This window comes from Bos javanicus, chromosome 21, assembly GCF_032452875.1.
Source record: "Bos javanicus breed banteng chromosome 21, ARS-OSU_banteng_1.0, whole genome shotgun sequence".
NCBI lineage: Eukaryota > Metazoa > Chordata > Mammalia > Artiodactyla > Bovidae > Bos > Bos javanicus.
In genome coordinates this window covers 18,996,868-19,067,236 of record NC_083888.1, presented here as the reverse complement: position 1 = coordinate 19,067,236, position 70,369 = coordinate 18,996,868, and the positions used below count along the sequence as shown (strand labels likewise).

Below are 70,369 nucleotides of genomic sequence, written 5' to 3'. Positions count from 1 at the left end.
AGGTAAGGGATACAAAATGAACCTGTAATTGCTGAGGTGCCGTTGTCTTCTAGATTTCTATTTATAATTTTGCAGTGAGTAAGCCCCTTTTAAGAAGGGAAAAAAAAATCCTCGATAATACATGCAAATGGAAACTTGGGAAAAATTACCAAAATAAGATCAACCCATTTGTCAAAGGATTGATTTCCTTAGTTTAAAAACATTTAAAATATTGACTATAGTTCTCTGTGCTACACAGTAAACCTTTGTTACTTGTTGCATATGTTTTTTTTTTAAATTGGAAATCTAGCATTCTTTTCATTCTAAGTCAAACAAAAAGATGAACTATCCCAAAGAAAAAATGGGCCCAGGGTATTATTAGCAGGGTGTTCACAGAAAAAATAAATGCATGGTCAAAAACTATATGAAAAATGTGTATAATATTTATTTTTCACTAATCAGATTAGAAAAGGTTAAAAATATTTGATGACCCAGTATTGTCAAGAAGGTAGAGTGCTCTCACCCACTGTTAGTGGGACAGAAAGTTGATTCAGATTTCTTGAAAGACAAAGAGCAGCGTCTTAATAAATGTGCATATCTTTTAGCTCAGTTAGATGGTACATTATTAAGCCAAAACATATGTATATGTGCGTGAGATATATGCATGAGGCTTTTCATTGCAACTTTTTTATTATGAAAAAGTGGAAACTGCTGAATGTACGTCAAGAGAGACAGACTAAATAGATCATGAAATATCCATAAAATGGGATCCGATACTGCTGTTAAAAGTAATGAAACAGATCCATACATATTGATTTGGAAAGCTCTCTGAGACATATTAATTGAACAAGTGTGTTTAGTGTGATGCTCTTTTCTGTAAAAAAGAAAAACGAATCTGAAATGAAATTGAAATCAACATAGACATAAATACATACATATTCTTAGACTCATAAAACATTTCTGAAGGCCCACAGAAGACACGATTATGGTGGTTCCCTCTGGGCCTGGGGCTGAGGGAAGGTGGACATTCACTTTTTAGCTTATCCTCTTTATCTTTGCGATTCTTTTACTGTGAACATGTATTTCTTAAAATTTTTAAATGAGTTTATTCCTAATTTGTAACTGTGGTAAACAAACATGTGACATGAAATTTACCATCTTTACTGCGTGTACAGCATTTCTGAGTGCACAGCTCAGTAGTGTTAAGTACACTCACACTGTTGGGCAGCCAATCTCTACAACAGTTTCATTTTGCAAATCTGAAACTACAACTTTTTCAGCTTGCGAAACTCAAACTTCTAACCCATTAAACAAGAATTCCCCCATTTCCCTGTCACGCCACCCCTGGTAACCACTCTTCTACCTTCTGTCTCTATGAATTTGACCACTTTAATTACCTCAGATAAGTAGAATTATACAGTATTTGTCTTTTTGTGTCTGGCTTTTTTCACTTAGCACAATGTCCTCTAAGTTCATCCATGTGAGAGCATCGGTTTTAAAGGCTGAATAATAATCCATTATATGTATATACCCGGGCTTTCCTGGTGGCTCAGATGCCCTAAAGAATTTTCCTGGAATGCAGGAGACCTGGGTTGGATCCCTGGATTGGGAAGATCCCCTGGAGGAGGGCACGGGAACCAACTCCAATATTCTTTCCTGAAGAATTCCATGAATGGAGGAGCCTGGGGGGCTACAGTCCATAGGGTTGCAAAGACTGATAGACTAACACGTTTTCACTTTCAAATGTATATACAATTGAATACATTTTGTTTAATCTATTCATTCGTTGTTGCTGGACACAGGTTACTTTTACCTCTTTGCTATTGTGAATGATGTGTCTATGAACATATATCTCTTTGAGATCCCGCTTTCAGTTCTTTTGGATAAATACCCAAAAGTGGGATTTAAAGAGCTTTTTAAAAAGTGTTTAATGTGAATTTGCTTGTAGCAACAGAAGTAGCCACTCTGTGGGCTTAGTTGAGCTGAGTAGTCTGAGGTCATGATTTTCTTTACTTTACCAGCCTCCTGGAGGTTGAGCAATTTCATTCCTGCCCCCTGAGCCTTTCCTTTGCCCAGACAGAGAGGCCTTAACATGCTTGTGAACTTGCTGCTCCCTGCCTGCTCCTACCTGCATTGATTCGGCACATTTCTATAGCTCCCTGAAGGAAGAGACGTGCAGCAGCATTTAATTAGAGGCTGAGAACATGCTTTCCCAAGGACACGACTTATTCCTCAGCCAGCTGTTGCCAGTGGCTCCCTAGCAACGGGGGGCACTCTCGCCTGATTGCTTCTCCCCAGGCCAGGTGGGTGGCCTGCCCACCTGCTGTCACAGCCTGGGGTGGGAGGGGGTGGGGGTGGCTAATTCTCCAGGGGAAGTGGGTGATCTGAACCTATTATTCCTGTAAAGCCAGAAAGGGGGCTAAAACCTCTGACCTACCTGTTTCACCCCTCTCCCTCAAGTTCATGATTAGAGCAGAGAGAAGGTCACCAGTTATAACACAGATGGAGCAATGTGATCCAGGAAAGTCTGCAGGGCTTGTGAAGTGCAGCTGGGAGACTCTGGGGCAAGAGAGGGGGAACTTGCCCCACAGTAGGCAGAGCCTGACTTTTGGGATGGTTGTGGGTGTGTGTGTGAGGGGGTCTCTGGGGGCGCCTATCCTGGGCACAGAGAGAAAAGAAAGCCTCATTCCAGGTGGCCCCAACTGCTTTGGGTTTCCTGGGCTTTTGGAAAGGGGTTGGGGGTGAGAAGATGTCAGCAGAAGCCACCCTCCAGGGTGTGAGCAATGGCTACCCAGGAACAGACTCTAGGCCTGATTCCACCCAAATGCTTGCACAGAGTTTGCAAACTGGACACTGCAAACCCCATGTGGGGTTTTTAAAAATAATTATTTAGCAGGGCCAGGTCTTTCGTTGCGGCATGTGGGATCTAGTTCCTTGACTAGGGATTGATCCCAGGCCCTCAGCATGGAGCATAGTCTTAGCCACTGGACCACCAGGGAAGCCCCATAGTGGTGTTTTTACAGATTTGAAGGTTTATAAAATATTCTGCCTTTTCACATTGCCATTAGGCAGCCTGAGTCCCATGGCTGGGGTCCTCTTAGACCGGGCGTGTGTGTCTCCAGCTTGCATAACCCACTTCACTCATGTATTGGCCCATTTGCCCTGTGACCTCTGCACCTTTCTGTATCCATGGTGTGAACAAGGTTGCTTCTGCAGTGGTCCACTTGTATTTACTGCTTAATTCTTTTTTTTTACTCAGCTCTTTACACAAACATTTCTTGAGCTTCTTCTGAGCATCACAGCCTGAGCTAGGCACTGGGCTAATAGGATGGGAAGGCATGGTCCTTGCAGACCTGAGTTTATGGACTGGATCGGGAGACAGAGAAGGAAGCAGGCTGGGGTGAGGGAGGTCACTGAGAGCAGGCAGGAGATGGATGCGCAGGAAACAGGGGAGCAGAGACTTGGGCACCTGACCCAGGCTGGTGGTGTCCAGGAAGGTTTCTGGCAAAGCTGAGACCTCAGCTGAATTCTGAAGGATGAGAAGGGTTAGCCTGATGAGAAAAGGGGAGAGGAGAAGTCCACCAGAGGCACTGACCATCCCAGAGGGAGGGAGGCCAGGGAGTGGCTGAGACTTTGTTCTGTAGAATTCTCATTCCGTACCTTCTCAGTCTCTGACCCTAGAGTGTGGGCTCTCAGAGCCTGATTCTTCACATAGAGATGCACGTGAGTTCAGTTGTCTCTGACTCTTTGCAACCCCATGGACTGTAGCCCGCCAGACTCCTCTGCCCACAGGATTCTCCAGGCAAGAATATTGGAGTGGCTTGCCATTTCCTTTCCCAGGGGATCTTCCCGACTCAGGAACTGAACCCACATCTCTTGCATTTCCTGCATTGGCCTGCGGATTCACCACCAGCTGAGCAACTGGAGAAGCCCCATAAAAAGGCATAACAGTACTGACTTTCGAGGGCCATTGTGAGGATGGAATTAGAGCCTGCACATCTGGGCCCCACCTGCATTATAGCGGGTGCCCAGTACCTGGGGCAGAAAACGCTTGTCAAATGCCAGGCTGGGCAGCCCCTGCCTCCCTCCCAGAGAGCACACGCCCTCTCCCTGGGTCCGGGTGGGTACAAGTGAGTGTTTGAAGGGTTAACCTGGCATTTTCAAGTCATTCTACCCATGGCGAGCCAGGACTAGCTTTTCCCATATCTAGAGAGGCCATGGGAGATGGCGACTCATGTTTCTGCCTTCCCTTCCAGCTGCTGCTTGTAGTTGAAGTGAAAATAGGAAGCCACCCCCGCCGGGTTCGCCCACCGCGAAGGCAAAGGCCAGCTTGTCTCAGCCTGCGGACACCTTCTGGGTGTGGGTTTTATATTGTGCAAGCCACAGCACAACAGGACGCCCGCTGAGGGGTGGTTGTGGAGGAAGGCTGGAGAAGAGTGCGTCCTCAACATGGCCTTCTCTAGAAACAGAACAGAGCGAGCGGGCTCGGGCCACCGGTGCTGCAAGGAGCACAGGGCGGAAGGCAGTCGGGCATCGCTGCGTTCCCGTGTTGACCTCATGAGAGGCCATGAGATTCAGACATGCCCAACAGTTTCAAGTTCAAGGCCTCCATTCACCTTTATATTGACTTCAGTGGGCTCTCCCCTATGGTTCTGCTTTTCAGACCATGGAGTGCCTTCGTCATCTTGACTTCCCCTGGCATTTGAGCCTCTTTCTGGGTTTGTAGATTCTACATTTTATGAGTCCCAGTAGGGGGCCAGGGCTTCCCTGGTTGCTCAGCAGTAAAGAATCTGCCTGCCAATGCAGGAGACGTAGGAGATGCAGGTTCCATCCCTGGGTCGGGAAGATCCCCTGGAGAAGGAAATGACAACCCTTTCCAGTATTCTTGCCTGGGAAATCCCATGGACAGAGGAGCCTGGCAGGCTACATTTCATGGGATTGCAAAGAGCTGAACATGACAGAGCACGAGACAAAACAATAGGGAGCAAAGACTAGCTTACTCTATGGGGCCTCATAGCTGAGGCTCTGCCAGTCAGCCTACCGGGGCAGACTTCCTGGCCTGCTGGGCAGGAAGGATACAGAGGGAGCCCCCTTCCTAGGGCCGTAGCCCCCAAATATTGATATTTTAGTCTAAAACTTTGTTTTCTAGATCCAGTTCCCATCAGGAAGCAGCGTCAGCTATTGAGATGCTGCTGTTGGAGTGATGGGGCTCAGGCAACATGATTCCCAGGTTATGGACCAGGAAACCAGCTATAGAACAAGAGCAAGGGAGTCACTGATGGGGCCAGCATCAGCCTGCAGCCTTTCCACTAAATTCTTTTTTAATAACTTTAAAAAATTATTTTTTAATTTATCTTTGGCTGTGCTGCGTGTAGTTTTTCTCTAGTTGCCGCGGGTGGGAGCTAATCTGTAGATGTGCTGCGAAAGCTTCTCCTGGCGGTGGCTGCTCTTGTTGCAGAGCACGGGCTCTAGAGTGCTGGCTCACGGAGCACCGCGCTAGTTGCCCAGAGGCAAGTGGGATCTTCCCAGACCAGGGATCTAACCCATGTGTCCCCTGCATTGATTGACAGGTGGACTCCCAACCGCTTGACCACCAGGAAAGTCTCTCCACTGAATTCTTAAGGTCCTCATAGACTTCAAGACACTTTCCAAAGAGAGTTTTAAAATGACTTCTTTGGCTCTCCTTAAGAGAGTGCAGACAGCTGGAGTTGAAGGCTCTGCTGGAGTTAAAGGGGAGGTCAGCTGCCAGGGGTGCTTTTTAGAGGTCAGAGGGAATGCAAGGGTCTAAAGAGAGTGAGCATTTCTTGGGCACGTGAGCCAGGCACTGGGTCACACATTCTTTATGCATGTTAACTAATTGACTCAGTTCTCTGAAGTGCCTTGTCTCCATCTTAGAGATAAGGATTCAGGCACAGAGAGATGAAGTAACTTGCCAAAGGTCACAGAGCTGGAGTCAGAATTCAAATGGAGTTCAGTATCAGCAGCTCAGGCCTGCTCCACGCTGTGTGTAATCAGGGGCCTGGGGAAAGGGCATGAGATCTCTGAGGGCAGATGGCACGTCTGGGACTCACTGCCGGCAGCCAGCCCTCTGGGAAGGGTGGAAAATCCCCATATGAGCCGCAGAGCCAAGGCAGGGGGACAGGGGAGGGATGCTGTGAGGGATAAGGGCCATCTTAAGGACACCTGAGCCTCTCTGGCCAGGAAGGGTGGGTGACAGATGGGCAGCCATGGAGCCCGGCTCTGACCAGCTGTTGTTTGCAGAGTGCGTGGTGACAGCTGGATTAGGTGTACCCTGCAACCTCAGTGACCACGGGGGGAGGGGGGAGGAGATGCACACTGTGCCCTTCTGGCTGGTCCCTCCAGCACCTCCAAACCTGGGGAGCTTAGTGCTTGCTAATCTCTGTCCCCATGGCAGCAGGAGGTGAGAGGGCCATCACTAAGGCCGTGGAATCTTCCACTTCTTGATGGCCAGGGAGCTTTTCCAAATGATCAGAGAAACTCCTCTCTCCTAGAAAGTAAGATGCCCAACTAAGACGATGGGCCCAGGGTCATCTGTAACTGTGATGAACGGTCTCTCTCCTGTCCTACTCAGTCCCCCTTTGGTCCACATGCTTTGTATCTGCTTTGATTTGGGGCTGCAGACTTCATTGGTTTTGTCTGCCCTCCTGTCTGTTTCCTGCCTCATTTCACAAAGGATTTGAAGCAGCTCTCAAAAATATATTGAAAATAATGTTGTTGTTCAGTTGCTAAGTTGTGTCCAACTCTTTGCGACCCCGTGGACTGTAGCCTACCAGGCTTCTCCGTCCATGGGATTCTCCAGGCAAGAATACTGGAGTGGGTTACCACTTCCTTCTCCAGGGTATCTTCCTGACCCAGGAATCAAACCTGGGTCTCCCACATTGGAGGCAGACGCTTTAACCTCTGAGCCACAGGGAAGCCCTTGTGTCCAACTCTTTGAGACCTCATGGACTGCAGCACACCAGGCTTCCCTGTCCTTTACTATTTCCCGGAGCTTGCTCAAACTCGCGTCCATTGAGTCAGTGATGCTATCCAACCATCTCATCCTCTGTTGTCCCCTTCTCCTCCTGCCCTCAATCTTGCCTAACATCAGGCTCTTTTCCAATGAGTTGGCTGTTTGCATTAAGTGGCCAAAGTATTGGAGCTTCAGCTTCAGCATCAGTCCTTCCAATGAATATTCAGGGTTGATTTCCTTTAGGATGGACTAGTTTGATCTCCTTGCAGTCCAAGGGACTCTCAAGAGTCTTCTCTAGCACCACAGTTTGAAAGCATCAATTCTTCGGTGCTCAGCCTTCTTTATGGGCCAACTCTCACTTCCATACACGGCTGGTGGAGAATAGAATAGTGAAATATGTATTTGAGTAACTTGGGGCCAGAGGACTGTATGGGTAAGCCATCAAGGTGTGTATGGAATGCCAGGATCCCTTAGCGACCCCATTTCTCAATACTGCTTCTGGAATCACTCTAGTCTTTATTTTTTTTTTTTTTAGACCGGCCCTTCTTCTTCTCGCCGCCCTTCTTTGCGGGAGCCATCCTGCAGGGCCAGGGATGGAAAGGACTAGTCTTTAATACTTTAATGCTTAGAATGACATTTGGGGCATATTTTCTTTTTCATGTAACAAAGGAATTTGATTAATTCAATAAATATTAAGTACCTTTTTAAAAACAAGAAGCAGCAAAGTATTTCCACTATTTGCATTTCTAAATTCTTTTGTCATGTTTTGGGGCCATCAGTATGGTGGTCTTTCAGAATCAGATATGCTGGCTAGTGTTTTAAATTCTAGTGAACACTTCAGAATTCACTACTACGTATCATTTTAAGTGTGCATCTTGGTAAGCCAGAGTCTTTTCCTTATTGTCTTGGAATGTTTCTCCAGAAATGTTCTAGAAAACCATTTAAAAAATCACATTTTTCTAACGCTCGCCAACTTTCTCATAGTATCTGGATTATGGCTGCGTTTGTAACCGGGTATTGGCTCCCCAGCAGCATGGGCCAGTCTGGGAAGTCCTGGGTGACTGAGGTTGGAGGCGAGGCCCCCACTGCAGTCACTGGTTTAGGCCCCTTGATTCAGTGGGATTTACAGACATTTATTGATCCCAGGTGGTGCTAGTGGTAAAGAACCTGCCTGCCAATGCAGGAGATGTAGAAGATGCAGGTTTGATCCCTGGGTCGGAAAGATCCCCTGGAGGAGGGCACGGCAGCCCACTCTAGTTTTCTGGCCTGGAGAATCCCATGGACAGAGGGGCCAGGTGGGCTTACAGTCCATGGGGTTGCACAGAGTTGTACACGACTGAAGCGACTTAGCATGCACGTGTTGAGCACTTTCTTAGGCTCTGTGAATCCACCAGTCCCTGCGTTCTTGGTGTTCCGTCCTAGCAGACAAAACAGAACACAAATGAGAAAACTAATACAGTGACGTCATCTGGTTTATGTTTTGGCAACATCCCTTTGGCTGCTGGGTAGAAAATGGGTTGTGCTCATGGCCGGGGCTGGTGGGAAACAGGGAGCCCACTTGAGAGGCCAGGGCAACAGGCCAGGCAAGACAAGGGTGCGGCAGCAGATGTGGTGATAAGCGATCAGACTGGGACAATTGCAGGGTTCTGCGTAGAGGTAAGACAAAGGAATCAAGGATGCGTCCAGAGTTTTCTGGCCTGAACTGGGAAATGGTTCCATTAGCTATCTTATGTTAGACTGGGAGAGGGAAAGGGTTTTTGGGGAGGGGATGAGAATCAAGAGTTTTATTTTGGCCAGACTGGGTCGAGATACCTATGAGACAGTCAGTAAAAAGCTCCACAAACTTCTAGTGATCTGTCAGCACTTCTCTGAATCTGGGCTGGGTGTGCAGGAGCAGAGGGATGGTCCGCAAGGAACAGGCTGCCCAGTGCCACACTGCCTGTGATTAGGGCCACCCTGGACTCCCCTGGAATCCTCCTGCCCAAGGCAGCTTGCCCTAGACTTCTGCATTCATTCATTCGTGGGTCACATTCAACACATATTTATTGAGTGCCGTGATGGTTATTTTCCATTTGTCCCTCAAAAGTGCATGTTTTTGTGTAATCTAAATGGACAACATGTTCTTTTCTGGCATTCCATTTAGTGTTCTACTTTTGGAAAAAAAAAAAAAAAGACATGAAAGCCAGCGGAGTGAGTGGCTCTGTTTATAAGATAGTTAATAAGGCCGACGAAGCTGGGCTCCTATAATCCAGGGCTGGTGGAAGGACATGTGACCTTAGAACCCTTTTATCTTATATGTCTGCTCCTTGGACCCCATTCCATCCCCCGAATGCTGTCATGCCTCTGATCAGAGCCCTGTTCAGAATCCTTAGGGGTGCACCAGATTCCTTTGCCTGGCCTTACCAGCCTGGCCTCAGCCCCTTTTCAGGCCTTCCACTTGGCATTCCCAGCCAACCCTGCCCCCGACTCTGCTCATCCTGACCCACGTGTGGATCAGGAGGGCTGTTTACAGAACACGCCGCCCAGCCTGACCTTGATGTTTTCCAGCCTTCCAGTCATGATTCCACTGCTCCACACCTGCACGTGATGCTTGGCAGTTGCAGCCCCCTGCGCTGTCCTCCCCTGGTCTGCCGCCAGAATGAGGGCCTTGCTCTGCTGTGCTCCTAACGAGCTCATCCACTGAGGGACTGAAACCCCCATCCAGCCAGGAAGCACTTGCTTGCTTGTGTCTGAGGAGCGGGATGAATCCTTTAGTCACAAGACATGGAAGGTGGGAAGCTAGGTCCCCAGGGCCCATGGGGCTCTGTGCAAGGTAGGAGCTGGCCCACCGTGATCCTGGGGGTCCCCAGTGTGTCTCATTCCTCAGGACGCCCACCATGCGCCTAGGCCAGCCTGCACTTAGGCAGGATGGTAAAGGGGCTTCTTCATGCTCCCTTGGAACTTCCGCTAAAGGCCCCCAACGGGGGACCGGAGATGTTCAGTATCCTCCCAGGCTATAGCTGTGCTCTTTGCAGGGGGTGGGGGTGACTCCAAAAGCGCTAGCTGGGACTTGTCAGAAATGCAGACTCTCAGGTCTCAACTGAGATCCACATCAGAACCCACATTTTAACAGGGTCCCCAAGGATTTTGCATGCTCAGTAGAGGATGAGAAGGGGAAGGACTATCATACCCACACAGGACTTAATAAAGGAGAGCAAAATGAATCCAATGCCCACCACCCCAAAGGAGATTCAGGATTCGAAAAGGGTGTTCTACGCCAGTCAGGTTCACAGTTGCAGGAAACGGAAACCACTTTGGTGGTTTTAAGTAGAAGAAGATTTGTTACTGGAAATTCAGTGTTTACACTGATGGAAGGAACCGGAACCCACCTGCAGAATCTCTACAGAGTTGCTGCCTAGCCTCACCTGGAAGGCAGGGCTGCAGGAATGACTGAGGCTGTGGGCAACCTCAGTCCACTGCTTCTCCTTGACCTGAGGATGGGGACATTGCCACGGCCACTGCCACAGCAGCCTCTCAACACTGACAAAAAAAAATCCAGCATCTCCCCAACCAAAGCAGCACGGAACCCCCTGCCCAAGGCAGCTTGCCTGTGCCTTTCTTCTTCCTTCCAAACCTAGCGCAATCACAACTAATTTGCGGAACTGCTTGTGTAGCCAGGGCTCCTTTCCCCTGCTTTGAGGTTAACTGATGGAAGAAGAGCTTGCAGAACTTGCGGCACTTATCAGAAGGAGACAGTGGTGTCTCATGCCTTGGCTGGTAGCATACTGGGGTGGAAAAAACCAGAGCGTGTTCCGTGCCATCTCTAAAGCAGGGTTCAAGAGTGTTCTCGGGAGCAAAACACTGAGGGTATCTCAAGAAGCATGGGCGGGGCGTATTCATGAAGATGGAGGGTGGTGCCTGCTTCTGGCCAGGAGTATTCTGGAGGGGGGAAGCCAGCAGAGCAGGGCAAAGGGATAGGGTAAGCTGGGTAAGCCACACTGCTGGCCTTTGGTGGGTCGAGGATAAGTGAGGTGTCCCTAGGATCCCTGTGGCTCAGTGGGGACTGTGGAGGGAGCTGGGCTTGAGTCAGCATTGCTGGTACCCCACTCACCTAATGGGGTTCACAGGTCCCTGTAGGAGCACCCTGGGTGGGATGGGCCACAGGGTCAGGAGCTGAGACGGGTGGGGAGGGGTCAGCCAGAGAGCATGTGCTTCTCACTAAAGCGGTCGTGTTTGGATTCTCCAGAGAGCAGACCCGGAGACACTCCTGGGTGGGGGATATTTATTAGGGAGTGGTCCAGGAGTGACCCAAGGGAAGGGAGGGAAGGGGGCATGGTGGGCAGAGAGAAAGCTGGCTATGCTGCAGCCTAAACCGAACCCCAGGGGCCCATCAGAGCTGGCCAGGCCCTAATGCCTGGGCCTCTACCAGCCACTGGATGGACATGCCACTGGAAGGGTGACTGCTCTCTGTGGCTATCTCTGGGGCTGACAGCAGCTAGGCAACAGACCCTTCCTTTGTGGGGTGTCTGAGCAGCATCTCCATGTCCACCACAGAAAGGCCCAGGGTAGAGCACTCTGCATGAGGCGGGGGTGGGGACTGGCCCCAGAGAAGCCACCACGGGCCCAGGCGAGAGCCAGCCTGTCATGACGGAGGTGCAGTGATGGCCAGTGTCGGCCAAGAGAGCCCCATGGAGGCAGAAGGAGCTTTGCACTTCCGCCTCGTTCCATCCTCCCTTATCCTGACCCTGGAGAAGTGAAGACAGACTCTACAGAGGGGCGAGGGGAGAAGCTTTGAAAGGCCCGGAGATCAGAGTTTTCTAAGAGATTTGACTGGACTTTTAGATCCCTGGAAGACCAGGATAAGTCAAAATGGGACCTCTTCTTTTTTAAAATTTTTTTGGCTGCGCTGGGTCTTCATCGCTGCTCGTGGGTTTTCTCTAATTGTGTTGAGAGAGGGCTACTCATGAATTTCCATGTGCAGGCTTCTCACTGCGGTGGCTTCTCTTGTTTCAGAGCACAGACTCCAGGTGCAGGGGCTTCAGTAGTTGTGGAGCATGGGCTTAATTGCTCCTCAGCACGTGGGATCTTCCTGGACCAGAGGTCAAACCTGTGTCCCCTGAATTGGTAGGCGGATTCCTAACTACTGGACCACCAAGGATGTCCCCAAGTGGGATTTATTCTTACAATTAAAAGAAGGCCATGGAATTTTCCTGAGATGAGGGTTTAGGTCTGTATAGAAAAGGAGATCCGACATAGGTAAGGCGAGGCAGTGACGGGAGAAAAATAAAGTTGTATCCTGAGAGTCCAAGTTCAGCCTGTTTCCTGAATTGGCCCTGGCCGAGGGGCTGCACAGAGCTGGCGGTGTCCTTGGTGGAGCACGGCAGGGGAGTGGGCCTGCACTCTTTGCTTCTCGCATCCAAGAGGCTCTGGAGCCCTTGTGGTGACCCAGTTTTCTGCCTCGACTAAGCAACACGCGCTCTGATTATAGGGGTGTGAAGGTCCTAAATGACTGTGAAGAACTTTTCAATCAGACAGAAAATAGGTGAGAAATGCATTTCCAAGAATGCTCCAATTATCCCAGTCTCAATAGGACAAAAACTTGTGCTTTGCCTGCTCCCAGGGACGTATCTCACGGTCCCCATGTTTTTCTCCCAGAGGCTGTGTGTGCTCTGCTCTCAAGGCTGAGGGCTGGAGAGGATCCTTGGAAGCACAGATTTTATTTTCTCGGGCTCCAAAATCACTGTGGACAGTGACTGCAGCCACAAAATTAAAGGACACTTGCTTCTTGGAAGGACAACTATGACAAAACTAGACAGCATATCACTTTCTGACAAAGTCCTGTATAGTCAAAGCTATGGTTTTTTCCAGTAGCCATGTACGGATGTAAGAGTTGGACCATAAAGAAGGCTGAGTGCTGAAGAATTGATGCTTTTCAACTGTGGTGCTGGAGGAGACTCTTGAGAGTCCCTTGGACAGCAAGGAGGTCAAACTAGTAAATCCTAAAGGAAATCAGTCCTGAATATTCATTGGAGGAACTGATGCTGAAGCTGAAGCTCCAATACTTTGGCCACTTGATGTGAAGAGCCAAATCACTGGAAAATACCCTGATGCTGGGAAGGGTTGAGGGCAGGAGGAGAAGGGGATGACAGAGGATGAGATGGTTGGATGGCATCACTGACTCGATGGACATGAATTTGAAGAAGCTCTGGGAGATGGTGAAGGACAGAGGAGCTGGCATGCTGCAGTCCACGGGGTCACAAAAAGTCGGACACAGTTGAGCAACTGAACAGCAACAACTTGCGACGGCTGAGGCTCTTCTTCCCTTCAGAGGCCCAGCTGCCTGGCCTGGGGAGGCAGCCCTGTCAGTATCGCAGAGGCAGGGCCCACCGGCTCAGGGCATCTGTCCGCATGCCTGCCTGACCCTCCTGTTAGACACTCACTCAGTATGGCAGCTCTGGTGCTTCTCAGCCCACTTCAACCCAGAGAGCAAGTTTGCCTCGTAAACCTCTCTTGAACGCGTCCTGCCCTGCAGTCCTGCCTCTCTGCTCTCAGTCCTACTCTCACTTCCAGTCTCATCTCCAGGGGAGAACCTGTTCTGGGCTTCTACCAGCTTCTGTTGGCTGCAGGCAGTCCTTGGCTGACAGCTGTCTGGCTCCAGTCTCGGTCGCGTGGTCACATGACCTCGTCCTCCTGTGTAGTCCTGTCTCCCGTGGCCTCTGTTTCTTAAGGGTTCATGTGATCCCACAGGGTCCACCCTGATCATCCAGGATAATATCCCCATTTTTTATTTTTTTTAAAGATCCTTTAACTTAATCACATCTGCAAAGACCTGGTTTTCGAATAAGATGACATGTTCAGATTCCAGGGTTAGGATCTGCTGTCTCTGGGGGCCGTTATTCAACCTGTTGCAGCGCCCCTCCCCGCAACTCCCCTCACATTATGCTGTGACCTGTTGGCAGTTTACTGCACAGACTGTCATTTCTGCCCTCTACCGTTTGTCCATGCGTGCACCCTCTCTGCAGAAAAGGTCACCCGTCGCCCCTAATTCCCCGAACTTGTCTCCTGATGGTCACTCTCTTATTTATTTGGCTGCACTGGGTCTTAGTTACAGCAGGCGAGATCTTTAGTTGCAGCATGTGGGATCTAGTTCCCCAACCAGAGGTCAGACCTGGGCCCCCTGCACTGGGAGCTTGGAGTCCTAGCCACAGGACCACCAAGGAAGTTCCCTAATGCTTACTCTTGTTTTGAGCTCAGGTTCACCTCCTGTAGGAAGTGTCTGTGACACCTCTTCTCATCACCACTACCATCACACACACACACACACACTCCCCTGTCTGTGGTAGGACCAGGGAGATTACAATGGACTTTTTCTGAATTTCTCTCTCCTGCTAGCCTCAAAGCTGTTGAGGGGCGGCCACTAGGCTCTAGACTTATTTTATCTGAGCATGGAAACATTTTCAAGGAAGGAGGGATGAAGAAAGACTCCTGGAAAATAGACTTCAGAATCATTTGGCTTTTAAATTTAATTTTTGGCTGCACATTTGTAACAATCTGGCTTAATCTACATTTGAGTGGATTTAAGGGAGGAGGAGGTTGAGTGGTTGGCTCCTACAGAACATTTTCTGATTAAAATCACAGGGAAGAGAGCTTTGGGAATAGTAATGATAATCCTGGCAGCGAGATGGGCTTGCATCTGCATCCGCCACTGTTCTCTGCCAGGACCCCATAGACTGGGGCCCGAGGGAGCAGTGTGGAAAGAGCTCAAGGGCCAAACGTGTACACAGCTGTCTGGGCGGATGCACCTAACTGCCACATGCAGGTGGAATAACTGAGGGTCAGACTGATGCTGAGCCAGGGTTCCAGCCAGGGCTGGCTGTCTCCAAAGCCCCAGCCCTCTCCACTGCAAGCAGGCTGGCAGGACCGGGCGGCTGGGAGCCCTGGGGGGAAATGCAAGGCCAGAAGAGCCAAGGGCGTTTCCGGGGCAGCCAGTAGGTCTGTGTCGCAGCCCTGCAGCTTCCCTCTACCCAGTGTGGGCTAGTACATCTGATCCGAGGCTGTCCTCCCCGCCATGGAGGAGCCGTGGCTCCCAGGTGCCATGTCCCATCCATCAACTGCCTCTTGGTCCTCAGAGGGAAACTGAGGTCCATCTTGGGGAGGGGATGTGGCTGACAGCCTGCTGAGTCAGTATTCCAGCTGGGTTGAGACAAGTGTCCTGCCAGCCAGGGCCCCCCATGACACCACACTGCCCCTCAGTTGACATTTGCTTTGGGTCCAAGGGGATTACACAAATCCGAGGTGGTTAAGCTGCCTCAGGGCGCTATGGAAACGGGGTGCTGAGCTCTGTCTGCCCCCACCTTCCAGCCAAGCAGTAATGACACTGCTGTTCTGACTTTTTTGGCCAGACTTGTTAGGCTGAATTGCAGGGCATGTGCACAATTTAATTTGAACTTGGGCAGGCAGAGGGGAGAAGCCAGATTGATTACCAGAACAAATTGCAGAGCCAGGTCGGAAGACCTCCCCCAAATACTGGGCCAGCTGCAGGGTGGGGGGTGTTACAGGTCTGAGTGTGTCAAAACGTCTATTAAAAAATGTGATCTGCACACTTCAGGTAATTGACATAGCGCCTGACTCTGCAATTTCTACATGTTTCTTATAAATCAGCTATTTCTATTTTATTTTAGTCAGTTCATTATTTATAATCTGAATAAGCAACAACATGGACGGCTGACCCTTGAAGAACACAGGTTTGATCTTTGAGGGTTCACTTATACGTGGAGTTTTTGTTTTTCCACTAAATCCTTTCAGTACTACGATGTCCAAGGTTGAATCCGTGGATATGGAACAGTGGATCCAGAGGGTCATTGTGATGTTTTGTGTGGATCTCCAAGTGCGTGGAAGGTGGGTGCCCCTAGGCCTGGTGTTCAAGGTCAGCTGTACATGGCACCTTCTTCTGAAGGTGGAAAAGGTAAAAAGTCTTCCTGTTTCCCAGTCACATCATTTCTCTCCCTGGAGAGAATGTTACCATTTGGAGTATGTCTTTCCAGATAACTCAATGCATATGCATTTATGTATACAAATCCTGCCCTTTTCTACAACAATGCATGACTGTCCTCCACATACTCTCCTGCCCGTCCCACCCACAACCTCTGCTTTTTCACTTAGCAGATACATCTTGGCTTGTTTCAGGGCTAACATGCTGTTATACGGATGGACTGTAATTTCTTTAGCCTCTGTTGATGGGCATTTAGGTTCCAGTCTCCTTCCATTACTCAGTGCGTCAGTGAGCATGCATCTCTGCCTACGCGCACCCACATGGAAGCCCGTCTCAGCCGCACCGTCCACTATGGTAGCCAACGGCCTCAAGTATTTATTGGGTTGGCCAAAAAGTATGTTCTGCTCTTTCTATGGCATGTCACGGAAAAAACCCCAAACGAACTTTTTGGCCAACCCAATACATTCCAATTAATTTGAATGGAATAAAACTGAACTCTCAGCTCCTCGCACATGGTCATGCTGGCCACACTGAAAGTGACGGCGTGTCCTGGAGGTGCTGGGGGTGCTGTGCTGGCCCTGTGGTCCCAGGGCACGTCCATGAGCCGGGACTATACTGCTCCACTGAGGGAAATACCTCAGTGGAACTGTGAATTCCAGGCACAGAGGAGCACTGACATATGTACACTACCACGTGTAAAACATAGCTCGTTGGAAGCTGCTGTGGAACACAGCGGGCTAAGCTCCATGCTCTGTGATGACCTGGAAGGGCAGGATGGAGGTGGGGCTCGAGAAGGAGGGGATATATGTACACATGGGGCTGATTCATGATGTTGTACAGCAGAAATGAACACAACATTGCAAAGCAATTATATTAAAATACCAAAACCAGAAAAGCAATGGGTCTATCCAGAGTAGGAAAAGGAAAGAACAAAGGAAGCCAGGGGAAGGCGTACACGCATTTTTTACAAATGGACACATCAGAGTCAGGCTGCAGGCAGAGGTGATTGGAAAGTGGTTTCTCCTAAAGTGCCTGGTTATATTCTGCGAGCATCCAGGTACCTGAGTTTTGTTGTTATTCAGTCACTCAGTCGTGTCTGACTCTCTGCGACCCCATGGACTGCAGCATGCCAGACTTCCCTGACCTTCATCATTTCCTGGAATTGCTCAAACTCGTGTCCATCCAGCCATTTCATCCTCTGTTGCTCCCTTCTCCTCCTGCCCTCAATCATTCCCAGCATCAGGGTCTTTTCCAATGAGTTGGCTCTTCCCATCAGGTGGCCAAAGTATTGGAGCTTCAGCTTCAGCAGCATCAGTCCTTCCAGTGAATATTCAGGACTGATTTCCTCTAGGATTGACTGGTTTGATCACTTGAGTGTTAAACAGGCTTATTTTGATGGTGACGGTACAGCTCAGTGTCAGTGACTGACCTTGACTGAAAGGAGAGAAAACACTGCATCTATGCTGAAAGAAACTACATTTGCCTTTTCGCCTGCAGAGGAGAGGAGAAGTGAGGGGAGAGGGGAGGAGAGGCTTTCTTCATGTAGCCAGTCCCAGGCCACCAGCTTTGAGCTGCAGACAAATTCATAGCAATAACCGGAGGCCCTGCTGCCAGGAAACAAGGAAGTGTGTCACACGTGCTGATGCCAACACTGCTTGTGCAAACACTCAGGACCCAGGGCCGGGCTCTGTCTTCTTTGCCCAGGGGAAGTGCAAGCACATGGCCACCTGTGTCTCAGGCCTGGCAGGCTGGCTTCAGAGAAGGGCTTGTGCCAGCGGGGACAAGGCAGCCCGGCATTTTGGGTGAACAATAAAGCCTTAAGTGGTCAGTGAAGATGCCTTAGTTCCCCCTGAGGAGGAGCCACTCTCTGAGGCCAAGACCCCATGATTAAGAGGTGATAGTCTAAGAGGGGCTTCCCAGGTGATGCTAGTGGTAAAGAACCCACTTACCAATGTAGGAGACATAAGAGATGTGGGTTTGACCCCTGGGTCAGGAAGATCCCCTGGAAGAGGGCATGGGAACCCACTCCACTATTCTTGCCTGGAGAATCCCCATGGACAGAGGAGCCTGGCGGGCTACAGTCTACGGGGTCGCACAGAATTGGACATGACTGAACTCATGCACAGTCTGCTGCTGCTGCTAAGTCGCTTCAGTAGTGTCTGACTCTGTGCAACCCCATAGACGTCAGCCCACCAGGCTCCCCGTCCCTGGGATTCTCCAGGCAAGAACACTGGAGTGGGTTGCCATTTCCTTCTCCAATGCATGAAAGTGAAAAAGTGAAAGTGAAGTCACTCAGTAGTGTACGACTCTTAGCGACCCCATGGACTGCAGCCTACCAGGCTCCTCCATCCATGGGATTTTCCAGGCAAGAGTACTGGAGTGGGGTGCCATTGCCTTCTCTGATGCATAGTCTAAGAAAGCACACATTCACTGGCTTCTTAGAGCCTGGACCCAGCAGGGCCCTGGGGCTCCCAGCAGTAAAGCTGTGTCATCTTCCAGGGCACCCTGACAGCAGCGCCACCCCAGCTGGCTCCTAGGCCTCCGCTGTTTCTGGTCTAAGACCAGTGATCCTTTAAGGTCCCCAGCGTGCTACTTGTAGGCACTCTTAGTATCGTCCTTTTCAAAGCCCTCTTGGGAATAACACTTCCTAAAACTACAGCGTTAAGGAGGATTTCACTTCTGGAATGATGGAGACCACCTGTGCTTCCTCTTCACATGCCCCTCCCGAGCGGTTCCACACCTGCTCCCTCGGAGGCATGCCCTCCAAGGATGGACCAGAAACTGCCGTGTGTTCTGGTTCTTGTTGGATTCAGCCCTTGGGGATGTTGGGTGGTCAGAGGCTGGAGCAGTCAGGGTGTTTCTTCACTCTGCCTCTGAGGGGCCGAAGTTTTGGCAGAGGCTGCGTTCCTGTGACTGGAGCTTTGGCCAGGCTCGGGGGACGGGTCCTTCTCCTGCCCCTGCTGGTCCTCAAGGGCTCCAACGTGCTTATCCTGACCCTGTTGGCACTTCTGTAAAGTGAAATTGTTAGTTGCTCAGTTGTGCCTGACTCTTCACGAACCCGTAGACTGCAGCCCACCAGCTCCTCTGTTCATGGAATTCTCCAGGCAAGAATACTGCAGTGGATTGTCCTTTTCTTCTCCAGGATATCTTCCTGACCCAGGGGTTGAACCCAGGTCCATCTGAGCCACCAGTAAGCCCCTCTTTTGAACCATCTGCCTCTTGCTCTGATTAACTGCTCCAGGCCCTCATGAGCCCTGTGTTTTTTAAGCATCGTGTTTACATGCAGTTTTATGGTGAAAAGTGTTAACTCCCTACGGCAGTGGCTTTACCACCAGAAACCTTCAGTTGGGTTCCTTAGTCATTGGTCACAAGTTATCCTTCATAGGTCCTTCTCAGGATGGAGAAGGCAGCAGGGAGACACTTTCCTTCTAAATTCACATCTAGATCATGGTCTTTCTCCCTTCTCTAGCCTGTACAGCACAGCAGCTTTCCTATTTGAGGGCGTTTGTGGACTTACTACACGGAGCTCAGGCAAATCGCAGCACTTGGCTGGCTGGGCCCACGTGAAACCTGTCAGAGGTCAGCAGGCCCTTCCTGTAGACTCACCTCTGAGGGTCATACACCTTTTCATCTCCTGTGATGCTTTCATCCTTGGTCCTCTGTCTGAGGAAGGAGGGGTCTCTCCGGCTGGGCCCCTGGAGCCCCCATCTGTGGCTTCTGTGTAGCATCCAGTGACCCCAGAGCCCAGGCTGAGCAGGCAGTGCTACCTGGTAGGGCCGGCTGAGCTTACCTGGGTGGGGACTCCCTTTCCTGCACTTCTGTCTGGGCTCTGTGCTTGCCCATCCCACCATCCACACTAATTCCTGTTTTATACCACTCTCCCTTCCCTCCTTCAGGGCCACACAATCTTGGGTGTTCGGACTGCTGACGCCCATGGAATGCGGAAGGATGCCTTGATTGTGGGGAATCTCTGATGGTTCACGCTGGTTTTTTTTTTTTTTTTTACACGTAAGGGTTGACATCTTTATTTTTAAAATTTGTATTGGAGTACAGTTGCTTTATAATACTGTGTTGGTTTCTGCTGTTCAGAAAAGTGAATTGCCTATATATATTCCCTCTTTTATTGGATCTCCTTCCCATTTAGGTAACCACAGACCATTTAGCAGAGGTGATGGTTCACGCTTAAATCCCGATCCCAGGGCAATTCTCTTGTATTGTTAGGGCTAACTTTAGACGTTTCCATTAACAGTGAAACCTACCATCAGAATACTCCAGAGGTAGGGGGCAAAAACCTCTCAATTTGGGGTCAAATTACAAGTTAATAAGCAAAGTTGCTAAAGAGCTCTGAAACCTTGGTTTAGGGGCTAAAGAGGAAATACTTGAAGCCAAGGGGGACGGTGTCTGGTGCTCAGTTGCCCATATTTACATCTGACTCCTTCTACTGAGGGTCTCACCTCAATTCACAGTCTTGTTTTTAGGAACTGCAGGGAGATTTAGGTCTGCAATGCTGGAAGCAAAAAAATTAACCAAAAACTCACAAATTACTATAGATGGTGGAAATAATTTTATTTTTTCAGAAGAGAAACAGCATTTACTGCTGGGAGTCTGGGTCAAGCTGCCCTTTAACTCCCCTTGTGTCCAAGAGAGGCACGGCCTCACTTCTAGCCACGCCGCTCTCCAGTCAGAGGAACAAGCAGAGGCCACCGAGTCAGGAGGTGAAGCTCTCCCTTACTGTCTCAGGGTCTCAGTGAGCCCTGCCTGGAGAGGCTGGACAGTGCATTTTCCACGAGGCCCAGCTGGAGGCAGATGGTGTCAGGTGTAGGCTTCCTGGCCCTCACAGCCTTCGCGCCTTCCTGGGGCGGCAGCCGTTGTGTGGGATGGGGGTGTTGTCTGTGATTGAGATCACTTCCAGGCCCCCCATGGTCAGGCCCTTGATGGCAGACTGGAAGGGGCAGGAGGAACAGGCTGATGGCACGGACCAGAGACGATGCCCTGGTGTCCAGACAGGGCTCGGACAGGGATGAGGGGTTGCGCCGGCAATCCAATCCCCTCCTCCCAACCCCTCCCCCAGGCCCTCAGTGCTGCCCACATCGGGTCCCACCTGCCACGCCCCACCCTGCCCTTTACAACTTAAAGACAAAGACTACTGTAAACCTCGACACGTCTTAAGCATTGCTTTTGTAGTTCCCTCTGCCTGGAATGAGTCCCTCACCCCCAAACTCATAAACACACCTGGCTAGTCCCTCGTCATTCTTGAGAAATCAGTAGAAATGTCACCTCTATGGGGACACTTTGGTGATCACACCCAAGGGGCTCCCAGCACCCGGGGTACAAGCTTCCCCGCTGCACCCACGAGTCTGTCCCGAGGCACTCATTTGTGACAGGCCCCAGGGAACCCCTTCCTGTCCCCAGCAGGCACTCAGTAAGCGTCTGGGAAACTGAAACTACGTGATCAGGGCTGGCCTGGAGAGGTTCAGTGGATCAGAAGCAACGGAGACAAACTTCAAGCCATCAGGGAAGTCCAGTCCCTCCTCTGCCCCTACCCCTACTTCTCTCACTAACTGAAGGACGAAGCGCACAGGCTGGACTGTGAAGAAGCGAGGTCACTTACCAAGCGCCCGGGCCCCAGGCCTTTGACCACAACTCGGATGTGGGTCACGCCTTTCCCTGTAGCTTTCTGGCGAGGAGCAGCAAGTGGTTAGTGCTCCTGGGAAAGAACTGCAACAACCCCAGCCCTTGCTACCACCCACTGGAGTGACAGGGTTATGAGCTCCAGGGGACAGGCACCCACACAGGCAAACAGGAGAGGACAGGGAAGGAAGCCGAGGGCTGACGGCTACGGTGCAGGACAGACTAGTGCAGTCAGCTGGGGGCCCTTTCCGCCCGGGACGGCACTGCCACCTAGTGGATACTTCAAAATATTGCTCAGATTGTTCTCTGGATAAATGCAGAATTTCAGACCATAACAATCCCTGGACTCCTGGCTGAGCCTCAGTACTCTCTTAGAGCGTATTTTTTGATCATTTTAAATCTTTCATTACAGTTGAAAGCTTTCTTTCTTGATTATAAAGGCGGTTTATTACAGAAAGTCTGGAAAACTCACAGAAGTCACTCAACCCACCATGCGGAAGCCACCGTTAGTTAACACTGACATTATTTTCTAAGTGTATATAACGTGTTCATTTAGTGGCCGTTGGTGGCATTTTGATGGTCACTAATACAGTGCTGTCAGTATTTCGGGGCATGGAGCTTCATTTGAGGGTCAGGGTCTCCTTCAGGGGACACGCTGGGTTTGGCAGTGTGAACCTTTGTGGAGCCTGTGTCGCAGCAGCCAGTGTACAGACTCTGGGCCCAGACCTGGGCGGTTAGTTCAGGGAACCTGACCGGCTGCACGGCTCTGAGCAAGCGACACACTCTGAATCCCAACTGACTCTTAAAAACGTGGGTAATACTGAGGGTCTTAGAGGATTCAAGATAATGAACATAAAGTATCTGGTGTGTAGTAGATATGCTCTGCCCTGCTCAGTTGTGTCCGACTCTGTGCTACCACACAGACTGTAGCCCGCCAGGCTCCTCTGTCCATGGGATTTCCCAGGCAAGAATACTGGAGTGGGTAGCCATGCCCTTCTCCAGGGGATCTTCCCCACCGAGGGACTGAACTCGTATCTCCTGAGTCTCCTGCATTTGCAGGTGGATTTTTTTACTGCTGAGCCATAAGGGAAGCTTGCATAGTAGATACTCCATAAATACACACTAACAGCAGCACACTGCCAATTTGCTTCTAGAAAGATCTGCAGCAGTTCATGCTCAGTCCAGTACTGCAGAAGCGTCCTCACCACACCACACCTTCTCCAGGTGGACTCTCACCACAACCCCACCCCACCCAGCCCTCTGGTCTTTAAATCCAGGAGGCCTTGTGAGACTTCAGCACCTGGCCCCTGCTCCTTCTAGCTACCCTCACGTTAGGGGACCCGACACGAGTTGGCAAACTCGTGCTTCTGAAGGGCTAGTGCAAGGACAATCCTCCTCCCGGTGATCAGCCGTGCAGAAAGCGGAGCCCAGCACAGAGGGAGCCGGAAAGAACACACACGCACGCACACACACACACACACACAGACACCTACCGCCGCGGCAGCTATGCCTGCTGTCTGTGCTGCGATGCCCGTGCCCTTCTTGGCATTCCGAAACCCCTCTGTGCCACAGGAGGCGCGGGCAAGGGGCTGGTGAGCGGCCGAGACCACGTGGATCTGTGTGCTGGGGACGGAGGGGAGGTGTACAGAATATGATGTCTGTTCAGGGGAGTGAGAGAGCACCAACCTATGCCCAGACAAGCCCCAGTGAGGCAAGGAAAACACCATTTAGCTGCTTCCACCCTGAGGTTATCAGATTTTGAACTCTGGTAGGAGGCGTCAGAAAAGGTCAGAATCAACCCCTAAACCTCTGAAAACTGACAAGTCGCAAACTCTACAAGAAGCTATTATACATGGAAAGTCTGTGTCCCCCCACCTAGATTCATGCTGAAATTCGAACCCCTAATGTGATGGCTCTGGGAGGTGGGGCCTTTGGGAGGCGATGAGGTCATAAGGGTGGAGCCCTTGCGAATATCAATGGCCTGTCAGAGGGACCCCAGAGGCCTCAGCAGTCTCTTCCACCATGTGAGGACATGAGGAGAAGCTAGCCACCTGCAGCATGGAAGAGCTCTTGCTAGAACCTGACCCTGCTGTCATGCTGATCTCTGACCTGCGGCCTCCAGACTGTGGAAATAAACGTCTGCTGTTTCAGCCACCCAGTCTGGTACTTTGTTGTAGCAGCCTCAGCTGCTACACCAAGGCTATGATCTGAGGGCGCTGAGTGTCATCCACAGGAGGGGTGGCGTATTTTCCCCCTCACATCTTCCCTGCAGACAATGTTTAAAGTAGATTCAAAATCTTTTTTGGCATTCTCCAGCCCCCCACCTCCCCAATAAACTGAATTTTCACATCGCGTAATTTTTAATGACTTTTCGTCACGTAATTTTTAATGACTTTTCATTGTTAAAGTTTCAAATATACTCAAAAGCGGATACAATAAAGTCTGAACTCCCCTGGGCTCACCATTCAGCTTCAACAATTAGTAACTAATATCCAATCTGGTTTCATCTATAAACTTTGTTTCTTCTACTCTCCTCTACTCTCTACTAAGGGATTATTCTGAAGCAAATCTTAGACCCATCATTTCATCTGTATTTCAGTATATATCTCTAAAACATAAGTAGTCTTCAACAAGTTAAATTAAAACTAAGAATAACTTCCATAAATCCCTAGATTTGCTTTCCACTCCCCCCTTAATCACCACCCGGTCTCATGGGCTGAAAAGCCCTCGAGAACTCACAAGCAGGGGAAGTGGAGGGTGGTTATAAGGTGACCTGTTGGAACGAGCCCTGGGCTGGGGCCAGCTGCTGCGGGCCTGGCTACGGCTGCCATTTCCCTCCCACGGCTTCTTGGGTCTTCTACACCAAACAGAAGCACAAGAGGATTGCTTGTCCCTGAGATAACCTCAACAGAGTTCTACAGAGTAGGCCTCTTTAAAAAAGCAAAGACACAAAGAGAGCTAGCCTATACCGTTATCAGCCTGAGAAGAGAGGGACACCCAGGGGCTCTGACTCTGGGCTTGTAAGATGACAGCTGAAACGTGTCCTACGGCACCTTGCCTGGCACCTCACCTCTAGCCCTGACCATCCACCGTCTTTTGTACTGTTCTCTAAGTTGCTTCGCAGGCCACTGCTGACCAAATACCAACCCCATCTCTAAGTGCGGGCTGGTCTGTGAGGATGTCACTGATGTCAGCAAGCTTTCCGCTGCCAACACACAGTTGGGAACTTCCCCGGCACCATCTGAAAGCCACACAGAATGCGAATCCTCCAACCTCGCTCAGCCCCACAAAGGCAGAGACCTGGTTCACAGTGGACCAAGGGCAAGTACTTTAAGTTGACCCTTATTTGGAGGTTTCCCTTTGCTTAGTTTGTTAGTAAACCCTATATTCTGAAATAATCTCCCTCATTTATTAATCATCCATCCCCAGTACCAACACTTAACAACTACACTTTCACAGGAAGACCTTTTGGCCCTAAAATATACTCTAGCTCTGGAGCAGAACCAGAAAATACAATTCCCAAGGATAGCAAAGGAATCTTTAACAATATGATACGGGCACCCAGTTCACAGTTCCATTTATTCTGAATCAACTTTATAAAAAGAGAGGAGATTTCCCCAAACAAGAAGGAATACTTGGTGGGGTGCTGTGCACCGGGGCCCATGTGACTTGCTCGCCCCCCTGCAGGGGAAAGAAGCCTCCCCCCCAGCCCTGCCCAGGAGTCCCTTCCCCACTTACTTGTTGTAGGATGCTTTAATATGTGCGATTGGGATCTCCTCGAATTTCTTTCCTGCCCACCTCAGAGAGCTTTCCTGTCCTGGAATTGGAGGGTAAATGCTGCAATTAGAAGAAAAATTTTAGGTAAAGTTGTTCTGATATTTGTTTTTCAATTAAAAAAAACAAAAAAACCCAAAAAACAACCACGTAGTTGAAAAAAAGCCAACAGCATAAACAAACTGGTAACAAAAGACAGCAGCCCTCTGCCCCGACCCGCTGCTGAGGTTGCTGCCCCCAACACTTCTGGTGCTGCCAGAACACGGTATATGTGAACACGGTCCTCCAGTGGCTGTTTCCCCGAGTTGCTGACTCTGGACACAGCTAATGACTTTCTGCTGGAAAGAGAACTTAATCCATAATCCCCATCCTCCCTTATCTCTTCTAGTATAATCAGATCACTCTTTTCTGTCCTCTATATACTATTCTTTCTGCAATTAAATAAAACATGCGCTTCCCTGTAACTCAGTGGTGAAGAATCTGCCTGCCAATGCAGGAGACACAGGTTTGATCTCTGATCTGGGAGGATCCCACATGTCTCGGGGCAACTAAACCCATGCGCCACAACTATTGAGCCTGTGCTCTAGAGCCCAGGAGCCGCAACTACAGAAGCCTGAACACCCTCGAGCCCGTGCTCCACAACAAGAGAAACCACTGCAACAAGCAGCCTACACACGACACCTAGAGAGTAGCTCCCACTGGCTGCAACGAGAGAAAAGCCTATGTAGCAACAAAGACCCAGTATAGTCAAAAATAAGTAATAAAATAAATAAATAAAATTATTTAAAAAATTAAGTCAAACCTCTATTTCTTGCTGTATCAACCACAGATACCTCGACTATCTTTGTTAAAAACAAAGACAAAATAAACTTACAGTAATACTTATAAAGATCATTGTTGTTTAAAAAAAAAAATCCAATATCCCCTAGAGTGGAGGCCTGCACATTTTTTCTGTAAAGGGCCAGAGAGTAAATATTTTAGGCTTTGCTGGCCATGATGCTTCTGTTGCAACTACACAACTTTGCCACTGAGGTGCAGAAACAGCCCAGACAACAGTGAGTTAATAGGTGTGACTATGTTCCAATAAAGTTCTATTTATAAAAATCACTCAACTGGCCACAGGTGGGTGGGTAGAGGCCAACTTGCCAGCCCCTACCAAGATCAGTGGATATCAGGCTGGCTGAATGGCAGGACCATGTGACTCTGATGCTTCCACTCTGCCCTAGATTTCTGGATGGGACCTAAGAATCCATTTCTGAAGTAGCCCAGGTGAGTCAGATGTGAACTCAGGGGTTCACCACACTGGTCCAGACACTGCTGAGTTGAAGACCCCCCTGCCCGCCACCCGCCAGTCTGCTCTGTCCTCTGGCTATCTCTTGCTCAGGACTCTTCATTTTCAGGTCGAGAAACAGTACTGATAGGGGAACAGGGAAGCCAGGCCTTGGGCTAAGGGGCTTTACCTTGGTTCAGAGTTTTGCTCACCACCTGTGTTTTTAAATTCCAGACTCAAGCAAACCTGCTGCTGCACCCTGCCTGCGTGCACAGATCAGATCCGTGTTTGTACCTGCTCAGCCACCTGAACTACGGTGGGCTCTGATCCAGAGAATACTATTATCTGATCACCATCCTGTCTACTGGCTTTCCTGGAGATATTTAACAAAACAAAACTGTAACACTGTTGGGTATTCAGGAATTACAAGTGTATTCCTTCCTGCTCTGCCTGATCTTAGAGATGATTTAGCATCTCGGCAGGTTGCCAGCTTATCGGCTACACGCTGAGACTGACTGTGAAGGAGGCTCTGTTGTTATTTAGTCAGTCGCTCAGTCGTGTCGGACTCTTTGCGACCCCACGGACTATAGCCTGCCAGGCTCCTCTGTCCTTGAGATTTCCTTGGACAGAGTATGAGGCTCTGAGATGACATTAATGTTTAAAACCTTATAAGTTCCCCATTAATAATTTCTTCTATGGACTTGCAGGTCAAACACTTAAGCCTTCTGAAGTCTGAACATGCCAGCATTGTGCCTTTAATAGGGCAAGATTTTCCAACTAGAAAGGATCCGGAGCTTGAATCATTTAACTGAGGGTGCAGACAAGATCAAGCTTTTAAGCTTCCCACGTCCAGTGAACAAGTGGTTCACCCCAAGGCAGCCCAGGAAAGGGAAAGACAAAGCTTTCTGGTGCTGCTCTGCTGGCTCTTCACACCCATCCTCAAAGCACGTCTGCACACACAGCATGTCTTTCAAACGGCTGACGAGGACTGAAAATAGGAGGCACAGGTGGCCAGAGGAAAATACACAGGAGTGCCTACCGTCCTCTCTCCATGTCATGGTTTCTTGACCTCGGTGCCACTGATATTTTGGGCAGGGGGATTCTTTGGCAGGGGGGCTGTCCTGAGCACTGTGGGTGCTTAACAGCAGCCTGGCCTCTACCTAACTAGGTACTGACCCTTAAGCTGTGACAATCAAAAATGTCTTCAGACGTTGCTACAAGTCTCCTTGGAGACACAGTGGCCCCAGGCTGGGAACTGCTGGTTTACTTTAATGACTTCCAGCATCAAGTGGGCCCTCAGTACAGCTGGCAATCACACAGCGCATCCCCTGCTTAATTGCCCATTCACTGTCCTGGATGGCTAGTTTGTACTTTCTTTTGTCCCCTCAGACCTTCAACTCCTTCCTGCTTCCTTGCTGCCAGCTGATGACCTTCACAAAGAAATAGAAGCAATCAGGTTTTCCTTCAGCTCCCACTGCTGAACAGCTGTGCCCCCAGTCTCTGCCTTGTCTCCCGTGATGACATTCCACCTGCGTGTCTGCCCCTCAAGGACAGCACTCCGGCAACGTTCCTGCTCCATCATCTGCATTCTTCCCCCTCTCCACCGCATCATTCCCATCGGCAAAACATGCAGTCATTTCCCCAGTCTAAAACCAAACAGAAGCCTCTGGATGCCAAAGCCTCCTTGAGCTCCTGCCCGTTTCTCTATCCCCCTTAAAGGACTGACCATACCTGCTGCTTCTTCCTGTCTTCTATTCTCCCTGAACCCACACCATTCAAACCTTAGCCCTTCATACTCCACCAAACGTGCCCTAGTCAAGGTCACCACAAATTCACAGTATTAAGCCCTACGAGCAGTTCTGTTATCAGTCTATGGACTAGTCAATCATATTAGTAGCATGTGATAAAGCTAATCTACTTTTGAATCACAGGAAAAAAAAAAGTCTCTCCAGGTTTTTTTTAGTACCTCTCTGGAGGGTCCTTCTTTCTCTTCTGCTGATTCCCCAAATCTCTAAAAGCCAGAGGCTCCAGGGTTCAGTCCTTAGACCTCTCCTTCACTTTACCTTCCCTTTCTCTCTTGATGATCTTGTATCTTATGATTTTAGACATCATCTAGGGAATTCCTTGGTACTCTCATTGCCAGGGGCCCTGAGTTCAATCCCTAATTGGGGAACTAAAATCTCAAAAGCCGTGTGAGGGAAAAAGAAATCATCTATGGATTGTTTTCCAAATGTGTATGTCTACCTCAGATCTGTGCCCTGAATTCCATTTCTAATTGCTAATATTGTATCCCCACTTGGATGTTAATTAAACATCTCAAATCTACAATTCAAGCTCCTGCAGTCTTCCCCATCTTCACGACAACTCTATCTTTCTAGTTGTTTAGGCCAAAAATTTTAGAATGTCCCTTCAGTTCTCTCCTTTGCTCATACCTTACATTAACAAATTCTGTTGGTTCCACCTTCTAAGTGCATCTGTCTGACCATTTATACTATCTCTACAGCTGCCACTCTGGTCCCTGCCAGCATCGCTTCTCACTGAGATATCTCATTAGTCTTCTGATTGCTTAGGAGACTTCTCCCATCTTCCATCCTTGCTCTCCTACAGTTTAATATCAACGCAGTGGCCAAAAGAATCCTTTAAAATGTAAGCATGAGCATGTCAACCCTCCACTTAGAATTCTCCAGTGACTTCCCTTTTCTCTCAGAATAAGGTGAGGTTGTCTCCTCACAATGGCCCACAGGGGACAACAGGATGTAGCCCTGCATGCCTGACGCACCCCTCACCCTCTTCTTCTCACCATTCATTTTTACTTCTCACTCCACTGCGGCCTTCTTGCAGTGGAGTGAGACTTGCTCAGACACTAGACACACTCTTATAATCTGTCATACTTCTTTTTCTTATTTTCTATTTACTGTCCCCTATCCCCTCAAATTTAAGTTTCACCAGAGCGGGGATTTTTGTGTGTTTGGTCACTGATGTGTCCCCAACACCCTGAACAGTGTCTGACATTGTTGAGTGACCACAACAGAATCTTCGCTTCAATTCCTTTGGCAGCTCCCCACTGCCCACAGTGGGGAGTGGATAAAAGCCCCACTGTATCTTGTAGTTTTAAACATCATCTGTGTGATGAGTCTTCCAAATGTCTATGTCTGACTCACATCTATCCCTTGAACTTCATCTCTAATAGCCAATATTGTATCTCCACTTGGATGTTAATCAAATATCTCAAACTTAAACATACAAATCCAAGCTCCTACAGATTAATGACAACTCTATCTTTCCAGTTGTTTAAGTGAAGTCGCTCAGTCGTGTCCGACTCTTTGTGACCCCATGGATGGCAGCCTACCAGGCTCCTCTGTCCATAGGATTTTCCAGGCAAGAGCACTGGAGTGGGTTGCCATTTCCTTCTCCAGGGGATATTCCTGACCCAGGGATCGAACCTGGGTCTTCCGCGTTGCAGGCAGACACTTAACCATCTGAGCTACCAGGGAATACCTTCCAGTTGTTTAGGCCAATGGTTTTAGACTGCTTGTTATCTACAGATAAGGCTCTTAGCATTCTGATTCCTTCTCACCCTGCTGGCCTCATCTACCATCTCACTCACACGCACACACACACACACACACACACACACACACACACTTGACTACACAACATTCATACCACGTGCCTTACACAGACTGTTAACTTTGCATAAAATGACCTTTCATCTTTTCCAGCTGAGCTCCCATTCAATTCAGCTCTTAGCATCACATTATTTTCCTGGCACTCTTGTCTGATTTCCTCAGAAGTTAGACACTCATTCTTTCATACTTCAAAGCAACCAGCTCTTACCTCCAGTAAACTACTGATCAGTTAACGGTGAAGACGTGTGCATGTTTGTCTTTCCTGGTTGACTGTGAACTACTTGTGCGAAGGAATGATTGCATTTGTACCCTCAGAACCAAGCAGGTTCTTAGTAAATGTCTGCTAAATGCATGTGAAGTACAACTAGCACACAGAGGCAGTGTCCCTGGCAGGAAGCAAGATGCCAGTTGCTGGCTGAAGCTGAGTACAAAAACCACCCTGGACCTTAGACCAACTCTAAAAAACGCATAACGACCTTTACCTTACTACCCCTTCCGCCCATTTTGTATCGGAGACTCTGATCCCATGAGGGAAACAAAAGTGGTGATATTTATTATACACCTTCGACATCCACTCATTCATCAAAAGTTCACTGATCCTTACAACCTTTTCCAGTATTCTTTCCACTTTAAGAGGAAAAAGCTGAGGCTCTAAGGTTAATCTGCATAAGGTTCCACAGTGACAAAGAGCTGGGAATTCACTGGTGTTCTGACCCTGGAAGGTGGTGCTACTCGCCAGAGGGCTGGACCTAAGTGGCCCTTACCTGAAGCTGCTGCGGCTCGGAGCTGGAGCCGGAGTCTCCGCCTTCTCAACCTCCTCCTTGGCCGCTGCGTCTTGCATCTGTTGGGCGCTCATGTGGATGGTGGGGGCCGGCACTCCGGCCACGACCCTGCGGAGAAAGAAAGCTCAGGGAGGTCCAGACCTAAGCGAGTCCTAACTGGACTCTAGGAGTCCAAGTGGCTGATGGGACACGGGCAGGAGCGCATTGACTGTACGCTCGGAATGAGTAACCATCTTACCTGGTCGTCGGCGGCCAAGCCCATGACCGCAAGAGCCAGGACCCAGCGTTTCTTACAACCTGCATGACTTAAGTTGACTTCAGTCAGCTCCCATCCGCGGCGACCGCGGGACTTAGTTCTTCCCGTCATGCTGCTCCCGCGCTGCCTTGTGGGAACATAGGATTGGCCCAGGACCGCGCCGGGAACCGCGGAGCGTTGTGGGAAGTTTGAAAGATGGCGGCGCCCACAAGGCGCACTGTGTTAGGGCTGGCAAGGTGCTGGCGGCGGTTCGAGAGCCCCTGGAGTCTGGGTTCTCGTAGCTTGACCCTTGCGGCTGCACCGTCGAATAGCGCATCTCCATGGCGCCTGTTGGGTGCGCTGTGCCTGCAGCGGCCACCGCTGGTCTCGAAGCAGTTGACCCCGATGCAGGAAGAGATGGCAGCCCTGCTACAGCAGGTGGGTTGAGGTGCGGGTTGTGGCTTCTAGGTGCATTTGGGGACGCAGTAGAGGTACGCTGGCTTGGGTTTAATCCTGACCCCACCACTGATTAGCTTGTGTGACTTTGGGCAAGTCACTTCGCTTCTCTGAGCTTCGGTATGCTTTCCTGCAAAATGGTACGTACCTTCTGGGTTCCTGCGGTACATTGTACGCGTTCAGTAAGAGGCACGTCGTTTTCATTGATCTTCTCTGTCGTTACCTTCGGCAGCTCTCTGGAGAGGCTCTTCTTTTTTTCCGACACACAGGGGTGCGATGGTGAACTAGACGGATTCAGTCCCCATCATAGGTGGTTGACAGTTTGGAGAGGAAAATGGCTTTGTCATGTGATGAGCGTAAAGAAAAGGCAAAGGGCACATCCGTAAGATGTCTGTGATAGAGTCTGTTTATGTGAGGGGCAAGTGAAGAAACATGGACAAAAACGGTGTATTGGCAACGAAGGTCCTAAATCCCCACAGGTAGTGATTAAAGATACTATGTCTACCTAGAACCTGAGGCGTTTTTGTCTTAGCTACTGAGAGATACAAGCTTCCTTTCTGTGCCTTTTATTTGGCTTGTTAACTTACTCTGCAAACGTTTAAACATCACTTTTTAAACTTTGTGCAGACACTGTGCTAGGTGGTAGGGATGTGGTGGTGAATAAGACAGACATAACCCTGGTTCTCAGAGGGATTCAGTTTGGTGGAGGGGGCTGTCAATCAATAACCAAATAACCACATGGTTATGGAATTGCAGTCTCTGGTGAGTGTAATAAAGGAAAACACAGGGTACTGTAATAGTGTTTAACAGGGATGTTAATTTGATTTTAATGGAAGGTGTTAAGGAATATCTTTTAAAATAAGTGATATTTAAATTGAGATCTGAAGGATGAGTAGGAATCTCCCAGGAGAGCATGAGGGAAAACATTCTAGAAGAAGGAATAGCATCTGTAAAATGCCTGAGGCAGGATAGTCCATGGAGAGTGAGATTCTGGGCAAAGACTGGCATGACTGGAGGATGGTGAGTGGGCAGGCACTGCCAGTCCTAGTCCTCTCTTGGTTGTGGCAGTCTTGATGTTTGAACGCATTTTAATATTTCAGGAAATGCAGCTCAAGTCCACAGGGCAGTTTTCCTCTGTTTTCTTTGTGGTGTTCTGATCATGTGTCTGGTTATGTTGGGGGTAAACTTCTGAATCTGTCAAGTGCACTGTAACTGTGTTTTATTGTTTTTCTTTTCTTTTAATTTTCCCAGTTTGGGGTAGATTTTTGCTCTTTTAATTTTCCCAGATGGAGATAGAGAGAAGCCTGTATTCAGACCATGAACTTCGTGCCTTGGATGAAGCTGAGCAACTGGAAAAGAAAAAAAGTGACCTTTATGAAGAAGAAGACGAGAAGAATATATTGCTGGTGCAGGACTTGGAAGACATGTGGGAGCAGAAATTCCTGCAGTTCAAACCTGGAGCTCGAATAACAGGTTTGTGGTCTCTTCAGGCCAGTTAGTGGTAGGAGAGTGGATATTCTGATTTGCAAATAAAGAATAATTGCTTATTCTCTGCTTTGTGTTTTAAATAATAATTTCAAGTGATAAAACTTTTTAACATGGGAGAACAATTCTTTTCACAGTTCTTCACATCCATCCTAATATAATATTTTAAAAGTCTGTGTTATTTTTGAGTAGGATGTATGGTTATTGAGGGAACTCTCCAGGTGGCTCGGTGGTAAAGAATCTGCTTGCCAGTGCAGGAGCTGCAGGAGAGGTGGGTTTGATCCCTGGGTTCGGAAGATCCCCTGGAGAAGAAAATGGCAACCCACTTCAGTATTCCTGCCTGGAAAACTCCATGGACAGAAGAGCCTGGTGGCCTACAGTCCTTGGGGTGGCCTAGAGTCAGACAGGACTGAGTGACTGAGTACACATGGGTGTTGGGACAGCTGTGTCTCAGTTAAGCCTCAGGAATGTTATCTGGATTTAACTCCTAGTTTGGAACTGAGAGTAGGGGAAGTTAAGCCTTTCCCACTCGTTTCCTGTGTTTTATCTGAAATCCCTCCCAAAGCAGGGGGTTAAGTTCTCTTATTCTTGTTTCACAGTGAAAACTGAAGTAGAGCCTGGTTAAGTCAGTAATAGTGTCAAAACCAAAGAATTAGTAGTGTCTGGGAATTGCTTCTTTTCCAAAGGCTCAAAGTATTTTGTGTTCTGCTCTTCAGAGGAGGAGTGCAGCTTTGGGTTTCTTCTTGTTAAATTTTAGTTTCCTCAAGATTATGGGACTCTATCCTGAGAGAGGTCAGAGTTAGAGAGATGTGGTCAGGGTTCTAATTTGATTATAAGTTCTTTGAGGGCAAAGATTGTGGCCCTGCCTTAAAGGAGGATCCTAAAGCCCTAATCTTCTTGGTTCTGGCAGAACATGCTCCTCCTGTCTCCTGTGACCCTCCCCATCTCTTCTATACAGACGCTGACGTAAAGAATGACCGAAGCTCACTGCACCGGAAGCTTGACAGGAACCTTATTCTACTGGTCAAAGACAAGCTTGGAGACCAAGATGTTTGGATGCTGCCCCAGGCCGAGTGGCAACCCGGGGAGACCCTCCGCCAAACAGCTGAACGAACCCTGGCCACACTCTCAGGTGAGCCCTCTGCCTCACTGCTAAATCCCGCAAGACACACTCCAGACTCAGCCTCAGGATTTGCAGGCTGACTGTGGGCCTGGCTTTTAATAGTAGGCTAGTGGAAACTTGGGCTTCCCAGGTGGCTTTGCGATAAAGACTCTGCCTGTAATTCAGGAGACCTGGGCTTCGATTACTGGGTTGGGAAGATCCCTTGGAGAAGGGAATGGCAACCCACTCCAGTATTCTTGCCTGAAGAATCCCATGGACAGAGGAGCCTACCTGAAGGATGGAGAGTTTCAGCCTCTGCTCACTAAAGCTGTCTTCCCAAGAAAGTACAAAACATTCACCTTTCAGTTTCCAGTTTTGCATTCTTTAAAATTTTTCAATCTATAAAAATAGGTGATTGTAGTACTTTTTCTGGCTTAAGTGGCCCCGATCTTCTTTGGGGCCCAGTATCATAAAATATTTTGTCATCATAGCTATGAGAGATCCTGTTGCTTTAATAGGTTCTACTCGCCTTCCCTTCAGTGGCATTTCTGCCCCTCCACTCGGAGCACCAGTGAAGCTATTTGTTCCAGCGGGGTCTGGTGATCAACACTTACAGTAAAATGTGCTTCAGTTTTTATGGCACTCAAAGTGTCATTTCTCATTGTTCGTGATTTCCTGTCACAAAATTGATTAGGATTAGTTATATGGTTTTCTCCTTTCCTACATTTTTGATTCTTATAATTTATGGATTCTTGAGGAAGTGGATTTTGTGTGTGTGTGCCTCCACATAGTATGAATCTTTTCCTGATCTGTTTTACACAGTCACTCCTTTCCCCTCGCCCCTATTAAGGCAGCGTTTTTGTGCTAAGGATTTAGAGGACGTGGAATTTCTTTAATTCTGTCACATCTAGAGCATGGTCTGTCGTACTCAGTTCTCTCCTCATCTCATAGTTCAGATCCTGAACAAGTGTTGCAGAACCTGATTTTAGGGGACCCACTGCCTTCTCAAATTGACTTTGAATTTTGGGTGTCTCACTGAAAAATGAGATTTTTCATTCCTTGGCCATCTGGTATCATTTTGAGGAAGATCCCTTGGTTGGTAATTATCTTTTACTCCATATTGCTCAGCATTTGACAATATGGGTTGTCCCTAACAGACCTGTGATTTAGATTCTGTCCCAGGGCCCAGCACAGAGACAGCCAACCAAGAAACGCCCAGACTTTCTCTGAAAGAGGTTCATTTGCTTAACGTAAAGCATCAGCGTGGGGGACAGTTCACACATCTAGGGGCCTGCAGAAACACGCTTCGGGGACAGAGGTTGAAGGTGCTATCCCTGTGCTGTTCCTTGCCCCGTGGAGGTTTTAAAATGTAGTCCATTCAGAACTGATGCCCCTGCCAGCCTCAGCCTGCTTCTCTTTTTGTCCCTGTGGCCTTGCTTGTTGGCAGCACCACTTGACGCATTCACCCAACTAGACACCTCAGAGTTATCTGTGACCTCATTCCGGCATCCGCTAAGTTCCTGAGTTCTACCTGGTCTGTTCTAAATAGTCCCGTCTTTGTGCCTGCAGCTCTTCAGGGAGTCGTTTCACTTCCCACTAGATCAGGGTTTCTGAGCCTTGCCTTGGCACTCTGGAAATTTGGGGCAGGATCATTCTTTGTGGGGGCTTCTGTGGTTCTGTCTAGGTTATTTACTGCAACATCTCTGGCCTCTATCTGCTTGATTGTAGTAACATCACTTTGGTTGTCCCTAGTGTAACAACCAAAAATGACTGAATACTGCTGGAAATTACCTGGGGTGTGGATCTCTGGTTGAGAGCCGCCACCCTGGAGTACTGAGGCAGACACCACACAAGCCCCGTTCTTGCTTCTGTGTTGTCGTTTTCAGTGCCGCCAGAACAAGCCTTCTTAAACACAAATCCCTTGTCACTTCTCTGCTCGAAATCTTAAAAGGTTTCCCATAAAAGCAGAATTCTGAGCACGGCCTACGCATACTTTTTGCTCTGGTCCCAAGCTCATCAGTCTTCCGTCTTGCTGCTCATTCATGTATGTTCTAAGTTCAAACCTAGCAAGGCTTTTGAATAATGTGGTATTTCTTGTGTCCCGGCTTTGGGGCCTGCCTGTCCAAGACAAAGCTTTGGTTCTACCTTGTCTGACTGCTCGGTTTTAAAAACTCAGCTCGTCCCTTCTGCCTTCCGTGGTGAAAGCTTCTGGGTAGAGAGCTCGACTCCTCCCTCTAGGCTGCTGTAACACTCACAGAGTGCCCTTACTCAGGTTATACAGCAGACACTCTCTCTGTGCCTACTTGTTGCTGGTCACTGTCCAGGCAGTGGTGTCACAGTGATCTACAGGACGCTACCTGGGCCTCCTGGGGGCTTATGTCCTAGGGAAGAAGATGCTCTTCATTCCATTGCTGTTTAATTGTTGATTAACAGACGATTTCTTCTCAGCTAGCATTCTGAAAATACGGATAGGATTTTGTCCTTTCCATCATCCTGGTTCTCAGCAGAGTACCCGGCACAGAGCAGGCACTTGCTGAATGTTTGCTGTTGTTCGTTTGCTAAGTCATGTCTGACTCTTTGCAACTCCATGGACTGCAGTACACCAGGCTTCCCTGTCCTTCACCATCTCCCGGAGTTTGTTCAAACTCATGTCCACTGAGTTGGTGATACCATCCAACCATCTCCCATCCAAATGCTTCCGAGATCAGACGAGATTGGGCGCGTTAGGGTGGTATGGCCGTAGGCCCATCCAACCATCTCATCCTCTGTGGCCTCCTTTTCCTCTTGCCCTCAGTCTTTGCCAGCATCAGGATTTTTTCCAGTGAGTCGGCTCTTTGCATCAGGTGACCAAAGTATTGGAGCTTCAGCTTCAGCATCAGTCCTTCCAAAGGATATTCAGGGTTGATTTCCTTTAGGATTGACTGATTTGATCTCCTTGCAGTCCAAGGGACTCTCAAGAGTCTTCTCCAACACCACAGTTCAAAAGCATCAGTTCTTCGGCGCTTAGCCTTCTTTCTGGTCCAGCTCTCACATCCATCCGTGACTACTGGAAAAACCATGGCTTTGACTAGACGGATCTTTGTTGGCAAAGTGATGTCTCTGCTTTTTTATATGCTGTCGAGGTTTGTCATAGCTTTTCTTCCAATGCTGAGTGTTTAATGAGTAAATGATATGGTAGTGTAAGCACACAACTACTGTTCTGGCTCTGCCACCAGCGTGAGTACTGCTAATGAGACATAAGCAGCCTCTGTGTGCCCCCTTGATCCTGTCTCGCCAGCAGCCTGTATGGCCGCAGGAGAGGGAGTGAGATGGTGGAATGAAATGGGAAAACAGGAGGGGCCTTTGCTACACTCCAGGCTTCCTCAGCCATCACGCAAAAGTTGGTGGCTGGGTTTCTTCCCAGGATCGTTGAGCTCAGATCCTCAGCTTTCTTCTGCTCACTCACAGTGCTCAGTTTCGCCTGCTGGGCACCACATGGAAAGGGGCTCCCCTCCTCTTGGTACCACACTTTCCTCCCTTGAACATTCCTGTTGCCATAACGAAGAGTGAAAAGATATAGTGGTTTCTTATAGGTGCATAGAAAATGAAATAGGTTGATTTATTTCAAATTCATTAAAATCATAAATAATATGAAATAATTAAAATGACAAAGGAAAGCTCGGGCAGCTTATAAGTACAAAAAAGTCAGAGTCTGTTCCTTTCCCTCTGTTTGGCATACTTCCCGGGTATTTCTGCAAGATGGTATTCCTAGAAGTGAAATTCATGGTCAAGGATGGACACATCTAAGATTTTGCTAAGGTACCACCAAAGTGCCCTGCAGAACATACTTTAAAAATTTTTCCCTGTCCAGTCAGTAAAAAAAAAGATCTTTAGATTAGCGGTCTCCTTTCTTTTTTGTTAGGTAATGTGTTTATTTGGGTTAGTGGCTACTGGTTAGAGTGGCCATCTCTGCGTATTTTTCACGTGGCTATTGGTTCTTCTTTTTTCGTGAACCGCTTATTTAGATTCTTTGCTCATGTTTATAATGAACCATCTTTTTCCCCCTTTCTGATTTAATTTAATCCATTTCCCCAGGTCATAGAAAAGTAATATGTATCCATTGACTTAAGTGGAAAATTCAGTAACGTGTAAAGAATCACGCCAGTGTAATTCCACCACCCATAGATCCCCACTGCTGACATTTTATATCGTAGGTGAGCCCATATCATACGTGGATTCCTCATCTAATGCTGATAGTGTTGTTACTGTTTTTAATATTGACAAAAGCCATTCATTGTATATGGTGAAAACGTATCACAGTGTCTGATAAATGTAAAACTGTAAGAGTAATAGGTAATTTTCCCGTCTTAGAGGCAACCGCCATGAATAGTTTTTTTGTGTATCCTTTTAGCAATTGCAAGCACATACTTATTTCATCTGTTCCTTTTTTCCATGAAATGGGCTTAACATGTACTTAAACATGTACATATATGTATATACACATGGTTACGTACTTTCCTTTTCTTATACACAGCTTTTAAGCATATCTCTGTATCAGCAAGTGAAGACATATCTTACACTTTTAACACCAGTGTAATGTTTCATATTTGTATGTCCTGCAGTTTGTTTAACCAGTCTGTCACTTTTATTAAAAAAAAGCTTCAGTGAACATCTGTGTACACTCCTTTGCTCACATGGGCAAATATATTGAGGAGGGTGAAATTCTAGAAGCAGAATTGTTAGATCAAAGGGTTTGTATTATTAAAATTGATATCTCTTGCCAAGTAGAGCAGTTATACTAATTATATACCGCGTACATTTGAGAGAACCCAGTTTTCCTTTATCCTTGACGAGCAGTGTACTGCTCAAAGTTTTTGAACTTAAATAGTAATGGTATGTCTTTGTTGTTTTAGTTTGTATTTATTGAGTTATTAATGAGTTGAGCGTCTTTATGAGTTTATAGTTCATTGATAATTTATCTTCATGGGAACTTGTTCACATGCTTGGTTCGTTTTTCTCTCAGAGTTGTTGGCTTTCTCCTCACTGATTTCTAAGTACTATTTAACACTTTATCTTAAGATGCTCCTTTGTTCAGTGTGTCGAAAATATTTTTCCTAGTTTGTCATTATGTCTGTGACTTTTTTATGCTTCATTTTTCTATGCAGAAGGATTTTAACTTTTATGTAAATAAATATGCCTATTCTTTTTTGCATTTTGTGTCTTGGTTAGGACTTCCCCTCTCAAAAATGATACAGAAAGTATCCCACATTTTTTTTTAATAGTACTCTTATGGTTTCTTTTTTCTTTAGTGAAGAATTTTAAAATACAGAAAAACTCAGAAAATATTAAACATCCATGAAACCATCACTCAAAAATGAACAAACCTTTTGTGAAAATTTTAACTTTGTGTTAGATCTTTGATCTGTAGGGTGTCAGTTTGGATATGAGGAGTGAGGTTGTGATCCAGTTTTATTTCTTCGCTAGCCCATTCTCCTGGTTCCATTTAGTAATTGATCCATTATTTCCTTGTCCTTTGAAATGCTGTGTTGGTCTTGTTAACCCATTGTTATAGATTGCAGAGATCCTCCATCTGTTTTTGCCTTTTAACTTTGGTTTTCACCTTGCAGCAGTCAAATTGGGACCTTTCCATACTTTCCATGTGATATTCCCTTTAAAAGGGCTGATGAACTTTGCTTTACAGATACAAGTGTCTCGGTCCTTCGTCAACAGCTGGTGACCGGGCTGAGTCTAGAAGCTCAGTGCTCTGACTCCCAGGTAGGGCTGTTTAGGTTGCCTTGTGGACTTCAGTCTGAGAGCAGTAGCTTGGCATGAGGAATGCACCCAGAGAATCTGGAACCCACGGGCCAGGAGCTTTTGGCTTGAAAGGAGATGAGGGTCTTCAGGACCGACCCTAGTCCTCATCCTCGGGACGGCGTTCCCCTCAGGCCAGAAGCAGCTCTCACAGAGACCCCCCCAATGCTTTCGGGCACCAGGGTAAACAGGTGGGTGTGTCCTCATCTTCTACTTCTGTTCCCCGCTCCCCTCCTCCTCAGAAAACAACCTGGAAGCCAAGTTCCTGGGAAATGCGCCCTGCGGCCACTACAAGTTCAAGTTCCCCCAGGCAGTGCGGGCGGAGGGCAGCCTCGGGGCCAAGATCTTCTTCTTCAAAGCCCTGCTGCTAACCGGAGACTTTTCCCCGGCCGTGGAGAAGGGCCGTCACGTGTGGGCCAGCAAGGAGGAACTGGGTGACTATTTGAAGCCAAAATACCTGGCCCAGGTTAGGAGGTTTCTCTTGCACCTCTGACGAACCTCTGATGGATGAGCTGCCTGTGGACAGTGCTCGGACAGGTCTGCGGTCGGGCCTCAAGGACGTGGTGCGGTGTTCTCATCTCTACGGGAATATCAAGCAGCAAACTAAGTTCTGAGAAATAAATGGGTTTACCATTGTGTGGGTCTCAGTTGATTTATCCCTTGAGGACTGTTGTCTTCTCCTTGTGAAGAGAGAGCCATCTCTTAGGGTGTTTTATCCTTTTTCTCCCGAGCTCGTGATTAAGTAGTATTGCATTGCTTCGTAGTGAATCAGCTGGCTTCGTGCGCCCAGGAAGAAAGAGCAGAAGGAAGTGAATCAACTTTCTAAAAACCTTGAGCTTCTGTGAAAGCCTCTAGGTCCAAGAAAAAAAAAACACCACCTCGTGCTTTGTAGTTTCTTAGTCATTTTCTGTTTTGTATTTGTCTTCCTACTTGATATGAAAATGTATCAATTTAGCCGAGGAAACGATTCCTTCCTTGTTTTCGGTTTGCTTTGCTTCCTTCCCCCTCCCCTCCCTTCCTTCCTCTTTTCATTTTTTTTTTTAAAGGCATTTTCTATTTAAGCAATAGAATTGCTGCTTATGTATTTTGAAACAGTCATGTGAAGTGAGCAGGGTCAGCCTGTTACCTGCCATCTTGGGGGTGGGAGTTCTGGTCAGGTGTGACTGGCTGAGAGTTGCTGCAGGTCACTGATGGTGCAGGAGGAGACTGCCTATCCCCTGCCTCTTGGCTGGGGCTCTGGACCCCTCGCCATGTTGCCTGGGTCCCCACTGGGCCTGGTGCCTGGCACATGGAGGGCACTCAGTGAACATTTGCTAAATGAGAGGAGGGGAGGGAGGGTCTCAAGCGTGCTTGTTTCTGCCCAGAATAGTGGTCCCAGGAACAAGACTGCAGTCTTGGATCCTATTAGACTTCCTGGTTTCCTCTCAGAAGGCATTCTGGGTTAAACAGACTGGCCTCTAGCAGTCTGCACACAAGAGGGATCCTGGGAGCCTCTGGTTTATACCCAGTGGGTCAGAAGCACACGTGAGCACTTGGAAGTCCAAGTGCTCAGGTGCAGTTGACACCTAAGAGGGAGAGAAGGGGTCTGGTAGGATGGAAGCCCTTAGCCTGTGGGATCCACCGCTTTCTTCAGGTAGATAGGGTCAGAATTGAGTTGAATTGTTGGACATCTAGCTGGTGTCTGAGAATTGCTTGGTGTGGGGAAAAAAATCCCACGCTTTTGAGGTGATCCCGCAATCTTAATGGCCATTCATAAGATGGGCTGTTTTGTTACAGAGTTGTTTCTTTAAAGGGAAACAGCATCTGTAAAATTGGTAAGGGGAGAAACTGTGTCATGTCAACCTGAAATTATAGGTCGGTTCCTGTGAGGTTTTCCCCAGTATTTTGAAGTGATCAGGGTCAGGGTGGAATACCTTAAGACAAAAGCTAAGAATTTTATAGAAGTGCCTTCCTTTATCACAAGGAGTGTCTAGTAGCTTCAAGACATACCACGAGCTTTCCTACTCTGTGAGACTATCTGGGGGAAACAAGGTGGGAAGGAAGACCCTCCCCCTCCACCCCCAACCCTGCTTTGTTTTATGCAGTTGATGACGAAGGCCCCATCCTGGGTCACATTTTTGATTTTGATGGAACTAGTTTCTGCTGGGACCCTCCCCACCCCCTCTCCCCCCATCCCAAAGAAGCTACTGTATGTCTCGGGAAGAAGAAAGAAATGTCAGGATTTGAGGCTGCAGGGGCCCAATGCACATGGCAGTGGGGCTTTAATGGTGTTAGCGTGGTATGGGACTCGATTCTGCTTTGTTAGCACCCTGGCTACAAAATTCTATAGATTTTGTGTGGTCTTCCCCAACCTCCTTAGCTCACGAGTCCTGCTATTTTGGGAGTGTGATTTTGCAGAATGCAAATGTTTTTGACACTATATTATTGGTAGAAATGACCAGATATGCTGAGTGCCAGCCTGCATCTTCCATTGCCTGCCAGACATAACCGAGAAACTTTCTAGCATGTTCTTGCGGGGGAGATGACCAGGGAACAAAGAAAAATACATGTTCTCTGTATTTTGGAAATCAGTGAGAGGAGGAAAGAATACTGTGTGTGATGTGGGTGTTAGGAGTTGCAAGTTGAGGTGTGGTTGTGTGCTCTGAGTAGAGAAATGCCACTGGGTGTGGGGGTGTGTGTGTGTGTGTGTGTGTGTGTGTGTGTGTGTAACATGTAAAACAGACCACCTCACTAGAAGACCTCTCTAGAAGTTTAGCCCCACCTGGTCATCTTCTTCCCCAATGATTTCCAGTTACTTGTTTCTCCCCCTTTGCGGGGGCTACAGAAAAAATACCACCACTTTTGTCAACTTGTGTTCCTGGTGATGTAGCCGCAAGAGTCACCTCCTGCTGGGCCGCTTCTGCACCTTGAACGTGTAGGTACACATCACACTTCGCAGGGCCGTGGTCTGGCTCCCAGCCTAACTGGTCTTCCAGATCCTAGGGCAGAACCTGCTTCAAGGCCATACTCAGGACATATTTACGTGAATCAGCTTTTTCCCTCATGAGCACTGAACTTGGAGGTCAGAAAACCCAGGTTTGAATTTGTTGTATGACCTTAGGCGAATTGCAAGTACTGTCACTGTTTAACAACAGTGGAATGACCCCTGAGTGCCGGCAACCAGACGAGCTGGCACCTGCAACTCGCAGGGCAGGCAACTGTTACTCCCAGTTGACAGATGAGAGGATAGGCTCCAGAGAGGTTAGTCAACTTGCTTAGGGTTACTCACTAGTCATTTGAACCCAGATCTGTGTACAAAACTAGTTCTTAACCTGTCTTAATTTTTGTCATCTGTTAAAATGAAGATGATACTATTTCTCAGGTAATGTGTTAATTTATGTGAAAGCACTTAGCACCATGCATGGCTTGTTATAAACACTCAGTAAATGGTTCCTGTCTTCCGACATAGTTAGGTGCCTGAAATCTCCAGAGTTCAACTGTGTGGTCTTTAGCTTTTACAACTCCCGTCCTCACCTTTTCCAAGTTATACGTGTGACAGCCAAGCATTTCTTACCTATTTGGAGAGGGACATGGGTGTTTGGACATTGATGGATTCCATCAGCCCATCTCAAGAGTGGATGAATGGCAGGTCAGTCCCACATACGCATGCATCTGGACAGGCCTGGTTCCCACCCTGGACCAGGAAATCCAGAGCCACTGTTAGGCCCATTCCTATGGGGCGCTAAAACCAGAATGGACGGGCTGACCCTTTCCATCACCCCAGCAGGGGGAAGAGGAGCACAGCAGAAGGGCCAGCAACCCAGTTATTAAGAACTCACAGGAATTTCCCTGGTGGTCCAGTGACTGAGGCTCTGCTCCCGATGCAGGGGGCCCCAGGTTCGATTCCTGGTCAGGGAACTAGATCCCACATGCCACAGGATCACATGTGCTGCAACTAAGACCCAGTGCAACCAAGTAAATCAGAAAAAAAGAACTTATAGATCATCAAGCTGCAAGCACTCGCAGCATGTAAAAGCCTGTTTGCCTGAAATCTTGAGGCAGCCTCAGTCCCCTAGTGTCTTCTGCTTTATTTCCCAGAAGCCTGGATTGTAACCAGTCATTCCAGGCCAGCAGTCACCACCCACCTGCCTTGGAATGTCAGTGCATAAGACTACAGGACATGAAGGAGGAAACTGGTCTTGTCCTTGATTGCAGAAGTATCCAGAATAGGTGCCTCTGTGAAGGGTCCAGACAGTGAGACACTGCTGCAGCTGAGAGGCTGGCCCTGGGAGGTCCCCTGTGAGTCGGGAGGGGATGGCCAAGGAGGACATCACTAGCCCAGAGCAAGGAACAGGTGCGTGTGTACTCACACACGCACACACACCCCTGCCCCAAAGCACACACACACACACCCCTGCCCCAAACCACATGTTCACACACACCCCCTGCCCCAAACCATCCTCGATGGGCCAGAGGAGCCAGCAACATGTTCTGTTTAGAGGATTTGGCATCACAGACGCACCATTGATCACTGAAAAAATCAGATGTCTGGGTCTCATATAGCTGCTAAGTGGCTAATGAAGGGACAGAGATAGGGGACAGGACCACCCCCCCACCAGGCTCTGTTTTGGTCCAGGAGGGAGAAAATGGTTCTAATAGTGTTAGAAGAGGACGTTTTGAGGACGACAGGACTGGTAAAGTTGAGAACACCCTGGGGCTGGGGGTTTGGGAAGATGTGTTGGGAAGCCTTGGGGTAGCAGGGCTGAGAGGAGGAGAGGGAACACCCCGGAATAAGCTGGCTGGAGGCAGAGGGGTGAGGCAGGGCTTCAGCAGGGTGGGGTGGGCTCTCAAGCGCATGGGCTCCACAAGGTGGCAGGATTCGCCTGACAACCGCTTTGTTCCCCACAGCCTGACCAGTTCTGGCCTTGGAGAGGCCCCGGCGCCCTGTCCCCTGGGGTGAGACATGCACTGGCCAGGGCAGATGGGGTGTGTTCACATACTCTGCCTCGCCTGATCTCACAGCATCCCTGCCTGGCAGCTTCTCTTGTGTTTTGATCAGCAGACAAGCCCGGGAAGGTGAAGGAAGTCTGTGAGGGTCTCCGTGCCAGTGTGTGGTGGAGCCGTTGAACCCAGAACTTTGAGATTCTAAAGCCCACTGCTGCCCGTGTTACCTGGATGATTACCTCTGGGTCAGAATTCCCACACCTGTCCCCAAGGGGCAACCTACTGCAGGCCCCCAGGCCCCTGGAAAGGCCAGAGCTTTGGGAGAAGTTTGGGAGAACGTGAAGAGGATTTGGAGGGGAGAACAATGAGACTGAAGAGATTGAAGTTACTGAGCTTGGAGAAGAGAAGGACGAGAGTCACGGTCCTCGAGTGCGTGTGTTAATTATGCAGGGGAAGTCAACCAGTCTCCTTTGAGTTAGAAGCAATAAGCTCGGAATGCAGCGAGGGAGTCTTTGGGAAATTACAACATGGGAAGAGTTCCTTGACATTTAGGATTACTAAACATTCAAATGAATTCCTGAGACATTCCAGTCCTCATTCAACAAATATGTGTGGAGGAGGTGGCTTGACTGCCAAGCACTGGGGATAAAATGGTGATCAAAAGCCTCCTGGCCATTGTGTCCTCTTGATGGTTTAGGGCTGAGGTTGGGGGCAGGGGACAGACCCATCAACCAGCAAAGGGTGTCGTGTCACAGAAGGACATGCATGTGCTGGGCACTCACTCAGCCTGGTCAGGGGCTCAGAGAATGCCTTTGGGCTGACAGACTTGGCTAAGCTGAGGCCAGAAGGATAAGAAGGAGTGAGCTGGGGAGGGAAGAGCGGAAGGGAGCTCCTGCCTTCTGAGGCCTGAAAGAAATTCTGTGGGGCTGCATGTGGAAATTATTTTAGTGTTTGACCTCCTTAACTGTCCCAGACAGTTTGAGTTGTTTTGTCTGAAGGCAGGAAAATGAGTTCCATGATCTCTTACTACAGTGAAGCTGCATCTGACCTGGGGGTTGAATTCCAAAGTCAGTGCCTAGGGAATTCCCTGGTGGTCCAGTGGTTAGGACTCTGTGCTTTCATGGCCTTGGTCCCCAGTTTAATCTCTGGTCGGGGAACTAAGATCCCACAAGCCGTATGGGGTGGCCAACAAAACAACAAAAGAAAGCCAAGTGCACAAGTCACAATCATACACAATTAAAGTTACTGTTGAACTGTCCCTTAGAAAGGTATCACATATATGACTGACATGGTCTGTCGGGGGAATCCAGCATGGCCAGTGTTTCCCCAGTGATGGAACCCATCATGATTTATCTGGTTGAGCACAAGATGAACCAGTTGGCTTGTGTTTAGGTCTCTATTGTATAAATCGCTAGGGTTCCCATTTCTGTCACTGAGGAGCAATTGACTACAGGTCTGTTCCCCCCACCAGGAAAGGCCTGAATTGGGGCAGTTTGGGAGAGGATGAGGAAATTCAGAGTCACACTCAGTGTTATGAGATGCTCACACATAAATAGGCCTTCAGGACCCAAGATGGAGTTGCCTCACCCATCTAAGGCTCGCTGCGGGGCGGGAGCCCTGGGAGCAGTAAGCTCATCAATCGTGGGTGGAAATGCCTGTGCTATTGACAGATTATTGGTCCCCTCTTTAAAAGGTTCAGTATAGGGGACTTCCCTGGTGATCCAGCAGTTAAGACTCCATGCTTCCACTGCAGGGGGCACAGGTTCCATCCCTGGTTGGGGAACTAAGATTCCACATGCTGCATGGTGTAGCCAAAAGGTTTAAAAAAAAAGCCCCAGTATAATAGTTTGAATTCATAAAAGTCAGATGTACATATGATGTGATTGTATGGTATTCATTTGGTTCCTAGTTCCTTTTTGAAGCTCCCAGTACACTCCCATCTGCAGCAGCTCATTATCACGCAGTGATGCTTATACCCAAATAACCAACATACCCAGAGGAGGCTTGACCTCAAAGGTGACACATTAGCATTTAAAAACATTTTTTTATTTTTAATTGAGGGATAATTGCTTTACAGTATTGTGTTAGTTTCTGCCATATATCAACAAGCATTTTTTCTTTTTTTAAGGTGAGAGATTTGCATTTTGGAAAAGTTCCAAGTAAAGCCAGAGATGAGACTGATTAAGTGATTAGAGTTGGATAATTCTAACCTCAACCAATAAGAATAAGTGATGATGATAGTAAGGAGTGTAGACTTTACATGTGGCACACAAACTGACTGAAGGCAGGTCCCAAAACTTCATTGCACTTTGGCTGCATCAATAAAACACAAATTTAACATTTTCCTTTTTTAAAAAAATAAAGACATTTTTTTAAGACGGCTACTTTGAAGCAGGTGACACTCATTTGGATGGAAACATAGTAAAAAAGTTTGTTTCTTGTAGTCGCCTCTTACATACAGCCTTCTCTGAACATCATCATTTTTACTCATTTTGAATGAAGAGTTTCAGTTACACATCTGTCCCCAGCAAAGACACATGGCCCCATCTTCTCCCATGTCCATTATGTCCATAGGGAACATCTCTGCTTTTCCACTCTCCCAGCCCCGCTCCTCAGCAGTCTCACACACACCTTGCATGTCTCACACCTCTGAACATTCACATCACCCAGCTCTGAGCATGCACAGCACATACCCACCTCCTTGAACATTCACAGCACACACACACACACACACACACACACACACACACCCTGAGAGCTTTAAATATTCTTGTCACATATACACATACCCTTGAATGTTCACATCACACACAAACCCTTGGATGCTTGTTCCTATCACCCATTTATTCAGCCCCCTGAAATCCATCTGATACATACATATCCTTGAACAGTCACACTGAAACACACACATGCACATTCCACACACACACACATGCCTTTGAAACTGATAGCAGAATACACATGCGCATTCTTGCATATTCACATCACACACAGACCCTTGAAGATTCACCTCACGTGCTGTTCACTGTTTAGGTCATTTACCTATTTCTCTCAGATTTATTCCCTTCCCTTCCCCTGCTCTGCTCTGCAGTGTGTGTGTGTGGGTGTGTGTGTGTGTGTTGAGGGGGGATGCTGATCCCTGAAGATTAAATTTTCCAAGCTTTCTTGCCACTGGATTCCAGCTGGGTTTGGCCAATAAGAGTTGACCTGTGACAGGTGGGAGGGTGAAGGGAGAAGCTAGGCTTTTCCCCTCCTTTGTTTGGGTCGCTCTCCCAGCATCCCTCTGTGGTCCCCTCCCCTGCTAGCAGCCTTCTTCATGATTCCAGGTCCTAAGGATGGCAAGGGTCCTGACAGCACCACCTCCTTCCTCTGTCCCTCCAGCTCTAGGGGTGGTGGCAGCTTCTACTCTTGCTAACCTCTGCGTCATTTCATCATCCCCCGTTTTAGTTTTCCAGTCTTTCTGACACTTCTGTAACTAGCTCTTGGTATTAAATTCCTTCTTTGAGCTACCTGGTATGGGTGACTTTTCCCTAACTGGACCCTGGCCACTGCTCCACCCTTTAAAACAGTCTCATCCCTGACCGACACTTGCCTCCAGCCGTGCTCGTGTCTGTGTTGGATGGTGTCCTGGTACAGAGTAGGGCTTCAGTATTTGTTGAATGCATGGGTGCAGTGCCCCCTTCCTATTCCAGGACTTTACTGGGGCGGAGCTTGTTCGACCCCTGAACTAGGTGGCTCGGGGCACCCTCCGCCCTCTCTAGATAGACTGTGTTGACCACATTTAGCACAGCCTCATAGAGATCCAGGCCATCTCAGCCAGAGCCCATTTGGAGAGTGGAGGGTAAGTGACCTTCAGCTGAGTCGTGGAAGCTGTCATGAAGCTTTATGATTTTTGCATCACTGGGCCAGATGTGGTATCAGAAGCAAGGGGACTCTCGATGCCTGAGATAAACGGAGTGGAATGGGAGTGTCTGTCTCTCATGTTTTGAGTGCACCTGTGGTCTGAGAAATGCCCTCGAATGTAAATTCCTAGTTCTGAAACTGACTTGGGCAAGCTGTTATTTGTCTCAGGATTCCTGCTTATAGAATCACGAGGGACCATGACCCATCACTTACTTCCGTTTATAAAATGTCTAAGGAACGGTTTAGTCTTGGACATTAATACATACCCACTTATATTTTGTCATCTGCAACCTAGGGAAGTTGTCTTCACAAGGCTGGAGGCTGCCAGGGGTTGGTGATCGGTGGTCGGGGTGGGTCTCAGGCAGTACTTATGTTGTCCACAGGGAGGCGCCACACACAAATTCATACACAGCCCCGGACGCTGCTCCAGCCCAAGCGGCCACGATGCCCCTGGGAGTCAGAAAGCCCATGTTGTTCCTCCCCAGAGCCTCCCGGCATGCCAGTTCCTCTGAGTAGCCCTCCGCCTATAACAAATTGAGTTGAAGCATCGAAGATCACTGCGAATATGCAGTGACAGGGTGAGGCGGAGTCATTAACACATTAGAATGAGCTCGTAGGATTAAACAGAATCACGAAGAGGGTGTGGGTACCCGGGACAGGTATAATTTGAAAGGAAAGACAGAACCAAGAAAAAATAAAGTAATAACAACATCCAAGCATTTTCACACATACGTGATTCAATTTAATACAGTTTTACTTTGAACTGACTGACATGCTGTATTTCCTTGTCGTCCAGCTTCCTACATTTATGTGATCCTTACAGCATGCCCCAGGACAGCAGGGCTGTGGAGCTGGCCCCCATTGATGGACACAGGGAACCGGGAGCCAGGGAAGTGGAGTGGTGAGGCCCTTGTCATATACCTACCCAGTCACAGAGCTGGAATGTCAATCGGGGTCCTCGTGAGCCAGTAAGGATACCCCTGGGTACTGGAAACAGTTAATGGGGTGATTACCTGCCTCAGGGTGGTTGTGATGGTTCTGTCCGTGAGACATGAAGGCAGTGCTGCCCAGAGTCACACGTGGCAGACAGGAAGCCAGCGAGCTCCTCAAATCACCCATGCTTCGGTTTCTCTCTTTGTGCGTGTGCGTGCTGAGTTGCTTCAGTCGAATCTGACTCTTTGCAGCCCTGCCAGGCTCCTCTGTCCATGTGATTCTCCAGGCAAGAATACTGGAGTGGGTTGCCATGCCCTCCTCCAGGGGATCTTCCTACTCAGGGATCGAGCCTGCATCTCTTCTGTCTCCTGCAGTGCCACCGGGAAAGTGCCTCTCTTTACATTCAGATAACAAGACCCAGAGGGAGAGCCTCTCATCTCAGGCCTCATATAGAGCCAGAGGCACAGGCAGGAGACCCAGGGAGTCCAGACTTCCAGCCCCAGGCTGTTTCCCAGACGCCACGTGGGGTCTTCCTGGCTCCAGTGTGAGATATGTTTCTTCTAGAAGCCTAGGGAACTCCCCTCCTGCTCTCAAATGCCAGGCTCTGAAGAGCCGCCACAGCACTGGTGACAGCCTCTCCTCTGGCAGGGCTCCCTGGCCCTTATATCCCCCACCCAGGATTGCTCAGTATCTGGGGCCTGTGGAGGTGGGAGAACTGGACTCTGCACAGCTTCCCTGGGATTCCAGGGTAAGGCATGCGAAGGGACACGGGCTCATCCACGTTAATGGGCTATGTGGAAATAAAAGTATAGTCATCTCCCCTGCCATCTGGTCTTGGCACTGCTGGCCAGGACCTCCCTGAGGTCTTTTCAGGCCCTGCGCGGGCCTGGGCCAGGGCTGGATGTGCTTGTCGGGCCTGGGGCCAGTCCAGGATTTTCCAAGGGTCCTCGTAGGGTTTCTACCCCATGTGCCAGAGAGAGGAAGGCAGGGCCAGCAGCTGCAGCTCAAGGAGGGATGCAGGAACCCATTCATTACCGTTACTACCACAGATGGACGGCCCACCTGCTCATGTAATGAAAACTCAACCTTGCATTTTCAAAGGCCTCATTGGGCACATTTCTGGGTCTGGGGGTTTGAGAGGAGGAGGATTTTTCTCAAGATTAGATGCAAAGATCTCCCATCCTCCATGAGAATGGAGATAGCTTGAGAGATAGAATGTGTTTCTGAAGCCTAGCCTGCCCTGCCTTCAAGGAATAGGAAGTCAGGTTTTCTGTAGCTGGTAATTTGGGTTCTGCTTTCTATGGCTTCCCCTATGGCTCAGATGGTAAAGAGTCTGCCCACAATGCGGGAGACCTGGGTTCAATCCCTAGGTCGGGAAGATCCACTTGGAAAAGGGACTGGCTACCCACTCCAGTATTCTTGCCTGAGGAATCCCCATGGACAGAGGAACCTGGAGGGCTATACAGTCTATGGAGTCACACAGAGTCAGACACGGCTGAGCAACTAACACTTTCATGGGCCCGGAGTCCACCGAAGCTTTTGAGGGAGGAAGAGAGGCAGGGCTGTGTCATGGAGGGGAGAGGCAGCTGGGCTCTGGCTCCAGATAGCCAAGTCTGAACTTAGCTCTGCCCCGCTGATGTCTGTGCGGTCTGGGGCAAGTCATTCGACCCCTCTGTGCCTCATCTGCAGAATGGGGTTACACAGAGGACATAGCTTGTGGGGTAGCTGTGAGTATCAAATGAGTGTGTATGTTTACTATAATACATTTATTATAATAAAACAGAAGGGTCCCTGAGTCCAGAGGCCATCCCGAGTGTGAGGTTGCGGCTGATGCTTAGTCTGTGCCAGTGGTGTGCTGGTGGGCAGGTCCTTGGAGGTGGCGGGCAGTGGGGCAGGAATGTTGCTTTGTAGAGCTTGCCACTTTCTGTGGTGTAAATAAGGCTTCCCAGGCGGCTCAGGCGGTAACGAATCTGCCTGCAATGCAGGGGACTGGGGTTTGACCCCTGGGTCAGGAAAATCCCCTGGAGGAGGAAATGACAACCCACTTCAGTATTCTTGCCTGGAGACTCCCATGGACAGAGGAGCCTGGTGGCTACAGTCCATGGGGTCGCAAAGAGTTGGACAGGACTGACTTAACACTCACTTTTTTCACTTCATGGTGTGAATCCTCCTACCCGGCTGGTTTTGAGCCACCACCGTGGTACCACTAAATAAAGGATTGGGAAGGTGTGCTCATCGTTGACTCTTAGGCGTTGGTGCAGACTGGTTCTGGCACAGCTCTGGTCCAGGACTAATGGTGTGATCAGGCTGCTTAATAAATATTAAAACTTTCCGTACTGGTTGGTAAATAGCCACTGGCTCACGAGTCCTCCTACCACTCTAGCAACCCTGGCCTTCCCCTTACGATCCTCCCAGAGCTCCCACCGGTCCATTAACTAAAGCAGTTATGGGAACCCTTTCCTGTGATTTGGCCAGTGTCAGTTCTGATTGCTCAAGGATGTGCCAGACCGGTAGGTAAATTATTTGGCATCACAGGTCTATAGCCTGGGGGTGTCGGGCCAGTAAGCTGAGTCACCCTGGCTTGTGGATGTGATGCCTGGCCCACCACCCTCAGGTACCTTGTGCAGCCCCATCCCCACAGTGCTCCCCAGCACAGCTATAGGACAAAGGCAGAGCCCTGCATCTATCTGGAGGTTGAACTGGGGCAACAGTATATACCTCTGTTAAAGATGGTTTGCTTCAATGATTAAAAAATGTAATCAATACGACCTGCTTCACCAGCTCGGAATGCAGATGCTATCACATTTCTTTTATGTCTTCAGTTAAGTGCTTGAGCAGTCTGTTTTATTCAGGGGCTATCTTTTGAGAATTCCTGCCCCAGTGAATCACTGGCTCAGGATGAAGGAAGAAGGCTTACTTCTAAGTTCCAGGCAGAAAAACAACTGGAGTCTGACTAGTCTGCTCACAGGCTGTCTTGGTGAGTGGCTGCTGTGGTGCCCTCCCTCAGGACTCCCAGCCTGACCTGTGTGCTGAGGTAGTTGGATCTTGGGGTAGTAGGGACCCAGACAGGTGGCAGAAATGAGTGTGCTGGGTTGTGGGTGACAATAGAGAGTGGTGGGGACTGTGGTGAAGTGGGGCGTGCATTCCTCCAGCCAGTTGTGGCCAAATTAGGACCTTGTGTTGCCAGATTTTCTCATGTTTTCAAAAGAAACGGGATACATGTGGGGTTTTATTTTTGAGGGCTTAATGTGCATGCAATAAAGTATACAAATTTTTTAGCATATATATACATTTTACATACATAACCACTGTCCATATGAAGATAGAGAATATTTCCATCTCTTAAAAGTTCCATTGTGCTTCTTTCTAAGTCAGTACCTACCCCTCCTTCACCAAAGGTAACCATGACCTCTATATCTGTAAGTTAGCTATGTTTAATCTTGAACTTCCTATGATTGACATCTTACAGCATGTATTCTTTTGAGTCTGGCTTCTTTTGGTCAATATAGGACCCTTGAGATTTTCCATCTGGCATGTTATCAGTGAAAGTGAAAGTTGCTCAGTCGTGTCTGACTCTTTGTGACCCCATGGACTATACAGTCTGTGGAATTCTCCAGGCCAGAATACTGGAGTGGATAGCTTTACCCTTCTCCAGGGGATCTTCCCAACTCAGGGATCGAACCCAGGTCCCCCGCATTGCAGGCAGATTCTTTACCAGCTGAGCCACCAGGGAAGCCCACATGTTTTCAGTAGTCCATTCCTTTTTTATTGCTGAGTACTACCAAATGCCACACTTTGTTTACCCATGTTCCTGTTGAGGGATATTTGGACTGCTTTTACTTCTTGACTACTGTGAATACAACTGCCATGTGCCTTCAAGTGTAAGTTTTTTTTTTTCCTGGACACAGGCACTCATTTCTCTTGGGTTTATTGCATGTGTGTGTGTGTGTGTGTGTGTGTGTGTGTGTGTGTGTATAATAGATACACACAGCTTGGAGTAGTATTGCTGCTGCCGCCGCTGCTAAGTCACTTCAGTCGTGTCCGACTCTGTGTGACCCCATAGATGGCAGCCCACCAGGCTCCCCCATCCCTGGGATTCTCCAGGCAAGAACACTGGAGTGGGTTGCCATTTCCTTCTCCAATGCATGAAAGTGAAAAATGAAAGTGAAGTCGCTCAGTCGTGTCTGACCCTCAGCGACCCCATGGACTCCAGCCTTCCCGGCTCCTCCATCCTTGGGATTTTCCAGGCAAGAGTACTGGAGTGGGGTGCCATTGCCTTCTCCGGTAGTATTGCCAGGCCATAGTATAAATCTGACACTTAATTAGCGATGGACAATTTTCAGGACTTCTCTGGTGATCCAGCGGTTAAGAATCCGCCTTCCAATGCAGGGGACATGATTTGGTCTCTGATCAGGGAACTAAGATCCCATGTGCTGCAGAGCAACTAAGCCCATGCACCACAACTAGAGAGAAGCCCGCACACCGCAGTGAAGGATCCTGCGTATCACAACAAAGGTGTCATGTACAACCAAGACCCAACACAGCCAACTAAATAAATACATTTTTAAAGAAGAGAAATGGACAATTTTCCATAGAGGTTCTGTCAGTTTACATTTTCACCAGCAGTGTGCGGGTGTTCCAGCGACTCTGCATCCTCAACAGCACTTTTGGCCATCCTAGTGGGAGTGTAGTGGTGCCTCGCTGTGGTTTCCATGTGTATATCCCAGTGACTACTGATATACAGCACCTTTATGTGCATCTGTTGGCCATTCAGTATTTTCTGTTCTGGTGTTCCTTTTTAATTCCTTGACCTGTTTTAAAATTGGAGTGCCTTATTTTATTGGGCTTCCCTGGTGGCTCAGATGGTAAAGACTCTGCCTGCAATGTGGGAGACCCGGGTTCGATCCCTGGGTCAGGAAGGTTCCCTGGAGAAGGAAATATATACTCTGTGTCCTTTATACATCTTGAACACAAGTCCTTGGTCAGATGTGTGCTATGACTGTTTTCTCCCAGTCTGTGGCTTGCCTTTTCACTTTCTTGGTGGTGCTGCTACTTTTTCCTTAAATGTTTGGTAGAATCCATCAGTGAAGCCATCTGGGTCTGAAGTTTATATAAGATTTTAAACTACAGATTAAATGAACAAAATGAAATAGGATTTGCTCTTCTCACGTCAGTTTCAGTGGTGATTTTCAAGGGATGTTTTTCATTTCCTCTGAGTTGTCTAATCTATTAACATAAAGTGGCTCATAATATCCCATATTATCTTTTCAACATCTATAGGATCTATAATAATTTTCTTTTTTATTCCTAATATGAGTATTATGTTTAATCTTCTTTTCCTTGATTATTTTTATTAGACATTAGCCAATTTAATTAATCTTTAAATAACAGAAGTTTTTACTTTTTGAGATTTCTGTTATTTTTGTCTTTTAAAATTTTTTTGTTTATTTGTTTATTTTTGGCTGCAGTGGGTCTTCGTGGCTGTTCACAGGCTTACTCCAGTTGTGGCAAGCAGGGGCTACTCTCTAATTGTGCGTGGGCTTCTCGTCGCAGTGGCTTTCCTTGTTGCGGAGCATCGGCTCTAGGGCTAAGTAGTTGCAGCGCACGGGCTTAGCTGCCCTTTTGTATGTGGGATCTTCCTGGATCAGGGATCGAACCCATGTCCCCTGCATTGGCAGGTGGATTCTTAACCGCTGGACTATCAGAGAAGTCGTCCTTTCTTTTGATTGTTTGCTCCTATATTTTATTTTCTTTCTTCTATTTTGGGTTAATTTTGTTCCTTTTTTAGCCTCTTGAGGTAAAATCTTTGGCCACTGTATACATTTATTCTTTTTTAATAGGTACCTTTTAAAGCAATAAATTTCCCTCTAAGCATTATTTGGCTACATCCCACAGATTTTAGCATGCTGTTTGTTCAGTTCAAAAATATTTCTCATTTCCTTGGGATTTCTTCTTTGATGCCTGGAGTTTTGTTGTTATTATTTGTTTTGTCTTTTAAGAGTGTTACTTAATTTGTACATATTTAGAGACTTTCAGGTTTTGTTTCGTTGATGATTTCTATTTTGATTCATTGTGATCAGAGAGCATATTCTGTATGACTTTAACCATGAGATTTATCAAGGTTTGCTCTGTCTCTCAGACTGTGGATTATTTTGGTGACTGTTTGGTGCAGATTGTAGTCGTTGAATATTGTTTTCTGGGAATATTAATTCGATCCAGCTAATTGATAGTGCTGTTCAAATCTTCTATATACTTCTTGATTTCTTGACTAGGTGTTCTATTAGTTGAAAATATTCGTCTATGATTGTGAATTTGTTTGTTTCTCTCCTTAAGTTGTGTTGGTTTTTGCTTCGTGTGTTTTGAAGCTCTATTATTAGGTGTATATGCGATGTATATGCATTTACAATTGTTGGATTTTCCTGATGAATTGACTCTTTTATTATTATAACGTGTTCCCTTTATTTCTAGTAATATTCCTGTCTGGAAGAATATTTGTCTGATGTGAATATAGCTATACAAACTTTCTTCTGATTAACATTTCTATGGTATATCTTTTTTCATCCTTTGCTTTCAAATTATGTCTTTAAAGTGTGCCTCTTACAAATAGCATAATTTGAGATTGATTCTTTATCCAGACAATCATTTTGTAAAAAAGTTGAAGTGTCTGGTATGTATACATTTAGTGTAATTAAGGACATAGCTGGCTTTAAGTTTGCCCTTTTACTCCGTGTCCAATTTCTATCTCTTTTTTATATGTTTCTTATTTTCAGTCTTCTTTTGATTAATTAATCAAGCATTTTAAATTATTCCTTTTTATTCTTCTGTTGGCTTTTAAATTGTACTTCCTTATATTATTTTAAATGTCTCTTCTAGACATTATAATATGTATTCTTAACTTTTTCACATTTAATAAATTTTGTAATTAGTGTTAGTGTTATTCCATTTAATAATGTAAGAACCTTAGAAAGTATGATTCCTTTACTTCCTTTCCCACCATTTGTGTTATTTTTAATGTATTTTACCTATACCAATATGTAATATACTAATATACCCTTTCCACCTACAGTATAGCACAGGGAACTCTGCTCAGTGTTATATGGCAGCCTGGATGGGAAGGGAGTTTGGGGGAGAATGGATAGATGTATGTGTATGGTTGAGTCCCGGCACAAGCTCCTGGAGTTGGTGATGGGCTGGGAAGCCTGGCGTGCTGCAGTCCGTGGGGTTGCAAAGAGTCGGCCATGACTGGGCGACTGGACTGAACTGAGTCGCTTTGCTGTGCACCTGGAACTATCACAATATTGTTCATCAACCATAGGTGGCGCTAGTGGTAAAGAACCTGCCTGCCAATGCAGGAGACAAGAAGCACAGGTTCCATCCCTGGGTGGGGAAGATCCCCTGGAGGAGGCCATGGCAACCCACTCCAGTATTCTTGCCTGGACAATCCCGTAGACAGAGGAGCCTGGTGGGCCACAGTCCATAGGATCGCAAAGAGTCAGACACGACTGAAGCGACTTAACACGCATGCATGGATACTCCACTATAAAATAAAAAGTTAAAAAAATATTTACCCTTTCCCTTTTACTCTTCCTTCCTTCCTGAAGATCTAGACCTCCATTTGTACCTCAGTCAGAGAGCTTCATGTCGTATTTCTTTTGGTGCACTCTGCTATTGGTGAATATTCTCTTCTTTTGTTTTGCTGAAAATGTCTTTATTTTGCTTTCATTTTTGAATAATATTTTCACAGCATATAGAATTATAGATTTTTTTCCTTGCAGCAGCTAAACTATGTCATTCTATTGTTTTCTATAAGCCATATTGAGATATTTTCTGTAAATCATATGGTTATTACTCTAAATTTAATGTCCCTCCCTTTTCTGGCTGCTTTATAATTTCCTATTCATCTTTGGTTATCGGTGATTTGACTATTACATCAACAGATGTGCTGTTCTTTGTATTTATCCAACTTGACATTCACTAAACCCAAATCTGTAGATTGATGTGTTCCATAAACTTTTGAAAATTTTGGTCATTTTCCCTTCAGATATTTGTTTTACCTCAGTTCTCTCTTTCCTCTTCTTGGACTCCAGTTGCATTTATATACACTGTTTGATTTGTTTTTCCCACAGCATTCTGATGTGCGTATTTTTTCCTTCTTTTTTTTTTTTTCTCTTTGTGTTTCAATTTTGTTATTTTCTTGTTGATCTTTTTTTTAAAATTTACTGGTCTTTTCTTCTTCTTTGTTCAGTTCATTATTGAGTTACTTCTTTATTTCAGATTTTTTTTAGTTCTGAAATTACCATTTGATTCTTCTTCAGAGTTTCTGTCTCTGATGAAATTCTCCATTGTTTTACTCATCATGTTTGTACTTTCTACTAATTTCTTAAAACATTTACAATTGTCATTTCAAAGTTCTTGTCTGTTAATTCATTATCTAGGTCATCTGTAGGTGTGCTCCTTTGGACCATTTTTTTCTTGATTAGAGTTGTCATCCTTCTTTGCATTTATTGTATTTTGGGGTCAAAAGCTAGATGTTTTATAGAAAAGAACAGTAGAAAGTGAAGAAGGTAACATTTATCCCTGGAAAGATGATGTCCTTTCTTCTCTCAGCAGTAAAATAGTGGTTTTTATCATTGGTTTCAAATACCTTAAAGATAGGATCAGGGCTCTTCTCTGGGCCCTAAATAGTAAATGACCTTAATCTCTCTCTCTGATTCCCTTTCCTGCTTTCACATTTTCCTTCTGTGGGAGACTTCTTGCTTTCTTTCCAGCCCAAGTCCACATGCTGCGGCACAGTTGATAAACATCCTGCGGGGGAGGATTGGCAGGTAGTGACTGCCATCTCTACCTGAGGGCTCAATCAGAAAAATCCAATTCATTATCCCAGCCCTTCTGGTCATTAAGTGTTAATCTGGTTTCCTCTTAGTTCAGCAAAGTACCCCTGTCTATTATAAATTTGCTTCTCTGCCTGCCCGTGTTTCCAAGAATAAAAACAGCCGCTGGTCTCTATTCATTTATGAAAGGCTTGTCTCTGTCTAGAATTTAGTTCATTTAGATCTCTCTGCATCCTTAACTCTTTGTTGGGTTTCCGATATATAATTTTACGGTTTATTTGATGTTTTCCCATTGTTATGGTGATAGTGACTGTCTTCTATGACCTTCTCTATTGATTGGAAGCCCAGATGATTGTTCTTTTAGTGTGAAATCATCTCATTTTCAAGGTAGCAAAAAATTCCAATATTTAAAAAATGTTCTGCAGGATGAAGGAAATACTTTTGTGGGCCAACTGCTTTTTAGCCCATAAGGCTGTAGGTTTGTATCCCCTAATCTTAAATAATTCACCATCACTGATGAGATAACTGAATTATTGTAATATCTTAGTTGTCTGAGAAATGCTTTGAGATTTTTGTTAAATCTGTCTGTACTTAGGGAGTCTTTCATTCTTACATTCTTCACATATCTCTCAAGTGTTACAACAGGGGAAAATGTGAAGAATCTGATTGATAAGGCCATTGGTGCCCATGGTCAATAGTCCTTCAACCACTTAAATCCTTGGATCACAGCACATTCTGCTTTGAGTTCAAATAGGATGAGATCTTTTGGTGGGGGCGGGGGGCAAGGAAAGAACTGTAGTTGCTAGGGTTGTGTGTTCGCATATGTGTGTATGCAGGGTTGGGGGTGGGGAGCACTTGGGAAAAATAGTTAGCTGCATAGGGCCAATTGGTAGTCCAGATTGTCAAGTCCAGTGTAGTGTATAATTTTAAAGACCTGGGCAGAATGCAAGGCTGCTCTTTTTTCCGAGTCCAGTGAGAGCCTGAAGCATGAATCAAGAAGTCTGTCAGAAGGATCCAAAAGATAGAGAACAGCCTGAGGGGCAGGGGCCGGGAAATGAGCCATATCCAGTGTAAGTAACACACTTCATTTCAGCAGATCTCATGTGATATTAATAAAATCATATATATATATATTATCTATCTCATTGTGAAAAGTTAATCTTACTCTTCTCAGATATAACCCTTAATGAGCTCTATGATAGAATTCTTGACAGAGCCTATCATTCTCCATTATTTGAAGTTCTGCCAAAAGTTTTCCCCTGGGGTCTTAGAGGTGATCATTGAAAAATCAGGAACCCGTTTTTTTGAATATGGAGGGCAGCAGCAGGAGTGAGAGGTGAATAGTGTCTGAGATCACTGTGATGCTCATATTCATTACGTATTTCCTATCTTGGGCCCCAGTCATCTTGATATAGCTCAAATTGCTATAACAAAATACCAAAAACCGGGTATTAAACAACAGATACATATTTCTCATAGTTCTGGAGCCTAGGAAATACAAGCTCAAGGTACTGGCAGATTCAGTTCTTGGTGAGGGCTTTCATCCTGGCTTGCAGACGGCTACCTTCTCACTGGGTCCTCATAAGGTGGACAGAGGAAGTTCTGGTGTCATTTTTTTTATTTTTAAAACTTTTATATTTTGGATTGGAGCATAGCTTTAACCGTAAGATATGCAGATTTGATCCCTGGGTTGGGAACATCCCCTGGTGAAGGGCATGGCAACCCGCTCTAGTATTCTTACGGGGAGAATCCCATGGACAGAGGAGCCTGGCAGGCTAAAGTCCATGGGTCGCACAAGAGTGAAGTGATTTAGCACATAGCTGATTAACAGTGTTGTGATAGTTTCAGGTGGGCAGCAAAGGGATTCAGCCATACATAAGTTATACATGTATCAATTCTCCCCAAACTCCCTATTTTTTAAAAAATAAGGGCACTAAGCCTATCATGGGGGCTCCATTCTTAATAGCGCATCTAAACCTAATTACTTTCCAGAAGCCCCTTCTCTTAACAGCATCACATTGGGAGTTAGGGATCCAACACATGAATTTTGGGAGACACAAACATTGAATCCATGGTACTTATTGACGATGGATATCACACTATCTCTTTGTCTAGTCTGTTCTGCAACATTTTCTTTCCTTCAATTTGTAGTCTTTCCTGCATGTCTTCACTGTGATTGTTTCACTTCAGCATTACAGTTTATTTCATTGCTTCTCTAAAGTTGTCCAAGCAGTTTCTTTGTGGTTTCTCAGAGTTCTTGTATTTGATTAGCCATCTTTGCTCCTCTTGAAAATTTAAAACCTTTAATTAGTTGTAATAAATAAATGTACAAACATGCACATTTTTGATTAAGCAGAGAAATGCTCAAAAGAATGCAATTTTGTGAATATTTTTATATATTACATTAAGAGAAAGATGACGTGTTTAGCACAGCATTTTTTAGAAATTCAAAGGTTAATTTAGAAAATTAAATAAATACATGGAAAATGCATATCATTCTTATAAATACTTTTATATACAGTTCCAAATAGATGACACGCATGTAATATCAATATGTAGAAATTCTAAATTCAGTTTAGAAATACCAGGTAAACGAATGTTCAGAAGCATATCAGTTTTTTCAAAGGCAGTCACCAGATGGATAGGCATGTTTTTCAGTGGCCGTAGTCATTGTTTAAAAATATGCACGATCAGTAGAATCTTGGGGAGATAAGCCTTTGGATTTTATATGTCAATAAATTATTAGGTTCATAACTCAGCCCTGCTTCGCTCCAGCCTCAGTAGAGGCCTGAAGAGTAGCAGGAGGTGGGGGCACTGACAGAGAATCCATCAGGTTGCCCAGTACCACAGTTCTCAGCTCAGCATTCATTCCTGCCCCCAGGGCTTAGTCCCGAGGACATATGGTCTGACAGCAAGACCATCTCCAGGTATGTAGGGTTGAAGACTCTGATGACCAGCTTACTGGGTGGGCAGTGGCTGATTGTGTCTGAATCTAGCTGGGCTGGGCCAGCAGGGATCCAAACCGTGGTGCTGATGTCCTCTCCTTGTTCCCCTGGGTGACCGTACAGTGGAGAAGAAAGAGCCCGTTCCTTAGGCTGAGAAGTCCTGTTGTGAGACTCTGCTCCCATACTTAGCAGCTGGACAAGTCACTTACTAGTCAGTAACCTATTTAGCTTCCCTAATCTTCAGTTTTCTTACCTATAAAGTAAGACTAATGATGCCTTTCTTACAGGACTTTAGGGAGGATGAAATTAGATAATGGATACAAGAATGCTTGCTAAATGGTATAATGTGCTGCATACAGTGCTAATTAGGTCTGCTGCAGATATTCATTTCAATTCAAGAAGCAGGTATTAAGCACTGCTGTTTACCAGTATTAGGTCTTATATTAGGCACTTCAAGGAGGGAGAATGATGAATAAGAATCAGCCCTTGGTAGGAAGATAAGATACACTGAAAGTAGCTATGATGGAGTTATTATTATTATTTTTTAATGCAGATTTACGTCTGCAATGGAAATGCACTTTTTAAAAGCCACATACGCAGTTTAGGGTAGGCAGTTTGGGATAAGTTATAGTGGACATGTGTTATTTTTCTGTCAAGTATCCTTTCCCTATTTTCTGGTAATAGTATCGCCTGTCCCGATTTTAATCTGGAAGCCCGCCTCTCTGTGTCTCTCAGCCCATGTGGTTTGAGTAGACTCTATCCCTGCCAGGGGTAGAGTGTAAGGCTCAGTCTTAGACAGCCAGTGCATTTCCTCTCCCTGCTGACAATGATTGTTTTAGGAACTAGCATCTCTAGACCTTAGAGATGAAGAATCAGGTTTCCCTGATACTCTCTGAGTGATGGGATCCAGCCATGCCTGAAGCCAGCCTACCTCTCAGCTTTTCAGCTACAGTATCACTGAATTCTCTTTTGGCTTAAAATAATTTACACGGGGTTTTGTGCCTCCTGACTCACAGCAGGATGCCTTGAAGAATCCTCCAGTAGGCTCATTGCAGAGAAGACCACACAAGGTAAGTATTTTACTTCATGGTTGCCCTTACTGCTATGGCTCTTCCATATACATACCCTCACCAATTGAAGACCATGAAGAAATATAAGGACCCAGATATTTCTTTCTCCAGTTTTCCTGAGGTAAAATTGACTCAGAATATTGTATACAATGTGATGATCTGTTATATTAATATGTGTATATTGCAAAATGAGTACCTCAGTAAGGTTAGTTGACACACCCATCACCTCAGATAGTTACCATTTTGTTGTCGTTGCTGTGGTGAGAACATTTAAAATCTCTTCTTTCAACTTTCCTGTGTACAATGCAGCGTTGTTAACTCTAGTCACCATGCTGTATGGTAGAGCCCGAACCTGCTCATCTTATACCTGCAAGGTTGTCCAATGTCTCTCGATTTCCTCTCCCTGCCAGCCTCCTGCAACCACCAACCTACTCTCTGTTTCTAGGAGTTCAGCTTATTTATTTATTTATTTTTAAAATTGAAAAACTTAAAATTTGTGGCACATGGGATCTTAGTTCCCCAACCAGGTATTAAACCCATGCCCCCAGTGAAAGCGAGGAGCATTAACCACTGGACCACCAGGGAAGCCAAGCTCAACATTTTTAGATTTCACATAAAATTGGGATTGTGCAGTATTTGTCTTTCTCTGTCTGACTTACTTCACTTAGCATAAGGCCCTCAAAGTCCATGCAAGATTTTCCTCCAAGGCGTCCATGGAGGCCCTTGACATCCATCCATGTCAAGATTTTCTTTTCTCTCTCTCTCTCTTTTTCTTTAAATGGCTGAGTAAACCTTTCAACAGGATGCTGGTCTGCTGTTCATGCAGGTGTACCTGCCCTGTGACAATGACTCGGCCCCTTCTCCCAGGGAGTGTAAACTCTTTCTGGGTGTCATTTTCTGCCCTCTCCGTGCCCTCTTTCAACCAGTTCTGGGCCCTGGCCTCATGCAGGGAATCTTTTCTGACTAAGTGGGGGAAAGTATGAATCATCTTCTCTTTTACATCCCACCCTACTAACCCAGCCTGAGATGTTCATCAGCCAGAGAAGCTGGAAGGGCAGACAGTGTAAGTTATGTAGGTGCAGCAAGCACGCGTGTGTGCCTGTGCTCTCAGTCGTGAACTCTGTGACCCCTGTGGACTGCCCACCAGGCTCCTCTGCCCATGGAATTCTCCAGGCGAGAATACTGGAGTGGGTTGCCATTTCCTCCTCCAGGGGATCTTCCCGACTCAGAGATCGAACTTGTATCTCCTGCATTGGCAGGCAGATTCTTTACCACTGAGCCACCTGGGAAGCCAAGGTACAGAGAGAGAAAGTGACTTATCCACCTTCATTTAGTGAGCTAGTTTCAGTGTCAGGACGAGCAATCAAGTCTCTGCATTTCAAGTGTGGCCCCCGTTCTGCCACTGTGTGACTGTTTTTTTTTTTTTAAACATTCTGTATATTTCCATGGGACACCCTAGATACTTTTAGACCAGTGTGGTCTGTCTTGATATTTACACTCCTAGGGAGCAGGGATGATGCTGTTCAGTTGAGTCATAAAGCTCCTCTGGTTTGGTACCCTGCTCACACAAGAGTATGACAAGAGTTTCTGACGGCAGGCTGAGGATGGAGAGGTTGGGTGGGCTATGGGCTCAGGTGGACCAAATGCCAGGCTAGTCAGCGAGGAGACACAGGATGGACCAGTGTGTCGTGTGGGTGGGTCAACCCCACAGGGACTCAGCTGAGTTCCTCACCTACCATAGGGACTTCCTTCTTTGGACTCATCGTTCCCCCCTGGGAAATGGGACCGATGCTTTGCTCTCATATCCTTGTCAGAGAATAAACTTGAGGGCAAGCTCTCCTGGTGAAGAGTGACCTTTTGGAGGGCCAGTCTCCAGAGAATATGTGACAGCATGTGCACCTAAGCCTGCACAATCTACTTATCTACAGCACCCCCAGTCGCTGGAAGGGGCTTTCTGTTCCGTGGCATCCTTCTCCCACCTTGACCTCTGCTGATTAGACCAGGGGTGGGTGGATGGCCCAGTCTGATCTGTTTTCCTCTCCCAAGAATTTGGAATCACGACTCCAAGGAAATGGGTTGATGAGCTGTGGGTGCTGAATGGGGAGGGCCTGTGGAGTCACAGATGAATCAGCCACACACGGAAGCCCATGGAAAGCCTACATTGTGGGTGAGCCTGAACCTAAATCCTTAGACAAAGCTCATCCATGGAAAGGACTGAGTGCATGGTCAGGCCACTCAGAAACGGGGCAGAGAAGGGGGAGAGATGCCCTGGGTGATTTTGAGCTTCCCTGAGAGTTACTTTCACTTCCTGCTCAGTATTTCCTTGGCTTTCCCTGGCAGCCCCTCTATCACTTCCTCTGCCAGTTGGGCTCATCAGAGGCATTTCTGTTCCCTGTGGCCAAGTGACCCCTGATAAGGACAGTGTCTCACCCATGCCACATCCCCAGCTCTTTGTGGCAAACCCTGAATGTTTGCTGAATGCAAATGTGGGCAACTGAGGGCTGTGGGACTGCAACAGAGGAGCGTTCAGCCACCCAGTGGGCTCAAGCTTCTTAACCGGACAGGGGCTCTGGGGAGGGTGAGCCGCTGAATGTTTCTGGGATGTTCCTAAGGGAGGCTTGTTTCCAGGACAGAAGACAAATAGCTGTGGCATCCCCCAAACAGGTGGGGCTTGGGTGTCACACTCTCCGGTGTTCTTACCAACACTTTTAGAGCCCTTGGGCCTCCTCTGTGCCTGAGACCTGGGGTTCTCAAGTTGCTCCCTGTTCCCCTTGGGACCCCTAATCTGTCTTGCCTCAGTTGTTTGAGTATATCTATTAATTGCAATCTCATTCTCTCTCCTCCTCCTCCTTCTGTTTTTTTTTTTTTTTTCCTGATATTGAAAATCTGCATACCTACCCATTAAGGAGTCTGTAATCCAAGGTGACAGATATTCTCTCCTTCAGCCCCGTGTCCCCAGGGCCCAGCCTAGCTCCTGACCTCCAGTCACTTCTCCCCAGGGCTGGTACCTATGTCTAGCAACCTGTTCTATGCCTGGCACATGGTAGGTGCCAGGAGACTTTGTGGTGTTGAATTGGAAGGGGGGAACACACCTGATATAATCAGATGCTCTACAAGGGGGCCTTAGGATTGTAGGGCTTCAAGTCCTTGAGGGAGTGGAGAAGAAGGGGACGGAGGTCTGGGAGATAGGCAGGGCTATGGTAGGAGGTGGACAGAAGCAAAGACACGTTATGGGCAACTGAACTAGTCAGGATCGTCCGACTGCTGCAGCAGAGAAGCTCAAGATGCAATGTCTGAACACAATAGAAGTTTAGTTTTTGCTCAGATAACAGTGTGTGTGTATTTGACAGGTGGCCTCCCAAGCGGTAGTTCAGGCATTGGTTCTCCTTCCATTTTGCAGCTCTACCATCCCCAGGACCTCAGAATACTCTGCTGGGTGGGACACTCGACATCCAGCTTACAGAGATAGACAGACAGAGGCAGGGAGACAGACAGAGAGAGACAGAGACAGAGGGAGACAGAGAGAGAAACTTGTATGGGGGCCCCTTGTGGGTCAGCCCCAGAAGTGTTATCTTTCATTTCCGATCACATTCCATTGGCGAGGTTCGCAGCTATGGAGACAACTGCCACTGAAAAGTTGGTTTATTGCTCACAGTTCCTGAGAGGAGGGTCATGTCGGGCTGTGTAGGACCACACGAGGATGCAGCAGGATCAGTCAGGAAGCAGAGGGAGAGCAAGGGGAACACAGAAAAACCTTCACTAGTATTTTCAGTGGGGAGGAATGGGCGTGGCAGGGTAAGCAGGTTTAGGATTGACCAGATTGAATAATTTTGGGGGGCTTAGGGTGTAGGGGCTGCCTCTAGTTGTCTGATGCCTGGCCCTGGAGTGATTGGGTAGAGGGATGGTGTCCCGTAGGATGAGATCCCGAGACAGAAAGGTCTGGGGCTTGGGTTTGGACTGGTTAGTCTGCTTGTGAGAGGTGTGCTCTTGGGAGAGTGTGCTGTCCTGGGAAATCTGTTTACTCCAGGAGGACACTTTCCCCAGGGTCAACAAAGACATCAGAATAAAAGGGCCTGCTTAATTCAGTGACTGGGGTTCCCACGTGGCTCAGTGGTAAAGAATCTGCCTGCAAATGCAGGAGATGCAGGAGATGCAGGAGACTAGAGTTCGATCCCATGGACAAAGGAGCCTGGTGGGCTATAGCCCATGGAGGTTGCGAAGAGTCACACATGACTGAACAACTGAACACGCATGCACAATTCAGTGACCACACTTAATTGTAAGAAAGGCAGGGAAGTATCAGCTAGCTGTGTGCCCAGGAAAAAGAGACCAGTTTTGGTGAGCACATCTAGTGTCTCCGTCTGCACTTAATTAAGCCAAAAGAGCTTCATGTTTGGAGTTAGAAGACGGGGATTGAACTCCTGACCCTGTGGCATGAAACTGTGTGAGCTTGGATGAGTCACTTTCTGACAACATCAGTTCCATTAGCTCTCAAAAGGAGAAAATAATTAGAGCTACATCTCATGGCAGTTGTTATACAAGATGCTTTGGGCACACTCCAGAGCGCTGTTCAAATGCTAACTGTTTTCTGTGGTCTTTCCAAGTTTTCCGGGGGCCCATGGTGGCTCTTGGAGACAGCCCTCTGCTGTCATTTAAGTGCAGGTCTGAACCCAACCCCCGCCATCATGCTTGGAATGGGACCAGAGAAGCAGCTGGGATGACCTGTTTCCCCAGAGCCACGTGCAGAGGGTCTTTACAAGGATGCTCAGGATTAGCAGATGTGGCCGGGGGATTTCATGCCATATCCAGCTGGGAACACATGCGGCTCTGGGAAAGATGGTGATTAGTGACTCTGCCAAAGCTTTTTAAAAATGATTCTTTTTCCCATTTTAAATCAGAACATGCTCATTAAAGAAACAGGGTTAAATATAGAAAAATACAAAGAACAAGGCACTCCTCGTACCACCACACAATCACTAGTAACATTTTGTTTCTGCTTTTTTTTTTCCTTTTGGTGTTTTCCCTCTGTGAAATGGCTTTCAAGTCATTTATTCTTAATCAAAAATTCAATCTGATTCATAGTACATACAAAATGCAAAAGTTACAGAAGGTTATGCAGTGAAAGAGAAGTCTCCCCCCACCCTCCCAGTTCCCTTCCTGGAAGGCGGCCTCGGTTACCAGCCCCTTGAGTTTCCTTCCAAAGTTAATCAATGCACATATAAGTATATGCATGCATATTCTTTTATTTTTAAACGTATATTCTTGCATGGTATATACCCTCTTACTAAGTTGCTTTTCCCCATAATAATGCATCTTAGAGAATGCTCCACGTCAGTTCATAGGAGCTGCCTCATTCATTTTAAAGGCTGTATAATATTCAGTTGTATGGATTGTATCATAATTTATTTAACCAGTCTGATGTTGAAGGATATTTAGTTTGTTTCCAGTCTTTTGAATTTTTCACAATGCCTCAATGAATATTCGTATACATATGTCATTTCATACATGGGCAAGCATACCCGTAGGATGATCTTCTGGAATTGCAATTGCTAGATGAAAGACTACACATTTTAAATATTATGGTTTATTGCCTCTATAAAGGTCACATGCATTGCAAGTGCATAGAAAGAGAATGTCAGTTTCTTCACATGCATGCCAACAATCTGTTAGTAAGCTTTGTCAAGTTGGCCAACCTGATAGGTAAAAATGATATCTTATCAAATCGTTTTGTATGTTTAAAATCCACTTTGCTCCAGTTACTATTAACTATTTTATCTTGTCCATGTTTTCCTATTGGACTGCTGATCTTATTGATTTATAGAAGCTCTTTATATATTAAGGGAATTAAACTTTTATCTGGGATATATGTTGCAAATCTTTCTCTCAGTTTGTTATTCTTCTCATGACTCTTTTTCATAAAGAAAACTTATTTTTTGTTGGTGTACTCAGTCTTTTCTATCATAGTATCTGGGTTTGTATCACACTTTAAAAATGTCTTTCCCACTCCAAGAATAAATTTTACTTTATACACTTTAACCTTTTTTTTTCCATCAGTAATTTATTTTGGTGTACGGAGTATGACTGAGATTAAACTTCCTTTTTTCCTGGTAGAGATGCAGATTATCCCAACATTGTTTATTGAATACTGCATCCTTTGTTTTACTGACTTGAAATGTCGTACTGACCATGTTTGATATTTTCCCTTGTATTTGGGTATGTTCTGGGATCTGAAATCTGTTTCATCGATAGGTTATCTAAAGGTAAGATGTAGACTGAAGGAGGAGTGGTCAGGGAAGATCTATGTGAAAAGGTGATGCTTCAGCTCAGGCTGGCAAGGCCTTTCAGATGGAGAGAATTGCAGCATGTGCGAAAGCGAAGACTTGGTTGCATTAGAGGAACTGACAGTGAAGCCTGGTGCGCTGGCCCCTAAGTCAGGGAGCAAGTGATACAAGATGAGGCTGGAGAGATGGGGAGGGGCTTGATTAGTCCCCGTGGGCCATGTTGAAAGGTTTGCATTTATTCCACACAATCAGGAGCAGTTGAAGGGCGTTAAGCAGAGGAGAGACACAGTCCATTTTACATAGTTTTTCGGGGGGGGCTGTGCTGGGTCTTCGTTGCTGCATGGACTTTCTCCAGTTGCAGTGAGCAGGGGCTACTCTCTAGTTGTGGTGCTAGGACTTCTTGCACTGGCTTCTCTTATTGTGGACCACGGACTCCAGGGTGCGAGGGCTTCAGTAGTTGCAGCACGTGGGCTCAGTAGTCGCAGCTTCCAGGTTCTAGAGTGTGGGCTCAGGAGTTGAGACTCACAGGCTCAGTTGCCTCACAGCACGTGAATCTTGCCAGACCAGGGCTGGAACCCATGTGCCTTACGCTGGCAGGTGAATGCCTTACCACTGAGCCAGCAGGGAAGCCCCTACATAGGTATTTCTAAATTTCTCTTTTAAAATGTTTAAGATGCTTGTTGGATGAACGAAGCTCCTAGATGTAAACTTCATTCTGCAGGGCCCGTCACTCTTCAGTCTTGGGGTTTCCAGCAGCCACCAGGCCCTCCCACCCCTCTCTGCCTGACTGTGCTGAAAGCAGTGAGACTGGCATATTAACAAGTAATTAGCTTTTAATTAGAAAAGCATGGCTTTGCCTTCATGAAGGGACAAATACCTTTAAAAATCAAATCACTTTAATTGAATGAATCTTTTAGCAGATAGTTCTGAAAATTCTAGTCCTTTCATTAGGAGCCCCATCGAGCAAAGGCATTTGAAAATGCTCAGTTAATACAGCAGTCACTGGAGCATTGTGTTGAATATATGTAGTTGTTTGATCATGAAGGGCAGCCCAACTCTTGACCAGAATAGCGCTCTTCCCTGATGCTCAGGGCCTCCCTTGTGGATTCTCTTGAGTGTTGCTACTCAAAAAAACAAACAAACAACCCCCCCCCACCCCCCGCCACAAAAAATCCCAAACCAGCAACATCAGCATCCCCTGGGAGCTTGCTGAAAATGCAGGATCTCAGGCCCCAACTCAAACCTCTTGAAACACAATCTCTGGGGTTGAGGACAAGAAATCTGTGTTTTACAAAGCTCTCCAGGAAGTTTCTAGGCACACTCAACTTTATATTCAGAACTCAGAAGGTAACTAAGAAGCTTTGTCCCATCAGCCTGTGGAGAGAGGATCCCCATCAAGCCACCCT

At 47.1% G+C, this 70,369-nt stretch overlaps 2 protein-coding genes across 4 annotated transcripts; one reads left to right on the top strand and one right to left on the bottom strand.

The window, feature by feature from the left end:
* Window positions 1-20,468: 20,468 nt before the first annotated feature.
* Window positions 20,469-31,398, bottom strand: MRPS11 (mitochondrial ribosomal protein S11). 2 transcript variants are annotated; one of them, XM_061394359.1, is made up of 6 exons: window positions 31,248-31,395; window positions 30,992-31,117; window positions 25,293-25,391; window positions 23,048-23,177; window positions 21,535-21,600; window positions 20,469-20,865 (listed from the first exon to the last, which is right to left on the bottom strand). In XM_061394359.1, exons 1-6 carry the CDS (start codon window positions 31,310-31,312, stop codon window positions 20,758-20,760), a joined length of 594 nt encoding a protein of 197 aa, XP_061250343.1. In that variant the 5' UTR covers window positions 31,313-31,395; the 3' UTR covers window positions 20,469-20,757. The 2 variants fall into 2 exon arrangements, with proteins under 2 accessions (XP_061250343.1, XP_061250344.1); XM_061394360.1 differs by having other exon boundaries at window positions 20,775-20,865; window positions 21,535-21,641; window positions 31,248-31,398.
* A 9-nt stretch (window positions 31,399-31,407) lies between these two features.
* On the top strand, window positions 31,408-62,765 carry MRPL46 (mitochondrial ribosomal protein L46). 2 transcript variants are annotated; one of them, XM_061394358.1, is made up of 4 exons: window positions 31,408-31,682; window positions 32,987-33,173; window positions 34,144-34,317; window positions 62,629-62,765. In XM_061394358.1, the coding sequence occupies exons 1-4, from the start codon at window positions 31,461-31,463 to the stop codon at window positions 62,748-62,750; spliced, it is 705 nt and encodes a 234-aa protein (XP_061250342.1). In that variant the 5' UTR covers window positions 31,408-31,460; the 3' UTR covers window positions 62,751-62,765. The 2 variants fall into 2 exon arrangements, with proteins under 2 accessions (XP_061250342.1, XP_061250341.1); XM_061394357.1 differs by lacking the exon at window positions 62,629-62,765 and adding an exon at window positions 40,320-40,713 and having other exon boundaries at window positions 31,426-31,682.
* Window positions 62,766-70,369: the final 7,604 nt, after the last annotated feature.

What these genes read in the sequence shown, in the direction of transcription:
- MRPS11 (XM_061394359.1), bottom strand. Translation starts at nt 31,312, where the DNA reads ATGCAGGTTGTAAGAAACGCTGGGTCCTGGCTCTTGCGGTCATGGGCT. An exon ending in ATTAAAGCATCCTACAACAA is followed by an intron (nt 23,178 to 25,292) that starts GTAAGTGGGGAA and finishes CTCCGTCCCCAG; the next exon opens with CACACAGATCCACGTGGTCT. An exon ending in GCCTGGGGCCCGGGCGCTTG is followed by an intron (nt 20,866 to 21,534) that starts GTAAGTGACCTC and finishes TGCCCCTTCCAG; the next exon opens with TCTGCCATCAAGGGCCTGAC.
- MRPL46 (XM_061394357.1), top strand. Translation starts at nt 31,461, where the DNA reads ATGGCGGCGCCCACAAGGCGCACTGTGTTAGGGCTGGCAAGGTGCTGG. An exon ending in TGGCAGCCCTGCTACAGCAG is followed by an intron (nt 31,683 to 32,986) that starts GTGGGTTGAGGT and finishes TAATTTTCCCAG; the next exon opens with ATGGAGATAGAGAGAAGCCT. An exon ending in AACCCTGGCCACACTCTCAG is followed by an intron (nt 34,318 to 40,319) that starts GTGAGCCCTCTG and finishes CCTCCTCCTCAG; the next exon opens with AAAACAACCTGGAAGCCAAG.